Source organism: Cupressus sempervirens, chromosome 5 (genome assembly GCF_028749045.1).
Source record: "Cupressus sempervirens isolate cs-2001-9-10 chromosome 5, ASM2874904v1, whole genome shotgun sequence".
NCBI lineage: Eukaryota > Viridiplantae > Streptophyta > Pinopsida > Cupressales > Cupressaceae > Cupressus > Cupressus sempervirens.
The window spans coordinates 369130940-369203028 of NC_143122.1; the positions used below are offsets into that span (position 1 = coordinate 369130940).

A 72089-nucleotide genomic window follows, 5' to 3' on the forward strand; every position below is an offset into this window, starting at 1 on the left:
TCCCTCTTTCAGTCAATATCCTTCTTTGATTAGCTTCTTCAATCTATTCTCAACAATCTCCCTCTTTGGCATTGATGGCAAACCAAACTAATCAACCAAATCAACCAAACTGACTAGGTTAAAATAGTAAGACAATACCAAAAAGAGAATAATTCCTTGTATTGAAATCTCTACCTCTATCAGCAACATCCATCTTTTGAATAGGTTACAAAACTCTATCTTATAACTCCCTCTTACTAGGTAGATTAGGATTTCTTCCTTTTTCTTGTATTTCTCTATCTCTTGTTGTATCTCTTCTCACTCTGATGAGCAATATCATCAATTATCTCCCTTGATCAATAATCATACTATTGATCAACAAATATTATCGCCCTCTTTGACAACAATGCCAAAAAGTTGTTATCTTAACCATGCAAATATAAGCTTTATATAATTCTTTAGTTTCTCCCTCTATCACCTTGCTTGTGACTAATTTGAAGTTTTATCTCTTTGATTACTTGAGGTAGCTCCTAAAGTAAGATCCATTGCACCAATTTGTAACATATGAAATTCAGCTTGTTTGATGTAGGGCACTCCTCTTTCTACTTAGATAGCCTTTGATAGGGGTATCACCCCTAGTTTACCTCTTAGATACTCATGAGCATCCTTAGGTAATGCTTTTGTGAAGATATCAGTAATTTTCTCCTTTGTGTTAACATATTCCATCTTCACCTCTTTATCTTGAATTAACTCTCTTAAGTAATGATACTTGATTGCAACATGCTTAGTCTTTGTGTGCATCACTGGATCTTTGATTAATTGATAGCACTAGTATTATCACAATAAAATATCACTAGTTCTATGATTTCTTCCTTAATTCCTTTGAGTAGTTGTTTGATCCATACAATGTTTGTACAATTTACAGTAGCAGCAACATATTCAGCTTTAGCAGTAGATTGTGAAGTGCAATTTTGTTTCTTACTAGTCCATGTAACCAGCCTCTTGCCTAAGAAAAATGCTCCTCCACTGGTGCTCTTTCTATTTTCAATGTTTCCAACCCAATCAACATCGGTGTAGGCTCTCAATTCAAACTTTTCATTCTTCTTGTAGCATAGACCAAAACCTTTTATTCCTTTCAAATATCTCATTATTATCTTCACAGCCATTAAATGATTCTCCCTAGGATTAGCAGAGAACCTTGCAAATATCCCTATAGATAATGCAATATTAGGTCTACTATGTACTACATATTGTAGGTTTCCAATCATAGACCTATACAATGTTTGATTCACCTCAGCTAAATCATCATTCTTTGACAACTTGTGTCCTATCACCATAGGTGTACTTATTGGTTTGGAATCCTCTAATCAAAAAAATTTCAATATTTCCTTGACATACTTTGACTAAGTGATGTATATACCATATTTCATCTAATATACATGCAAACCCACAAAGAATTTAATCTCTCCAAACATAGACATCTCAAATTCTTGCTTCATCTAATTTGCAAAATCCTTACATAAAGCATCTTGACCTCAAAATATGATGTCATCAACAAAAATTTTAGATAACAAAATACCTTTACCTATCTCTGTCTTCATGTATAGATTGTTCTTATCATCAGTCATTTCAAATCCAATCTTCACAAGATAGTTATGAAGTCTCTCATACCATTCTCTTGGTGCTTGCTTCAAACCATATATATCCTTATGTAGTCTACATACCATGTTCTTGTAGTTAACATCAACAAAACCTTCTGGTTTTCCTATGTAAACTTCTTCCTCTAATATGCCATTTAAAAATGCAAATTTAACATCCATGTGATAGACTTTGAAACCTTTGTATGCAGCATAAGCAAGTAGAGTTCTTACTCCTTCCAATCTAGCAATAGGAGTGAATGTCTCTCCATAGTTAATTCCTTCCTCTCATGCATATCCCTTGCAAACTAATCTTTTTTTTTTTCTTGTGACTTCACCATTTTCATTTAACTTGTTTCTAAATACCCACTTGGTGCCAATCAAATTTTTGTCTTCTAATCTAGGAACTAGACTCCATGTTTTGTTTTTCTAAATTTTTTCAATCTCTTCTTCCATGGCCTTACTCCAGTCTACTTCTTCTAATGCATCTTTCACTGATTTGGGTTCCTTCATACTCAAAAAACATTTATCACTTCTCAATATATTTTTTTCATTGGTCAAGCATCTTTATCTCCAATGATTTGAGCAACAAGATGATGTCTCTTGACAGATTTATACAATCTTGGCTCAGTTCTTGTTTTCTCATTTTGTCTTTCAACTTTAGAATCATTGTGTGCATCTCTGCCAAGTAGTTTAGCTTCTCTTTCATGTACACTAATCTCAAAATTAGAATGTACTCCTACTTCATTATGTATCTTGGCATCTGAATGTAGCTTGGTTCCTAAATGCAACTCAACATTCATAGGATGTGACTTGACAGTCACTAAAACTTGTCATTGGTTTGTAGCTTGATTTGCAACATCTTCCTTAGTAGGCATACCTTCATAAAAGTATACAAATGATTTTTATTCTTCTAGTACTTTCATAGGTTCAACCTCATACACTTTTGTTTATTCATCAAAATTTACATTTACACTTTCCACAATTTTGTTAGTGTTAGTATTCAAACACTTATAGGCTTTACTTCATGTGGAATATCCTAGAAATATACCTTTCTCACTTTTTGCATCAAGTTTACCTTTCTTGACATCTTTGAGAATGTAACACTTACTTCCAAATACCTTAAAATATTTCACACTAGGTGAGTATCCATACCATAGTTTAAAAGGTGTTGACTGAGTACCTTTCTTAATTTACACATAGTTCAAGGTATAGACAACTATACTTACAACTTCTCTCTAGTATTTCAAAGAAACATTCTTCTCCATCATGTGTGTTCTAGCACAGTCCATTATGGATCTGTTCCTCCTTTTAGCAATCCCATTTTGTGGAGGCATTTTAGGGGTAGATGTTTTTCTTTTGATTCCTTTGTAATTACAGAACATCTCAAACTCATTTGATGTGAATTATCCTCCTCTTTCAGATCTCAAACACTTTAGACTTTTACTTATTTCTTTCTCAACTCTTGCTAAGTACCACTTAAACATTTGAAAAGCATCAGATTTCTATTTCAAAAACATAACTGTCATCATTCTAGAATAATCATCAACAAGTAGCATAATGTACTTATCTCTTTTGTAGCTTTGCACATCAATTGGTCCACACAAGTTAGTATGAACAATCTCTAGTATTCCTTTAGAGGTATAAGTTTTACTCTTAAAACTTGACTTTGTAATTTTGCCTAGCTGACATTGTTTGCACATTACATTATCAAGCTTCTTCAACTTAGGAAAACCTCTAACTTTCTTCATGTTACTGATACTAACCAAGTTATCAAAATTAACATGACATAACCTCTTGTTCCATAGCTATACATCATCAAATTTTACAACAAGACAAGTAGCATCCTCTATATCAAGATAGAATAGATTAATTCTAGTTTGATCACCCTTTCTAATCAATTTCCCATTAATATCATATATATAAGAAGTCTTGTTTTCAAACTCAACCTTGCATTCCAAATTATTCAGTTGTGACACACTCAACAAATTATAGTTAAGCCCTTCAACATAGTAAGCATTGTCACATAAAATCTTATTTGAGTTTGATAGAATTTTTTTCTTTTATCAAACATGGTGCATCATTACCAAATCTTACACTATTTCCATCATAATAATTCAGGGTAATGAACTTATTTTTGTCTCTAGTCATATGATGTGAACATCCACTATCAATGATCCATCTATCATTCTTGTCTACACAAGTCACAAGTGCAGTTGCCTCATCTTCATCAGATTCATCCTTCATTGCAACATACACCACTTCATCATCATGTTCATCAAAATCATCCTTTGTTTTCTCTTTAGCAATGTAGCAAGACTTCTTGCCTTTGTCTTTATAGTCCTTGTTGTCTTCATCTCTTCTACTTTTTTATTTGTCACCACCTCTATAGTTCTTCTTCTCTGGGCATCTAGCAGCAATATGAAAAACTTCATTGCAATTGAAACAAATGATAAGTAACTTACTTTTGAACTTGCATTTTCCTTTGTGGAATCTTCTTTCCAGTAGTTCTTCAAGTTATTCAACATCCTCCTCCTTTGTATCACTTTCATTCGACACATACTTCTTCTTTTTCTTCTTTTTGGGTTCCTTTAATGATATCTTAGCTTTGAAGGAAAATTCAATACTCTCAGGTCTATAATTATCAAAGTTAGATAGCTCAAAAGCAGTGAAGCTACCTATCAAACCTTCAAGTGATAGATCATTCCTAGAATACATCTTAGTTCTTGAATTGCAGAAACTCTAATAGCATAAATAGGCAACAGTGTCCTTAAAAATTTACATAGCATGGTGTCATGATCTAATTTACCAATAGCTTCTCTTATTGTTAACAACTTCTTTTATCTTGGTAACATATTGAGCAATATTCTCACCTTCTTCCATTCTCATACTTACCTCTAAGACTCTCAGTGTTGGCTCTTAGAACATTTGCATCTCCTCCATAGATAGTGGTTAAGGTATCCCACATTTTCTTTGCACTATCAAGATCCTTGATATCATCAAATTCAATATTGCTTAGGGTAGAGGCAATCTCAACCATTGCTTGGATGTATTCTTTCTTCTTTTTCATATCCTCAACAGTTCGGGCACTAGCAGGATTAACATGCTCAATGGAGATGAAAGACTGTTCATGATCTCCAAGTCTTCCAAGGTGTAGATTTTCAAAAAATTTCCATGCAGCAAAGTTATTTTTGTTAAGCTTTGGCACTTCTCTTTTAGACATCTTGATATTTGTGCTTCTAGTACCTTCCAACTAGTCCTCTTAAGCAGATGGCTCTGATACCAATTGTTGGAATACTTTAGAATAAATGAGAGGGGGGCTGACTCAGTTATCTAAGGTCTAGATGTATTAATAAAACTTTTCACAAAATAGTGAACCCATAAAACATTTATACTCATGCATGCATCCATAAGATTATGCAATTACTAAAACTTGTAACTTACTATCAAATCAACTTGTAGAAATGTAAAGCATGAAACACAATAGATTCATCAACACACTTGACATAATGATTTACGTGGAAACCCAATTTGGGAAAAACCACTAGTAACATGCCACTCTTTTCACTCTTCTAAAGTGATGTCCTGTGAAAGGCCAACCCTCTTAAAGGTTACAATACACATTGTTAAATGTGACCCTGTTCAAGAATTTCAATCACCCTGTTAGAAGTGAGCCTTGTTAGAGGACTTTAGACCATTCACTTGGAACACACCTAGTTAAAGGATTTAAAAATGACTAGTAGGTCAACCTTAATCCAAAGGATTTACCCTAGACTGATACAATCGTTAGAGAGTAACAATTTTGCTTTGATCTAATATAACTTACAACTTCATTTGTAGATTACATATCACTATTCAGTCCTCCATTCTACTTGGCCTTCATAAATTGTAGCTCTGATAGCTTGTTCACCCTTCAAACATTGATCTCCTTAAGCCTCCTTGCTTAACATGCCATTGTAGACTCTTCTCTTAGGTCACTTGATGAAACAAAACCCTTGAATCCTTGTCTTCCTTAGGTTCTTGTACATGACAACCTTTTCTTCTAACCAACCATTCTTATAAATAGGAAATTAAGATCTTTTTCCACTCATTCTCCATCATCCAATTTTGGGTTAGAATGGATTAGGTAGGATACAATGTATCTACCCCACATTTCATATCTCTTGTAGAAACTTATCCTAGAATCCACCTTGAATTTTATGCTACTAGTTCATCAATATCATTTTCAACCTAGCTCACACAATCTAAGAAAACAAACTTGTCAGCTTAGATTCATCGAATTCATGATCTTTCAAATAATGTAGCAGCTTGGAATTTTTTGGCTTTTGATGTTTGGTACATAATTCATTGCTCAACATCCACTATGATGCTACCTGGCATGAACTAAAGTTTATTGGTGCTCGACATACTCTAAACTTTACTCAGCATCCATTGTTCTGCTCGGCTTACACTAGAATAAGCATTTACTTGGCTCCAACTAATTTTCTACACGGCTTGCACTAACTTTTCTCAGCACCTACTATCCACTTGGCCAAGCTTGGAAAAAAAACTTTGTATAACTTGTTCTTCTAAATTTTCTTAGTGTAATAAGCCTTTGTAACCTTAAGTATATTATCAATACATCATGTCATCACTGTCTTAATTGATCCTTGTACTTCATTACATAATCATAACTCAACCTTTCCTCTAGGTGCTATTGTTACATCTTTTGATCAAATCCTCTTTATCAATCAAATAAGTGATAGTACTCAAATCTTATAAGAAAATTTTTTACCAACAAATAGCAGGTTTGGCATCAATGACAAATCAATGATTGAAGCATACAATCTCCCTCTTTCAATTAATATCCTTCTTTGATTAGCTTCTTCAATCTATTCTCAATAATGTTGACAATTGGCTAATTGTGATATGTAATTGTTGTCATTAATGGCAACACATGATGTACATGTTGACAGGAAAACTCAAAAATAAACATACATAGTGTTTGGTTATCAAAAAATTGCCTGAGTATAGAATTTGGTTTACAACAGTGTATTATTTTATTTATAACATGTTGTAGACATCATATTATGAAAAGTGAAGCTACATCAAGATGGTATACATGTTCGTGATGACATGTATAACCTCAGAAGTTTTTATGGACTGTATGGAACATACTTAATCTTATTTTGATGAAGTAGGATAGTGGAATTGAAGGGAAGAATTGTTTTGATTGCAAAACATCTACTTGTCCAATTAGGGCTGACATCCTAGATGTTTACTCTAACTTGGAAAAGTGAATTGTGGTCTTAGATGGCCTAGCAGTATTTTATGTAAAGGCATGGTATTTATGCAAAGGACTTCTTGTGATAAGATGTGTGTGAACTTGTGAGTTCATGTTATTGTGAAGTGAACGAACTTTTGTGAAAGTGATATATGTGAAATTTTGTATGAACTGTCTAGTGATCTGAGATCAAGTTGAAGATCAGAAATCAGTGAAGGAAGGAAAATAATAGTTGATTACTTGTTTGAGCAGTGAACTCTTGTAGGTGAAATTGCAAGTTTGGGAAGTGGGCTCATCTTTCATGTACATTATAGTACAACTCCTAACCAGGATTCAAAGTCTCCTAACAGGGACTGGTTATACTAAATTTTCTCATTGACTCCTAATAGGGTCCATCTTCTAACAAGGAATATATATATCAATATATTATCTAGTGGATATCATCCCCATCAAGGTTTTCCCTTGGCCAGGGTTTTCCTAGTTAATAAAATATAGTGTCATGAGTTATCTTTGTGTATTGTTACTATTACTATTCAACATTATTTTATTACTTTGTTATGCATGGTTTAAAGTAAGTAATAATATCTAGTTGGTGACTAAAGTTTTTAGATTATTGATTCGCCCCCCTCTTAGTAATCCCTATTTCTAGAAATTGGTATCAAAGCTTAGTTACTTTGAAGAGGCTTAATAGCTTAAGTAAGATCCCTATGGATATGGAACAACTGATGAAGAACCTCGAAGAAGCTCTTGAACAAATGGATCTCCTTACTGAAGAAAGAGATAAGTTGAAGGACAAGTATGAAGACTCCAAAGTATACATTGGTCAGTCGAAAGAAAAGATTGATCATCTAAAATCAAAGCCTAAATCTACTGAATCTAGAACTATTAATGATGACTATACAAAGCTAAAGACAGAGTACAAGATCTTGAAACATGAGTTAGAGATTAAAAATCTAAAGTTGACTTTGAGAAATGATCCTAGAAAAGTTGAATTTGATTTGACAATTGAAAATACATATCTAAGAGCAAGTCCAGAAAAGAAAATATATAATTTTGAAAATATTGAAAGAAGATCATGAAGAACTCCATAAGTACAATACTATTGTGAAAGGTTAATTGACATAGTGCAAACAATAGCTTGAGAAACTTTATTCTAGGAAAGAAAAAATTGATGACTCTATGTCTATAAAGAGACCTTCTTATGAAAAGACTGGTCTTGGTTATCTAATTAACATGTGTATAGATTAGATTAGATCCAAAAGAAAAAGACAAATCTGACGATAAGATTGAATCCAGTCAATCTTCTAAGAAACCTAAAGAAATTGAGCAAATTAATGAAGTTGAAATCTTGGATGAGCCAAAGCAAGTGGAGACTCCCAAGATAACTAGGTATGAATTTAGAAGTAAGTGTTTTTTATGTAATGAAGTAGATCATATAAAAAAAGATTGTATTAATAAGTCATTTAATCATGTTAAGGACTTTTATTGTCATAATTGTCATGGTATGGGTCATAATGCAATTGATTGTAGGAAACCTAAGTATGATAATGATAGAAGAAATAGTAAAATGTCTAGAAATACTAACCCTATAGATAGAAGAAGATCTAATGAAAGGAAATCAAGAGAAAGAAGATCTTATAATGATAGAAGACAGATTGTGCGTTATAATTGTAATAACTTAGGACACATTGCTTGGAATTGTCATGTGCCTGATGATCAACAAAATCCTAGAAGCAAAGCACCTATATGTTTGTTATGCAATAACTTTGGAGACACACTAAAGTACTACAAAATGGATAGAAACTTTGGAGACAGAAGAAATAATGAAAGAATCTTTGGAAATAGAAGAAATGATAGCAAGAACCAAGAAAGGAACTCCAAAACTAGCAGAAGCAATGAGGAACAAAGAAACATTGTTAGTGAACTTTGAGAAGAACTTAATGAAGCATTCATGAAAGGAATAGATATCTCAAAAGAAAAGTTAGATGATGATGAGACAAGAAGATCAATGCCAGTTGTTGAGTTTGATTCAATTAAGTTGAATTAAGCTTATTCACAGCATTAGTATTTAAGAACTTCATGCAGAGACCGATTAGAGGTAGCGAAGTTAGGAAAAGATGTATCCATTTATGTTTAGATGGTACCTAAGCTCACTTGTGATTTGGAGCTCATCTAAACAAGTTATGATGGAATTTAGAGTTACTAGTATTATAGTAAAAGTTGATTATGTAACAAAAGATGAAAAATACATTTTTGTAGAGAATTTCATGATGCAAAGTCTTAAGGATGATTCCCATGATGGAAGGAGGCTATAGTAAACCTTGGGTGGCATTTGAAGATTAGATAGATGATTCTAGATAGTTATCTAATTATAGAACACAGATAGAAGCTTTTTCTTATTTGCAAAGTACACAATAAATGCAAGTTTCAAGTCGATGCATAAATGGAGTACAAAATTGAAATTTATTTCATTGTGAACACATTCGAAGTAAAGAGCATTCTAAAGAAACTTTTCAAAGAGATTTCAAAGAAAACCCTATGTTTGCAAAGAGGTATTTTATCATTTTTCCACAATATTTGTTCGGTACAAGATATTGTTGATAAAAATTATGGATATGTTAGTTGTTCACAGTGTTGAGAACAAGGATATACCTAAGTTTGTGATAGTTTCCATAAAACCTAGTGATGAAAATCCTAACTCTACATTGTCTATCACTCCAAGCAACGTAGTCTATCTGGAAGATGTAGAAAATTATTTGAATTGCAAGTTTGAGTCTATTGGCAGTGAATATATGAACAAAGATATGGAAATAGTCTTTAACCATGACATGACTATGAAGCTCAGATTTGAACACTTAAAGGAATTTGATTTATTTAAGTATCATTTCTATCATGAGCTAGATACAGATGAATGGAATCAAATCATACTGAGTAGGATACATGATGGAAAATTGTGGATGTAAGATAATGTAGTAGACATCTTGGCTAACCTGATTCATGAGGTAACTGGTCTTAGCAAATAAGGTAGTGTACCCATAGGAGAGAAGATGGTTAAGAAGAAAGTAGAAAGTTACACTAAGGCAATATACAATGGGAAAGCCATGATAATCAACTCCATCAAGCTAGATGATGTGAGATTTCTTAGTATTTTTATTGCTTATTTAGTTTGTGCAAGTTCTAAGATAGATGAAATTTTAGTTGGATTTATTTATGCAACTTACAAGATGTGTGTAGAGAAAGAATAGGTAAATTTGAGTGAAATACTGAGGATGCAACTCTTGGAGAACCTTGAAAATCTTAAAAGAACAAAGAATGGTGTGTTTAGATTCCAATCATTGATAAATCATGTATCCTTTCATGTGCTAAAGAGATTTCCTTATTATCAGTAACATATAGAATGAGTAGTGACAGATGCACTATGGAAAATATTACAGAGGTATGAAGAAGGTACCCTGCAGACAAGATATTGGATATTGGTAATTTGATTATGAGAACATTCCAAAATGAGATGAAACAAAGATTTAGATTCTCACCTATAATTTTGGATAGGTTCAAGGAAGACATATGTATTCTAATTGATACAAACTACACATACATTCAAGTAGTAGAACCTTGAGAATCATTTCTAGATCCTTAGAGTTGTGAGTTGAGTGATGATATTGAAATTGGCTACATTGACTTGTTAAATTCTGACATAGATAAAGTAGAGTACAGATTTGGCATATATGATGAGATCATTTAGCATGCTCATCAAGCAACCTTGGACAAAGCATCTCACAAGAAGGTTGAGTCAATAATGAAGAAGGCATTATCTGAGGCCAGAATGATAGAGAGTGAATTTGAGGTCATGAGACAGACAATGAAGCAAGGTGTATTGAACATACAACCCTTGTCAGTTTTAGTTGCTAAGACAACCTCTGGACAAAACATACCATATGCATAAGTGTCAAATGTTCAACCCAGTGAACACAAGAGAAAATCAGAGAGACTGGTTGAAACAGTGTCAACTGAAACTAAGAGAGTCAAATAGATGGCTATAGGGCCTGGCAAGAGGCAAAAAGCATTGTTGGCAATTGAGTCTATTGATGATGAAGAGGTTGAGGAATAGGAAACCAAGAAAGCTGAAAAGGTGACTCCATCTAACAAGCAGTAGGAAAAGCTCAGCAACCATGGAAGTCAAAGATTGAGAAGATAAACACAACAATTGTAAATGAGGGAAACTTTGTTCAAATGAACAAGTTTTATGATCTTTATAATAATTTCAAGAAGAATTAGATTGATATATCTACTATAAGACATATAATTGTAAATGATCTAAGTATGAAAGATATAAAAGGAGTAGTGAACCAGAAAGTCTATGAGAGACTTATAGAGAAGAAAATTCCAACAAGAGAAGAACACCTTGAACTTTGGAAGTCTATGCTAAGGACAATTTGCAAGATTGATGATGAAGATGAGATTAAGAGATTGCTAAGTAACATTGCACCATACCTAAAGGAATAAGTTAAGGCCATTCTTATTTATGGTTAGTGAGAAGGATAAGTTGAGAAAGGGGATTGTAGTAGCTATCAGTCAAATGTTGTCAAAATCACAAGTAGAATCTCCTCTAGCTCCTAGAACCTCAGAAGTGTCAATCAATGGTGACACTATGATGATTGATCAAACCAATGATACTCTTAACATTGATGACACCAATCCATTTGGTGGTTCCAAACCAAATGTACCAAACACCAAAGATGTTGAGGAAAAGTTAAAAGAAAATGAGGAAGAGAAGAGGCTAATAGAAATTGAAAAGAAAAAGATAGAGGAAGCCAAGCAAAAATTGCTTGAGGATGAAAGGAAAAGAAAGGAAGATGGAGATAATAGGAGAATTGCAACAAAAGAAAGGAAAAGGAAAAAAGAGGAAGAAGAAAGGAAATGATTTGAAGAGAAGAAAGAAAGAGAGGAAAAGGAAAGGAAAGAAGAGGAAGAGAGGAAAGCTAAGGAAGCAACAAAGAAATAGAGGAAGGATGAGACTAAACCATCTAGTTCATCTACTCTACTCTCTCTTGCAAGTTTGGCTATTGATGATGATGATCAGACTGATCTAATTTCATCCTTATCCAAACTTTTATAGAAGAATAAGACAATGAAAAGTTTGCAGAGATCACTAATGGAAGTGACTAACAAATTGCACAGTACTTTGACAGTAAAACACACTGAGTCAGATCTTGAACTAAGAGCACAAGTAGTGCTAAAGTTTTTCAATGAAGAGTTTACTGATTTGTTGAATGTTGCAAAGGCGAAGGATCAAATTTCTCATGATGCTAACTTGTTTAGCACCATCTGCCAAAACATCATGAATGACTTAGTCAATCTTGATACATGCATTAAAGAACTTCAAAAATGTCAATAGGAAGGGAAAGCTTTGTATGTTAAGTGTATGTTATCATACAAATTGACTAAGGATTTGGATAGTTAGATAGAGGCAAAGATGAATGAGCTAGAGGCTTTATCTAGCCTAATCCAACACCCATCTAGCAAAGTTGATGATATTGAGAGTCAAGTTGCCAGTGTTCACAACAATATTAGGAAACTAGAATTTTGAAAGGACTAGATATTGAGGAGAACATCTAATTTTAGAGAATCCATTTCTCTGAAGTTATCATTTGTTGAGAAACAACTAGAAGAATGTGTCAAGGCCAAGGACACATATACAAACTTTTTGTTTTCAGATATCAATGCAGTTGAGATTACATCATATGCATTATGTGCAATTCTCACATCAGCAAAATCTACCAAAGAAACATGGAACAAAGGTATGGAAAGTTTGAAGACCATTTTTGATGATTTTATGAAGATTATTTCAACATAAAGGCAAGGACAATAGTTTTTGGATAGTATCTTAATATTTTGACCTTTGTCATTGATGTCAAAGGGGGAGAGATATATGTGAAAATTATATACATGAGATTTTTGGGAGAGATACATGTGTAGTATGAAGTATATTTTAAGGGGGAGCATATTTGTATAGTTGCAATAGATGTAATATTTATTTTGAAAATTTTTGTCACTGAGCCAATTTTCCCTATTTGGTTGCCATCAATGCCAAAGGGGGGGATTATTGACAATTATGATATGTAATTGTTGTCATTAATGGCAACACATGATGTACACGTTGATAGGAAACCTCAAAAATAAAGATACTTAGTGTTTGGTTATCAGAAAATTGTCTAAGTATATAATTTGGTTTATAGTAGTGTATTGTTTTGTTTATAACATGTTGCAGACATCATATTATGACAAGCAAAGCTACATCAAGATAGTATACATGTTCATGATGACATGTATAACCTTAAAAGTTTGTACAAACTACACAAAACAAAGTTAATCTTGTTTTGATGAAGCAAGATAGTGGAATTGAAGGAAAGAATTGTTTTGTTTACAAAACATCTACTTGTCCACTTAGGGCCGACATCCTAGATGTTTACTCTAACTTGGAAAAGTGAATTGTGGTCTTAGCTGACCCAACAATATTTTATGTAAAGGCATGGTATTTATGCAAAGGACTTCTTGCAATAAGAAGTGTGCAAACTTGTGAGTTCATGTTATTGTGAAGTGAGCAAACTTTTGTGAAAGTGATATATGCAAAGTTTTTTATGAACTATCTAGTGATCTAAGATCAAGCTAAAGACCAGAGATTAGTGAAAGAGGGAAAATAATAATAGATTACTTTTTTGAGCAGTGATCTCTTCTTGTAGTTGAAATTTCATGCTTGGGCAGTGGGCTCATCTTGCATACATTATACTTCAACTCCTAACCAAGATTCAAAGTCTCCTAACAAGGACTAGTTATACTGAATTTGCTCATTGATTCCTAATAAGATCCATCCTCTCTCTCTCTCTCTCTCTCTCTCTCTATATATATATATATATATATATATATATATATATATATATATATATATATATATATATATATATATATATATATATATATATATATATATATATATATATATATATATATATATATATATATATATATATATATATATATATATATATATATAATCTAGTGAGTATCATCCCCACCAAGGTTTTCCCTTGACCAAGGTTTACCTACTTAACAAAGTATGGTGTCATGAGTTATCTTTGTGTATTGTTACTGTTACTATTCAGCATTACTTTATTGCTTTGTTATGCAAGGTTTAAAGTAAGTAATAATATCCAGTTTGTGACTAAAAGTTTTAGATTACTAATTCACACCCCCTCCCCCGCTTCGTAATCCCTATTTGTAACACTATATTACAAGAAGAATGACAAGTTTGATGGTGCAGGGGCACCTATGTGGGCTAAGGAAGACCTAGGACTCCCTTTGGGATTTTGGCTTGTAGTGGTTCTACCCACACCACTAGGTGAATAAAGGGACTCATGTAGTCCTATGAATGTAAGTGTTAGGGTTGACAAGCCCAAATAGGTCAAAGTTGCTCTTAGTTGCCTATGAGGCCAAACTAGGTGTTTTGGGGACTAGAAGGGTAGAATGGTCAAATAGAGGTTTTGAGGTCATATTTATGTTTTTTATGTCCTATTTGGATATCAAGAAAATTTTCATGGCCTTTGGATCAAGTTTGAGGGTCTAACTCAAGAAGATGTAAAAGTTGCTCAATTGTTGTCAATGTTGTCAATAACAACATTGACAACTTTTTTTGCATTTTGTGCAACTTTTTCAAGAAGAGGAGATAATTGTCTAAAACAATTAAAATTACTCATGGTAAGCCTATATGAGGCCATTCTCAACCTATTCAAGGGGTTGAAGAACTTAGTTTTTGGATTGTATGCACTAAGCAAGAAGTTCTTAGCAACAATTTTATGTTTTTGAGTGTTTTTGGCTTGTATATGGATTAGATTTGGATATTTCTAGATTGGAAATGTTAAAGTAATTTTTGTTGAGATTCTTCATAGACTTAGTTTATCATTTTCATAGATTTTTGGTGCTTTATTAAATTATTTTGGTTTCCACTAGCTTATTATTCTAAATTAGGTTGTTTGCAAAAATGGGGTCATAGAGCCACTTCCCACTGTAGGTTCTATACAGCCTTTTGGATTTGGGAAATGAATTCATGTAAATTTTTTATAGTGAAGAAGGGGCCCTAGAATGATAATGAACTATTTTTGAAGTGATTTCCTAAGCAAGTCCTATTAATTTGGTTAGGGATCATAGTGCATAGCAAGTGGATTTGGAGTGGTTGAACATTTGTGATACTTCAACCAAAGCTTCGAGAATGTTAGTAGATGTTGTGGAGTAACCCCAATACCAATGGCAAGCATTGAAAGAATTAATAAGGTAGGAAACACCATCTTTACCTTAGATTGCTTTCCAAAACCTTAAAAACCTTATTTTAAGGATAAATTAGTGCTCATACTATATTGATAGATTGGGAACCCTAGACCCCCAAAATCCTCAAGGTCTCTAAAAAGAGTGTCTGGTTTGGTGGTTTTTTTGACCCCTCATTAAGGATTTTTTCAAAATATCATAGTTTTACTTCATTTTGAGGGTTAATTGCTTGTATCCCTATTACAAGTATTTGAGTGCATTTTTTCTTGGCAATTGGAACTCGATTAGGGTTTCAAATCTAATTTTGATTGTAGACCTTGAAGGAAGTTCAAGTACCTTCCTAGATTACCAATCATCCATTGGGGAAGTCAAATGAACACTTGGAGTTACTTGTGATGTTGGTGAGTTAGCAAGCATGTTTGTTCTACCTAATTGATGGACACCAATTGAATGGTTTGGGACCTCTTGAATAGAATCCTAAGAAGTATAGGGTTAGTAGAAGCCCTATTTGGTCAAGTGAATGACCTAAGAAAACCTTAAGAGAGCTTGGGGTAGAAGCAATATTAGTGGTTACATCATAGTGGTATCAAAGAAAGTTGAGAACTTGGGAAGTGGTGTATGTCTATAACTATTAGAAAGTCAATAGGTGAGTCCAGTATGGTGACTAATGAAGAGCTAGCTAAGGAAGTGAATGAGAAAAAGGAGAAAAATAGACTCCTTGAAGTAGCCTTGGAAGAGGTAAAGACAAAGTTGGATGAAGTTGTTGATGCAGCTAAAAGGAAGGAAGAAGAAGATAATGAGAAAGGTAAGGAGGTAGTAGAAGAGGATGTTGTCCCTAAACTTGGCCCTATCTTGAATGAAGAACCCTTCTTGAAAGATATTAAAGCCCTAGGAGGGAAATCTTTGGAAGGTGTACCACTATTCATTGGAAAGATGGATATAGATGCAGTAATGGATTGGTTGGATGGCATAGAGAACCATTTTGAGTGTGAAGGGGTATTAGAGGCACAAAAGGTCAAAGTGGCTAAGTCAAGACTTAGAGGCTTAGCTTTGATATGGTGGAAGTATGTACAACATGAGAGGATCAGTATAGGAAAGAATCTTATAGATAATTGGAATGCCATGGTTACCAAGTTAAAGGAGACCTTCCTTCTAGAAGACTTTGAAATCAAACTTCACAAAAGAACACAAGGAATGAAACAAAAAGATTTAGATGTGACCTCCTATATAGAGGAGTTTCAAAGATTGTGCCCTAGATCCAAGAAGCAAGAAGAGGAGCCAATAAAGGTGGCTAGATACTTGGGTGGTTTGAAGTAGAACATCCAAGAGGAGCTTACTTTGTGGGCACCTACTACTATTCAAAGGTGTCATCAAGTAGCCCTAAAGGTGGAGGAGAAGAATAAAAGGAAAAAGGATTCCAACTTCAAAGATAGAGGAAAAGGAAGAAATCAAAGAGGACAAAGAAGAGGTTACCAAGGTAGAGGCAATTAGCAAAGGAACCAAGGTTAGACTAAAAACATTGAGCAAGCCAATGAAGGAACTTCTAGAGGAGGATATGGTAGAGGAAGGGGTAGCCAAGGAGGCTCAAGTAGAGGTAGAGGATTAGGCAAGAATAGCTCTTATTTTTTCACCATGAAGTGCTATAAATGTGGAAAAGTAGGCCGTCCAACTTATAGATTCCCTAATAAGCCTTCTTCTTCTAACCATGATAAGAGGATAGCATATGTTCAGGAGGACAACTGCAACAAGGAATCTATTATATACCACATAGAATCAAAGAAGAGGAAAACCTCATGTTTAGAAGGGTACTAATTAACCAACCAACTCCTGATGAACCTAAGCATAGGATGGCTCTATTTAGGATCAAATGTAAGGTCCTAGGGAAGGTATGCAAAGTGGTAGTAGACTCTAGATCTACTAGAAACATAATATCAGAGGGGGTAGTCAAAAAGATCAAGTAGACTAAGATACCTCATGTGAATCCCTATAAAGTAACTTGGCTCAATAAGGATCAAAGTATACTAGTAAATTAACATACATGGGTAGATTTTTCTATAGCAAGGTATAAGGATAAATTGTTGTGTGCCATCCTACACATGGATGCTTGGCATTTGCTATTAGGAAGACCTTGGAAATTTGATAGAGAAGTAGTATATGGTGGAAGGGCCAATTTGATCTCATTTAAGAAGGATGGAAGAACCTTTAAGATCCAATACCTATTGGAAGAAGATGCATCACAATCCAAAGTGCCAAGTGTCTTATTGTGCAGTGGTAAGGAATTTTTCAAGGACCTCAAGGATGAAGAGAGCCAGGGTTATGCACTAGTATTGAAGTTCGAAGGAGAGGAGAATATAGTCAAAGAGCCATTACCAAAGGAGGTACAACCTCATTGCTTGAAAAATATAAGGACATAGTAAGTGATGGAGCTCCTATTACCCTACCTCCTAGGAGATTCATAAGCCACCAAATAGACTTTGTTCCTAGTGCATCCTTTCCTAACAAAGCAACATACAAGCTCACTCTAGACCAAAACTTGGAAGTGGCAAGATGAGTGCAAGAATTAATGGACCGAGATCTAATTCAAAAGAACATAAGCCCATGTGTAGTTCCTATCATGCTAGCATCCAAGAAAGTAGGGAAATACATATTGTATATGGACTCAAGAGCCATAAATAGGATTACAATATAGGTTTCCCATACAAGTTTAGAATTGAGGATCTCATGGATTGCCTTGGAGGAGCAATATACTTCAAAAAAATGTACTTCAAGAGTGGATACCACCAAATTAGGATTAAGGAGGGAGATGAATGAAAGACAACATTCAAGACCACATATGGGCTCTATGATTGGCTAGTGATGCCATTTGGTCTCTCTAATGCTCCTAGAACATTCATGAGGCTCATGAATGGCGTGCTTAAAGATTTCATAAGAAGATTTGTGGTGGTGTACCTAGATGATATAATCATCTTCATAAAAATTGAGGAGGAACACATCAAGAATGTGGAGGTAGTATTGAAGAAACTTCATGAGGAGAAGCTTTCTATGGACCTTGAGAAGTGTGACTTCTTCAAGCAAGAGCTTGTGTACCTAGGGCCTGTGGTGTCTAAGGGAACCCTAAAGATGGATCAAGAGAAGGTTGATGCAATCCTAAACTGGCCACCACCTACTACATCAACTAAGGTAAGGAGTTTTCATGGTCTTTCTCAATTCTATTGGAAGTTTATTAGAAATTTTAGTGGAATATGCGTACCTTTGCTAGATACCATAAAGGTTGGAGTAAAGTCCAAGTTTAGATGAACCTTAGAAGATGAAAATTATTTGAGATGCTCAAGAAGCAAGTAGCTACCCAAACTATTTTGCAACTACCTAGCTTTGAAAAATATTCACCCTAGAATGTGATACAAATGGCTTAGTAGTAGGGGGAGTGTTGAGTCAATAAGGTAGGCTAGTAGCCTTCTTTAGTGAAAAGCTCAATGAAGCCAAAAAGAAATATTCTTCCTATGACCCTGAACTCTATGCCTTAGTTCAATCCCTTAGGAAATTAAGGCACTATCTATTACCCAAGGAATTTGTTGTATTCACTAATAATCAGGCCCTAAGCTACATCAACATGCAAGAAAAGTTGAGTAATAGGAACTTGAAGTGGATGGAGTACTTGCGGGTTTTCACTTTCATCATCAAGCACAAAAAAGAGTAGATGAACAAGGTAGATTTTTCCTTGAGTGGGAGGTTATTAACTATCCAAGAAGTTTGGCTACATAACATTGGGATAGAGAGCTTTAAGAGTCTCTATAAGGATGATGAAGATTTTGTAGAGGAATACAAGGCATGTTCTGATTTTGAGAACCATTTTCATAGCAAGTATTCTGAATTTACCTTACAAAATGGGTTTCTCTTTTAGGGTAATTAGTTGTGTGTGCCAAGGGGATCAATAAGGGAGAATCTAATACAAAAGAAGCACAATGTCAGTCTAAGTGGGCACTCTGGTGTTAGCAAAACCTTAAAACTGGTCCAAAGATTCTACTATTGACCTAGATCAGTCAAAGATGTACCCAAGTATGTGGAAAAATGCATGGTTTGTATGAAAGATAAAGGTGTGATGAGTAATATAGGTCTTTATCAAACCTTACTAGTCCCAAATAGGCCAAGGGAATGTGTGAGAACATGGATTTCATAGTGAGATTACCCAAGAAATTACAAGGTAGCATCTATGTAGTTGTTGACAGGTTCAGCAAGATGGGACACTTTATTCCATGCAAAACTACTAATGATGCAAGCCACATTGCCCATCTATTCTTCAAAGAGGTTGTGGGGATTCATGGCCTTCCATTAAGCATAGTTTTAGATAGGGATGTAAAATTCATGAGTCACTTTTGAAAGACCTTGTGGAGTAGACTTGGCACAAACTTGTCCTTTGGATTAGCCTACCATCCCCAAATAGATGGTCAAACTGAAGTGGTTAACAAGGTGTTGGGTAACCTCTTAAGGTGCCTAACTAAGGAGTATGTGCAAACATGCCCGATATCATTATCTCCCAAGAAGAGTATGTATATAATGGTAGCAAGAATATGACCACAAGAAGAAGTCCATTTGAAATTGCATATGGGATACATCCAAGGGGTGTATGTGAGTTGAGAGATCTTAGAGGAATGGAATATAGGAGTGGTATGTTGATGATTTCACCCAAACCATGAAGGAAATACAAGAGCAAGTGAGGAAGACTATTCAAGATAATACACAAAAGTTGAAAGCCAAGGTAGATGAAAGGAGAAAGAGCATTTAATTCTCTATTGGAGATTATGTCATGGTGCACCTAAACAAGGAAAGATTGCAGAAAGGTGTACCTACTAAGTTCCAGATGAAAAAGTAGGACCTTGCAAGAACATAGCAAAATATGGGGCAAATGCATACAAGGTTGATTTACCATCAAATTTGGGCATATCTCTAGTTTTTAGGGTGTGCAAGACTTAGTTTAGTTCAAAGGTCCATGGCCTATTGATGCTCACAGTAGTCAAGAACTTAGGATGATTTGGAACCTATAGTAGTCTCTTCCGCCAACAAGTTGGAAGCTGAAAAGGTGTTAGACTCAAGAGTCAAGAAAGCCACTAGGAACAAGGTGTACATGGAGCACCTTATCAAGTGGAGACACCAACCATACTCAAAAACCACATGGATTACTGCAAAAGACTTCAAAAGGTTGGACATCAACACATACCTCTTGTCCATGGGAGTGACATAGCTTTTTCTATGTGGAGGAGTGTGATGCAGGGGGTGGGCTAAGGAAGACCTAGGGCTCCCTTTGGAATTTTGGCTTGTAGTTGTTAGGAATAAGGTGTCTCAACCTTGTATAATTCCTATTCTTATTATTATTTATTTTGTAAAATGTATTTTTGCAAATAATATGTAAATGTGAGTGTACATGTCTAGTTGGCATGTTGATCACTTACATGTGTCGGCATCTTGAAGTGTGTGAAGGAGATCATGGCTGAAATGGTTATGACGGATTCCTATGACGCATAAGAGCTATTTAAGGAATAAGCTATGACAGGTGTAAGAGCATCTTATGACATGAGGCCTATTTGGGCCCCCAAGAATAAGTGGTTGGTGTGTGTAAGAGAATATGCCAAAAATAGGTTGGTATGATCGATTCCCTTACACTTATCTTGTGACCCTATTTTTGGAGAATTCTATGACAAGCTTTCATTACCTATTCAAGGGATGGATGCCCTTTTCTTGGTATTGGATGTACATGTGGCATTGAGCATGTTTCTTGAGAAGGGTAAGGGTATGATTTCTGATTTTAAATCTCAGTTGTCAGCACAGTTTGAGATGAAAGATCTTGGGGCAGCTAGGTACATCTTGGGTATAGAAATCAGTAGAGACAGGTCTAATAGAAAACTTTGGTTGAGTTAGAGTAAGTATGTGAAGTCTGTGTTGGACAGGTTCAACATGGTAGATTGTAGACCACTATGTGTTCCTATTTCTGTGGGAACAAAATTATCTGTAGATGATTGTCCAAAATCTTCTAGTGAGGTGGAGGACATGAGTAGAGTACCTTATGCTAGTGCAGTTGGCAGTCTTATGTATGCTATGGTCTGTACTAGACCAAACATTGCCCAAGTAGTGGGAGTCCTAAGTCAGTTTATGGCTAATCCTGGACGAATACATTGGGATGCAGTTAAGCGAGTATTCAGATATTTGAGGGGTACATCAGATTACTCCATATGTTATCATGGTAACTCTTCTGGATCTTCACATTCAATTTGTATTCATGGGTTTGTGGATTTAGATTGGGCAGGTGATATTGATCGCAGGAGATCCACTAGTAGTTATGTGTTCACTATGTTTGGTGGTGCCATTAGTTGGATGAGTAAGCGACAACCTGTGGTTGCTTTGTCCACTACAGAAGCTGAGAACATGGCTGCTACTCATGCTTGTAAGGAAGCCATTTGGCTTAAGAGATTGTTTTCTGATGTTGGTGTTGATGCAGAACATATTACTATTTGGTGTGACAGTCAGAGTGCTATTTGCCTTGCGAAGAATCCAACTTTCCATGCCAGAACGAAGCACATTGATGTGCAGATTCACTTTGTGAGAGATATGGTGGAAGATGGAAAGGTAAATTTGGAAAAGGTAGATACTGTGAAGAATGTTGCAGATGCATTAACGAAACCAGTGGGCACTGAGAAGTTCAGATGGTGTTCAGAGTCTATGGGCCTTTCAGCCTATAGCGGTTAGTTCCTGTTATGTTCCTATTGCTCTTACAAGGTGTTTGACAAGTGGGAGAATGTTAGGAATAAGGTGTCTCAACCTTGTATAATTCCTATTCTTATTATTATTTGTTTTGTAAAATATATTTTTGCAAATAATATGTAAATGTGAGTGTACATGTCTAGTTGGCATGTTGATCACTTACATGTGTCGGCATCTTGAAGTGTGTGAAGGAGATCATGGCTGAAATGGTTATGATGGATTCCTATGACGCGTAAGAGCTATTTAAGGAATAAGCTATGACAGGTGTAAGAGCATCTTATGACATGAGGCCTATTTGGGTGCCCAAGAATAAGTGGTTGGTGTGTGTAAGAGAATATGCCAAAAATAGGTTGGTATGACGGATTCCCTTACACTTCTCTTGTGACCGCTATTTTTGGCGGATTCTATGACAAGCTATCATTACCTATTCAAGGGATGGACGCCCTTTTCTTGGTATTGGATGTACATGTGGCATTGTGCATGTTTCTTGGTGGTTGAGCCATGAAAAATGCCCAACTCCTTTGTGGGCATTTTGTTGGGTCTTAAGATGTTCATAAAATGAGTATTGCATGTTGTAATGCAATAGTGTGATAGATGAAAGTTTGCAGGTACTGAGGTGTTGCTAGAGTCTTCTATTGTTGATGTTGAACTTGCATTGCAAGTGTATTATAATCTTGTGTTGAAGATAATACATTATGCAGGTTCTGGAGGGGTGGGGTTGTTTTACTGAAAGGTTTTTTCCCACCGAAAAATCTTTGTGTTATGTGTTTCTTTCTCTGTCTATTTTCTGTATGCATGGTTGGCTGCTATATTGGTGTTTACATGATATTGAATCTGTAAGTGTAGAATATTTTAAAAGGATTTGTACCATACTTTCCTTATGAGATTAGTGTAGGAAGTTGTTTCCGCACCTAAGTTTCCTTACAGTAGTGGTGCTAGCCACACCACTAGGTGAATAAAGGGACTCATGTAGTTCTAAGAATGTAAGTGTTAGGGTTGACAAGCCCAAATAGGTCAAAGTTGCTCTTAGTTGCCTATGAGGCCAAACTAGGTGTTTTGGGGCCTAGATTACTTCATTCTAGATCATTAGAATAGATAAATATTGGTTTACATGATTGAGTAACTGGTTTTGTATGGAAATCTAAGATTATTAATCAATCTTCTATCAAACATTATTCTCTCTTTAATTCGTTCAGGAGAATAGGCTAGTAAATAGGATTTGGTTGCTCTCATTGTTTAGTATTGCAACTTCTATTATATCCTTGGTAAGCTAAAAATTGGTGTATGTTTGAGAACCATGAGACTATAGTCTTCATCATGCATATTTGTAAGAAAAGGATAAAACGAATCACCTAGAGGAATACTTAAATGGTCACATCTTATGATGCATGTGCAAGGGTGAATACTCTTCTTATTTGTAGGTAGATTACTAGGTATGCTAGTAGAACACATGTTTTGTAACATATTTCAGAATGCATAATGCTTTAGATGTAAATTGTTTAAGAGTTAGCTTGCAATTCTTTCATCCTTTTGGGAGAAGACCTTAAACAATATCCCCTCAACATATTGGATCAAAAGTTAAAATAGAATTCATCCATTATTGTGCATTGACCTATAGTTGTGACTGCCTTTCCTCTAATAACATCCCTCATGCTTGAGCTTTGACATGCATTCGAAAATTATAGGAAATTCAAACCTTACAAAACTTATTCACAATCAGATGTAAAATAATAGTTTATAGAATTAATATTATATAATTATATATTTAATTTATAAATTATAACAATAATTAAATAATATATATGGACACATCCCTCATCAGGAACACTTTAAAGCATTTACTAAAACCCACTACACAATACATCTTTGATTTTCCTATCGACAAAAATTCCTTGCATATGAAACAAGTGCTAGTTTTATCATAAAGTAGTCACAATACAATGTTAGCCAATCAAATACCAATATTGATAACAATAATTACCACTGACAGTATCTTCGAGTCATAACAATTCACAGTTTACTGCACACTAGAATACTCTAAATTTTACCATATTTAAGGTATAAAATACAGGCAGAACCGAGAAGCATGTTCTTTCCAAGTATAACCTGACACTGTAAACAATACTAAAAGATTTGTTAGACAAGATTCAGTCAAAACTTGAGATTGATATGAATTATATGGCCGCCAGTTCCAGTTGTATGATCCCTTTTCCCACGATTTCTCTGGTCAACTTTTGACCATTTCATGACACTAATACCCATGATCTTGACTCTCTCTTTTTTAGTTATATTTTTCTCTCATTTTGACTGGTTTCTTTTAAGAGTTCTTTTTAATCTTGTTTCCCCTAACTGGGATTCAAAATTCATACATGGTGGCTTAGTAGAAGTGTTTGTATAATTTATGGTAGAAGAAGGTTGCATATGAGGGTTTTGAGGTTTGATATTGGCATTACCTAGTGTGAAATGTTGACTTGAGCTTTGGAAATGATCTATTTCTTGTCTAAATGATATAAGCAAAATTGATGTTGCAGCTGCTTTTAAGGAGACCTAAAATTGCAGAGAGTTAAGAGGGAGTTGCAATGGAAAAGAAGGTGGAGAGTAGCAGTTCCAATGTTGAGAACAGATTTGGAATCAGAATTGAGAGAAGTCCCCCTCAATCTCGTTTATCAGATCTTGGCATCCATTACTGGCCTAAGTATGTGCTTCTCCGATTCTCATTTATTCATCTTTTCAAACTATTTCATGCAATTGTCTTTGTTGTTTACTAGTTCTAGCAGATAGATTTTACATTTTTTCAGGCCACTCCATCTTTTAAAAAAAAGGTTTCAACCATGAGAATACGCCTGAAAAATGGACACCCAGGTGGGTTTCTTAGCTTGAATCTGTTAGAAAAACTTTGGCCCTTGTTGAGCTTCAAATATATTTGATAGGGTGGTTTTCTTTATACTTCTCACTAGCTTAATCCTATACATTTTGATATCTTTGTTCATACATGCTGTATTGTATTACGTAGTTCTGAAAGAACATTAGTTATGGGTAAGTGCTATACGAGTTTCAAAAAAAATTGTGCATAATCTTTGTATATTTCTGAATTTAATTGTGTTGCTATTATTTTAGCAACATTTAGGATCACACTCAGCGATCTATCATCAGAATAAATATTAAAAATATATACTTTTGAATTAACATTCTGAGTTGCACTTTATAATTCCTATTTTTACTTCGTTTCTTCTTAATGATAGATAGATTACTGAATGCAATGCATAATTTTATTAGAAACCCTTGCTCAACATTAGTTATTTGTTTATGGCAAGTATTCTTGTTTCTAAATGTGTCACACATATGTTATGCAACACAGGGAAGGCCCAGGGAACTGGTTATCTACCGTAAAACTCTGAATAAACAGAATTTCATGCTACCCAACATTATCCTAAAAAATGAGCCAAAAGATCCTTAAAACGTTATTGGGTCATAGGGAAATCCAACCTATTGCTTGGTGGGCTTTGGCTTCTGCAAGTTATAAGCAAGTTGTAAACATCCTTAAAAGTCTGGCCTGGTTTTTTTTTTTTTTTGGTTCATTGAGTTCGCTTCTTCTTCATTCATGTATGATTTATAAACATTAAGTTGATAGAAAATAATTAAAATAATGTTACTGTTCATCATTCTCAATGGGTATGTCGTGAATAGAATGGAGGGAAAGAAAAGTATGGAACTCTCAAAGATTAGATGCTCTTTCCTGCTATCTGGCTGCAAATCTCATGGAAGTACATTGAAAGTGATAACAAATCTGACCAGACAAGACAGGAAAAGATGGTTCCCAAGGATCCACCGACTTTGTCAGTCATCAATCATTTTTAGGTACATTCTTTGTTTTAGGTACAGCTTAGCCTTCACCATTTTTATCATACTTTTTCAAAGCCTCTTTTACTCGTCTGGTCTATCTATGAGATTCATCAGTAATACAACTGTTTTCCAATTACATAGTATGTTTGTTTTGTATCAATATTTTTTAATTAGCACATGTTTATCTCTATTTAAACAGATTGATTTTTAAAATGGAGACTTTCTTTATTATTATGGAAGCGGGTTTTGGAATGAATGGTCTATAAGCACAACACTTGGTGAAGGTTTTGCAAATGGGGTTGCAAGCGGAGTATTTAAAGCGCACTCAAGTTGGAGTAGTACTGGGATGGGTGACCTCTGGGAAAGTCCCCCTGCTTCACCTCTATGAGCATCACCTGGATCCAATAAGTGCTAAGAGTTCTATTTATGCTCATGGAAGATGGATTCGTGTTAATCACTACTTATGAAACATGGATCAATGAATTTGACTCAAACTATACAGTTAAATCCTAATAGCAATATCACAGTTTAATGTCATATACACTGACTTTTTAAGCCATTCTATACTCTTTAAGTGATAATTAGGTTTAAGTTATGGCCTACTGCATGTTCCCCTCTTTGCCTATTATAAAATCTTCCAGAAAGTTTGCTATAGCAAGATTGAGAATCAGGATGATATATTCATCAGTTTGTGATGTGATTGAAGTAAATAGGATTATCAAAGATTGGAAATATTATTGAGGAAGATATTTTCATCATTTGATTATGTCATGGTGTGAAAAGCTGGATATAGCTGGGATTAGCCATGTTCAACCAGCTGTTTCTGTCCAAACAACTGGGTTTGTTGGGACATGCTGAAGTAGTTGGAGATATTAAAATGGAAATGGGTTTTTCAACACTTTTCTCCCATTCAGTGCCTCTGATAGCATATAATAATATATACTTATTAAATAGAGCAAAAGTAGGTTTACAAAAACATTGACAATGTGGGCAGTGTATTTAATGTGTTTTTGGGCCATGGTTTGACTAGTGTTTGTTTTCTGTCACAGGTGGGGGTGCCCGCCGGGCAGGTTTCCACTGAAATTTGATGCAGAGGAGACTTGTTATCTAGTGAAGGGGAAAGTGAAGGCTTATCCAAAAGGGTGTTCAGACTACATTGAGTTTGGTGCAGGTGATTTGGTTGTCTTTCCAAAAGGATTGAGCTGCACATGGGATGTATCTATTGCTGTTGACAAACATTATAAATTTGATTGATGCTACTTCTTTTACTCTAATGTGAAAGACATTCCATTGGGAGATCCGGTTTTTGATCTATATAAAGCTTTTCCAGACCAAAGTTGGAATTGGGTTTTTGAAGTTCCAATTCTTATGGCTTTGTATTTCATCTGGTATAATAAATCCTGAGACTCTAATTATTATTCATGAAGTTCACGCGTTTTCAAGAAAGCTATCACATAAATATTGCTTGACGATGACATGAAGTAGACATGGTATAAGAAACTTTATTTCTTCCCCATTAGCTTTTGATATGTCTTTTGGCATGAAGTACTTTCCAGAAGACATGAGAATTGTGTGATTAAGGTTAGTTGTGTTGAGTTTGAGGAGATTTATGGGAATGTGGAATCATTTATTTAATCTGGTATTTGTGCATTTATTTAAGATCTTGTTTTTATATATGCATATCTTATTATATATATATAACTCTTACATATATTATATTTATTCGTACACTCACTAATATGTACCCATTGTGCTCTTAATTTAGTTATTTGTATATCTTACATTGTATTTAACGTTTTTCCTTTCAAAAATTTAAAATCAACTTTTGGGCAGTTAATCTCATTTATTTTATTACTTTGAACTAACCAAATATTCACTTGATACAATTAGTTGCCATGTGCTAGTATTTAAAAGCTTCCAATAGTATTTGTTTCAACCTTCTGAAATCGAGTGTATTCATATATAATTTCCATTGCATCATTTTAATCAATGAATCAAAATGAATTTAGGCATATAGAATTGTTCTTGGAGCAAATGAGTACACATAAAGTGTTGGTTTTACTATTTATGTGCATTTCCATAGATTGACTAAAGAGAGTTTGTCCATAGTGACACATTGGTAACCCTAATAAAATATCCCTAAATATTGCTAACACTTAAATATTAGAAGAGATCAATGAGACATTAGTCTGTGAATGAAGTTGAATGGTTTTGAAATGATTTCACTAATATTGAGCCTTAAACTACAAGGTCTCAACATCATAAGGGGAAAGATTGGTATCAAGCCCTATGTTACTATGGTAAAATGGAAACCTCACGATCCTCGACTCTCAATTGAAGAGGTTTCAACCTATGGTTTGTGCTCTCATATTGCACGACTAAAGTTTTTTGGGGTTTTATATAAAATTCTCCAACAAATACATCTAAAAATGAGTAGACAGAAGACTTAAGCATACCCCTATGTTGCATATGGTCAAATATGAATGATGAGAATAGATCTATAGTCATAGTTAATTGATCCAAATTAGTAGACTTGACCTTACATAGAGAATGAATCCAATACATGTTTCATGGGATTTTTTAAAGAAAAATACATCATTTTTCAAGTAGATACCAACCCAATCCAAAATCTTCAACAAAGGCAATCATTCTTTTGTCATAGAGCTAAGTATTATTCTTCTAAGTTTCTAAAAATATTCTCACAATGGTCTAAATTTATGTATCCTAACTATTATTTTTAATCCAAGTCAATTTATGTTTAGTAAATTATATTTAATAAATGTTTGTATTTATTTACCATTTTAGAGCCCATATGATCTTCCACAACCTAGTTTTCTTCTACGATTTCTTAGAACATTAATGCTATTTTATTTGTATTTTTTATATTAGAGATTACATTAAGATCTAAAGTTTCTTTTTACCCTCATGTTTATTGATTTGTCTTTCTCTCAGGGCTTTGTGCACATATTCATATATTAAATCTATGACCAACATTACCTACCTTTGTATTTCTTCAAGGACTTCACTTTGCATTTGTTTCATATGTACCTTATGACTAATATTAGCATATGTGACATATTATACCTAATTTTCATATCATTTGATTATTTTTTGTTGGTTTTTTTTACACTTTCGTGATATACTCTTGTGAACCTTACGTCATTGGATGCATCCTTATTTTCACATAATGAATTCTCATATTACTTTATCATTAGGTTTCATTTGCACCTAAAACACTAATTTTAACATATCAATACCCTTTGTGGCATATGATCCTTCTATTCTTGATATAGTCATGACATTTTGACATACAAAGGGTGATCACAAATTGTCCATGGAAGGATCACATCATCAAATTTGTTTATTTAATTAATTTGGATATTTGATCAACAAGTTCCCTTTTCTATTAGATGTTATTTCTTCAATGCTCTACCGATATCACTTTTCACATATGCCTTATATATGGACACCAATAATAGTGGTTTTTATTCTAGTTGTATTTTTCCTTTGGACACCTTTATTTTACCTCTTCTAATGCATGTTTCCCATGCCACAAAGAATACACATGATATAATCACACTTCCATTACTATGGATGATATATTATGACAATGGTGCACTCATGATGTAGTTACCACCGTGATCATGATCTTGGAGATCCTCCCAAGGTCTTCAGTCCTTGATCATGATTTTTATGTCACCTAAGCTTGTGATTCTAGATATCCATTTGCACCATGCAAGAAGATAGTTGCATCTGCCAATACACGCTCATGGAATACATGCAAGGGTAGGCTTAAATTCAAAATAAATGAGATTGAACAATAGCATAAGTTTGAACTAAATAGGATTGAACAATAGCATGCACACATGCCTTGGTAACTTAATGATATCAAAAGGATGAAATACTCCATCTCATCACATGAAAGTCAATGAGAAAAGAGGGTCATACCTTAGAGATGGGGTAGGAGTGTCATCATAATGGTCTCAGGCACTAGACAATAAAAATTAAATATAACTCTCACAAAAGATGAATTTTCATTATTTTAAATTTATTTTTTTTCCTTAGTTTTTCATATATCTAGGTAAATTCATAGAACAAGATACACAAAAATATGAAGCACATTCATAAATACTCAGAAGAAGCTACCATGTTATACCATTTTTTTCTTAAATGACTAAGAAACTATGACCATAAAGGACCAAATCATCTCTAATGAGTCACATGTTACTTAGATTTCTAGTATACACAATCAAATGAAGGATCTAGATATTGTGAAGTAAGACCACAAATTGAAAATACGGATTCATAATTTTCCCTACTCCAAGGTCATAGATAGAAGATCAAGAAGAAGTTTGGTTATCTCAGAGAAGGGGTTAACCTACGACCTACTTCCCTAATTTGGCTTCTACATGATGTGGAGAATATTGTTAAAACATGGAAGTCTACAAAATTGTAGAAGAAGTAGAGGACTTGTAAATGCAATTTGAATATAAAAATTGTATCTAGTCTTCAACAAAAGTTAATTGGAATACAAATCTAGCTCAACTTAAGGTAATTTAATGAATGAGTATTTCACTTGGTAAGTGATTTGTAGACAAATGTGTTGATAGGGTAATTTTGTAATTATGTAAAGGATATGAATGGAGTTTGTAGTACTTTAGGTTTTGGTCAAGACATAATTTGAATACATCTATAAAATAAAGATATGAGTTTGTGTATGTAAATTATTTGAGAAAGCTAATGTTACATCTCAAGGGGAGTTTTTAGTGGGTTTATACACATCCTTCAAAATATATGTCAATGATTATAGATCAAATTAGAAATAAAAGAAACAAGTATGTTGGTCCAACAATAAAAACTTACTAAAGTTTTCAACTCCAATCCTCGCAGGGGAGAGACAAAGATGGCTTTGGCTATATAGGGGCCTGAATGCACTTAATTAGATAATTTATTTGTATTTTTAAAATAAATTAAATTTCACAAAATAATTGTACTAAGATTTTAAATTTAATCAATAAATGGAAATAATTTGTTTAATTAGGTGCATTTTGGCTCTTGCATAGACATCATAAAAAATGATCCCCATGTAGATTAAGAAATGAGTATTGTTGTTCATGAAATGTGTGCTTTCAATCTACATATGTGATGTAGTACAAGGCTGGTGTATCCCCAAAGGAGATGACAAAAGCCCTCAACAAGATAACATAGCATAAATACAACAAGATACAATTGAAAACAACCTCTTTTATTAACAAAAAATCTTGATCTACATCAAATGAACACCATACATGTGGTAGCTTAGGCTCAAAACATTACAGTTGATCTATAATATGGAACATATTGTCCATAACCGAGAAGGCTTTACAACTTGGCAGGTGTGGTGTTCATTTGATATTGTATTTCAAGATATAATTAATAAAATAGGTTATTTTCAACTGTATCTTGTTGTACTTCTATTGTGTTATCTTATTGGGGGGTTTTGGTCATCTCCTTTAGGGATACACCAACCTTGTACTGCACCATTATGTAGTATCTGATAATTGATTATTAGCACAAGTAGAGGAGCCAACTTGAAATAAATATAGTATCCTAGATCAATCATAGCACACTTGATCCTCTAAATATTGTCGTGTGGTATATCAACACATTGAAAAATTGGATTGCATAAACTGCATACCTTACTGAACATGCCCTGAAATTGACATAGTCATATTTATCAACTCAGACAAATGTGGTGCATTCCAGCTAGCTTTTGGGATACTCTTATTACAAATTTGTTCACTGCTCCCCTCAAGATTCGTGACAAAGGGCTTAACCACCTCTTCTATACTATAATTTGAGTGGTTGTAGAGAGCATTGATAGATCAATCTTTTAGTGTAATGAAAACCCCATTCTAACAAGTGGCATCCAAGCTTGGTCATAAGTTTGAATCCTTAGACCCTTGGGTAACACTGAGGGGGAGATTGTTATAAAAAAAATTAGCGCTCCCATAGGGATTTGCAACAAGGGCTTAACTACCTCCTGTGTACTATAATTTGAGTGGTTTTATCGAGCATTGACAGATTAGTCTTTTGGTGCAATGACAACCCCATTCTAACAACTCTATCTTAGTATAATCCAGAGAATAATCAACACTAACATTTTTTTTTGTTGAAGATGCTATGACATCAAAAACTTGAATGTGACCTTATTAATGATTAATAATCTTAAATTTAGAACTATAAGAAAAAATCTTGCAGTGTAGACTAAAATACAAGGATGCAATCCTAGAAATCTATGCCTAGATAAATCTCTAAAAAAAGGTAAGTGGGTTTGGAACTCAAATAATTCACTAATGGGATGAATTCATCAATTTTTTGTCTAAAAACATGGCCACCCTATGAAAAAACATAAAATTACTAATAACTTGATTGGGGTATTCATAATTTGAAATAACCATATTGAGTTTTGGGTTTTGAAGAAGTAAAAGTTACTTTTTAGCTTTACAAAACCTAGTAGAGTTTTGAAGAAGTAAAAGTAATTTTTAGTTTTATAAAATGCAATTGGGTTTTGTAAAATTAAAATTAGTTTTTTCCTATGGCCAAGCTAATTTTCCTACGACCAAAACAGTGCCTCTATAATGATTAGAAGGAAAATGTCTTAAAACCCAATCATGTTCTCTAAAGATTTGCATTTTTCTAACATTTTAATGAATTATTAAAAATGGTGCATCGTTGAAGAGGTAAGATTTTTTTCTTATTTTTTTTGTTTGAAATTGAATTGAAATAAGGTTTTTTAAATTGATTATATCTTTTTATTAATTTTATGCCACATTCTCAAAAAATGGCTAGGCAACATTAACTTCTTCTTAAACAAAAAAACACAACCAAACACTCAAAATATTACACCTCAAGAACAAAAAAAAATTCAAAAATATTGTCTCAAAGTAAGAAACCCCTCAAAATGTTGCTTCTTAGCAATAATAACCACCATCCCAAAACTCGCTGCCTCCTCTTATAGAACTTGTACACGAGACACAAGACAATCTTATAGATTTTCTATCACATAATACTAATCAAATTTCTTAGATACTAAATAGATTGAGGTCCTCTAATCATGATCATCATTCCCTTTCCACAATCATATAATAAAAGGCCAATAGTTGCAAAGAGGTATCTAGACATGTTACTCAATTATGATGGGTTTTCATATGATGAGGTGAAAAGAAAATCTATAAGTAGGGTAAGTGCACCAAGATGGTGTGCAAAAAGTGGGGTATAAGTCGACACATTTTTTTTCTTAAATCAGGTAAGCCTGATCTTGGAAGAGGGTAAAAGCACAAACTTGTATCACCTTTTACAAAGAAAAAAGATCTCAGAATGCAATTGTTCAACTTTAATGGGAAAAAAAATGGTATTTGTGTTTAGAATTTAAAGATGATGTAAACTAATGAAATGTGTAGAATTAGATGAATTTTATGCCTATAATTTTTATAATATTTTTGAGTAAGAATTTATTCATTTTTTAAAATTTTGAAGTCCCTTTTTAACTGTAAAAAATATAGGTTGTAGTTCCTGTCAAACAAGTATATGCAAATCATTTTTTTTTGTTCTGATTTGAAATTATCTTATAGATGACATGTATAGCTAGGGAACAAAAAAAGAAATAATTATTTTTTAATATATTTTTTCTTTGTTATAAGTACTCAAGGTCGACCTTATAAGAATCCAATAGTTTTTTCCTCCTGTCAAAACTTCCCTATCGAATCTACACCTTTTTGAAAACAAATACATATTCCTAAAGAAGACTCTCTCCTCTAGAGATAAATATAATTTTATTTTTTTATATGATTTATATTTTTTCCTTTTTTGAGGGAGCATCTCTTGAAATTTTAAAATATTGAATTATAATATTTTGAAATTATAACATATTATAACTAATCAAAACACTCATAAATTTATATAATTATGATATTGAATCTTGGATCTATAAAAGCATACTTTTAGTTTTTTTTTTAAATGAGTTTTCATAGAGAAATGAGATTGACAAAAATAGGTTTTGGTATCCTAAAAGGTGACACAGATCCGTGCTTTCACCCAAGAGTCATTTGAGGATCATGTACTCAAAATGAGAAAATTTGTAAAACCAAAACTTGTAGTACTTTGAATCTAGTTTCTGAACTAATAAGGTTTTTTAAAAATGAATAAGGTTGAGAGGGTCACACCTATACACACAAATAATTATTTTGATGCAGTGTAAGGCAGGAGAATCCCCAAAGGAGATATCCAAACCCCCAACAAACAACCACATAATAGAAATACAACAACAAAATAAAAATAATGCAAGATCTAATACCAAATCAAAACTCTTTATTCATAGATATAACTGATTACATTCAATATGCCCAGCTATAAGGCCTTTCAGGTTAGGGTCAAATACAAACAACAATTACAATATCAGTTCTGCAAGATCCAACAAGATCCACTTACAAACTCGACTCCAACTAGTCTAAATCCACAATTGGATAAGAAAACCAAGAAAATCTACACTTGTACCCTTAGGTTTTCCAAGAAAATCCTCTAGTTCTCACGCTACAACCCTAGCTCTTCAAATTTGCATCTACACAATCCCCTTCACTCCTCTAAATGAATGAATTCTCCAGCTATGCTAAAGACTCCACAAAACCCTTTACTTATACCCAACTAAGCCACAAGTTGGCCTAGTTCATTACAAACTAAATTAAATCCCTCGCATTAAATATATGTTGAGCCACAAGTCGGCCACAACACAAATTAAAAATCCATGCATAAATTAAATACCAAAAGTTGGCTCACAGACAACTCAACACGAATAGAACCAAAACCAATACTGGCACTCTACACATATAAGAATATTTAGCATCCACTAAGAACACTCAGTACTAACAGGTTAAATTAACACCCACTAAAAGCTATGTTAACTTGGCACCCACTAGGAGCTATAGTAACTCGACATCCACTAGGAGCTACAATAACTTGGCATCCACTAAGAGCTACAATAACTTGGCATCTCCTAAGAGCTACAATAACTCGACATCTACTAAATATCTTGGTAGCAATAGAAAATTGGCAACCACTAGCACTCAGCTCCAATATGTAGGATTGCAAGAAATCATAAGACGCTCCTGCATTAGACACCCCAAGTTTGAAAATATATTCTAATAATTGGAAGAACATCTTATGGAATTCAACACATAAATCCCAAACTGGTTCTTCACATACATATCCTCCAAATCTTCAACTTGTACTCTCTTTCCCTTGTTCTTCTTTTGCTTCTTCACATCCATCTTCGGTGTGCTACTAGTCTACTTTACACAATGATCTCCAACCTTCTTTGGATCTAGCAACTCAACTTAGCTTCCAATACTCAAGTTCCTCCTACCGAGCTCTTCATTCTACAAAGGAATAAGGTAAAACTTCCTACCACCTTTCTCAACAATAAACACATTCTTGACACAATCATGCACAACCCTACAATCACACTGGTAAGTTCTACCAAGCAACACATGACAAGTGTTCATGTCCACAATATCACCCAACACTTGACCTTATACTACCCAATCTAGAAATCAACAAGGCATTGCTCCCTCACTTCCAAAGCATGTTCACTATGTAATCAAGCAATCCTATAAGGATAGGGATGCCTTACTCTCTTCAAAACAAGTTTCAGAACCATCTTCTCAACAACAAGGTTATCAGTACTACCACCATCTACAATCACCTTGCAGACTTTACCACTAAACTTACAACAAGTTCTGAAAAAACTAGTCCTCTAACAAGAATCCAATGTCCTCTCACCAACCAGTACTCACCGAGCTAGCAAAATTTCTCCTTGCTCAAGCTGACAGTATTGAACTACAACATCATTCACAATAGCAATTGTACTACCAATTAGACATTCAAAATATTTATGCCCTTCTTTACCACATTTGAAACAATTACCTGTAAATTCACCTCTACCTATCCTCCTTTTCTAATCAATAAGTTTTGGTTCACCTTCAACACTTAGTTTGGCTTGTGCCAAGCTATCCTGGTTCTCCTTCCCTCTAGCATTACCTTGACTTTTCCTTTTCAACTTATCTTCTACCTTTAAAGAATAATTATAAGCATCCTCAATTGAAGAAATATTAAGCATACCAAACTCATCCTGAATATTGAATCTCAAACCATTAACGTATCGAGCTACCTTTTCCTTTGACAATTTAGTCAACTTGTAGAACTCCTTGGTATAATCTTTCATAGATATATCCTTCTGTTTTAGATTTTGCACTCTCTTAAACAACTCAAGTTCATAATTAGTAGGAATGTAGTCACCATCAATCTCCATCTAGTGGTCTTCACTTCACCTTCCTCTTCTCTATCTCTTTGTAATTCTTTCCACCAAAGAGCAGCATGTCCTTTCAAGTTAGTTTGTGCCAACCTCACTTTGAGTGGATCCTCAATATCCTCAAGCTCAAAGTAGTCTTATGATTCACCAATCCAATCAATTGGGTCTTCAAGAGTCAAAGTACCTAAGAAATTAAAGAAACCTCCATCTTATGCTTAAGCTTCAACTAAGATCCAGGTCTAGCAAACTGACCAGCCCTAGTTCCAATACGTCTCTCCACATGATTAGTTATGTCCTCACTACTAGATCTAGCAACTTCGAAGTCTTTAAAAACTTTCTCATAACTACCTTCAATACCCACATGCCTAGGTACACCACCTAAAGCACTTAAAATTTTAGCAATCATGTAACTCTTCATCAATGGAATCTCAAATCTGAACTTTGCTCTTATCTTCTCTAAGATCCTTTCTTCCATGTCATCACTAAGATCATCAATTTCCTAAGGTCGAATCTTCTTGGAGGCATCTTCCAAAATTTTAGAAAACTCTAAGCAATAGACCCACCAATCCAAAAGATTAATTAGCCACAAGATCAACCTTCTCCAACCCAAGATCCTGATGCAAATTGCCTCAACTTCAATGATTTTTCCACACACATAGGAATAACCTTCACTCTGATATCATTTGATGTAGTGCAAGGAAGGAGAATCCCTAAAGGAGATGTTCAAATCCCTAGCAAGCAACCACACAACGAAAATACAACAATAATGCAAGATCTAATACCAAATCAAAACTCTTTATTCATAGATATATCTAATTACATGCAATATGCCTGGCTATAACACCTTTTGAGTTAGGGCCAAATACAAAAAACAATTACAATATCAGTTTTGTAAGATCTAACAAGATCCACTTACAAACTCGATTCTAGCTAGTCCAGATCCACAATTGGATAAGAATATCAAGAAAATCTACAGTTATACCCTTAGGTCCACCAAGAAAATCCTTTGGTTCTCAAGCCGTAGCCCTAGCTCTTCAAATTTGTATCTACACAATCCTCTGAATGAATGAATTCTCTAGCTATGCTAAAGACTCCAAAAAACCCTTTTCTTATACCTAACTAAGCCACAAGTCGTCCACAACACAAATTAATTAACCATACATAAATTAAATACCAAAAGTAGGCTCACAAACAACTCAACATGAATAGAACCAAAACCAATACTGGCACTCGACACATACAGGAACACTCGACATCCACTAAGAACACTTGGCACTAGTAGGTTAACTCAACACCCACTAAGAGCTACATTAACTCGACACTCACTAGGAGCTACAGTAACTTGGCACCCACTAGGAGCTATAGTAACTCAACATCCACTAGGAGCTATAGTAACTCAGTATCCACTAAGAGCTATAGTAACTCGGCATCTACTGAATAGCTCAGCAACAAAAAAAAAAATTGGAAACCACTAGCACTTGGCTCCAAAATGTAGGATTGCAAGAAATCCTAGGATGCTCCTGCATCATATTCCTATTTTTTGTTCAAACACATAAAATATTTGTTTATGTGTGTTGCACAAAACATATAGTTATATTGGGCATTTTGTAAAACCCTTTGGTACGATCATAGGTAAAAGTGAGATCTAGAAGTTGTGTAATTTTTCATAATTTTTTGACAAGTAGTATTTTTTGTTCAAATTTTTGAAGTGAACTCATTCTAAAATTCTAGTACCTCTTCATGTGTTGGGCATAACTTGCATCAAAATAATATAAAATCCACAAACTTTTTTAAAAATTATATAGAATTAAGCATAGAACAATAGTATGTATTTTATTTTCCATTTGGTTAAGTAGATCAAAAGTTATTAAAAAAAGGTAAATGTATGTCTGGGAGGACTATCAAGACAATCATATAGAAAAATTAACTTCACAATGCTAGTGTTGTCCAATTTTTTTTTTTTAAATTATATGGATAGAAAGGTAAGAAAATGTGTGAGATTATGGTGGTGATTTTAGAGATACCCACTTCACCATTTGTAAACCTGATGAAATAAAAGATGAGAATTGATATTAGAAGATGAAAAAATATCTAAAGAAATGAAAATGGAGGGAAAACATCAACCCAAGCCTAAATGTGATCGTGCTTTTATGTATAACAAAAGGCTATCAAGTTTTGAATAGTAAAACTCAATTTTCATACTAGGCATAACATGATCATGTTGTATGTGTATAAAAGTAAAACCAATTGTAATTTGGCATTAACATTATATATACAATAACATACACACACACACACACACACACACACACACACACACACACACACACACACACACACACACACACACACACACACACACACACACACACACACACACACACATATCATCTTTAAATGTATATAGATTAAATACAAGTAATATGTCTCTAGATATAATCTCTCAAAATCTCTCCTTGCTTCTGATTCTACATAACCTAATGAGGTTATGGAGAACTAAATGCAATGCATTTAGTTCTTCATATTGCAATCACATTTTGTTAAGCATAAAAAGTGATCACATTAAGAGAAAATTAGAATGTTATGTTTAGGTCCCCATAATGCGATCATGTTTTGTCTATTATGCATAAATTAACTTCCTAATGGCCTTAAAAAACTATTATATCTTGATGTAAGGTCTCACTTTTGTATCACATAGATTTTACAATAATTACGCATTTTTTTATGTCTACTTGCTTTGAAATGATTAGAATTTCATATTTTTGGGTGCCTTGTTCATGTTTTTCAAATAATTGGAACTTCGCCTTTTTTTTAAATGATTGAATTGAATTATTTTTTGAGTTTACATTCATGTTATTATACTAGTTTCAACTAAGATTATAACAAAATGTTGCAATTTTGATGTTATTTTGTGAGTTATCATTGGATACAATTGATTAATTGTGTGTTGTCCTTGATGTTATAGAAATGTCATATCAGTTGACAGTTAGTGCATGTTGAGCTTACATGGTTAGTGAAGATATTTTTCCTAGTCTACCAAGCATTCCTGAGTTTACTATGTGCAAAAGGCAGTTTCTACCGAGCTCACTCGAGCATCGAAGGAAATTAAGTAAAAAAGAGTGTTAACTGAGCTCACTTCGTTAGCAAAAGGAAAATTGATCAGAGTTAGGTTAATTGAGTTCACTTGGTTATCCAAAGGAATTTTGCAAGTTCATAGTGTTAACCGAGCTTCTATTGGTTAACATAGGGAATCGCTTCAGAATCAATTTTTACCAAGCTGAGTCGGCTACCAAAGGATTTTCTTGTAAGCTTAACTATTTTGCATATTGATTCTAGCTGACTAAGGTGATGAATATTGGTTATTCCAATTTTTATTTGAGTCAACTTGATAATCTGGAAGATATAAGTAGAAGGTCAAGTTGTGATTTCAAAGTGTACATGATGCAAGTTGAATAAGTTGAAAAAGATAAGAAGAGGAAGCAAACTTGAAGGATAAAGAGATATCCTTATGATGTAGAAAAGTATTATTCAATTAGGAAGGATCAAGTATGAACAAGAATAGAGATCTATAATCAGCAATTCAGTTGCATCACAATTAGGTCATTTCATTGTTACTACTATTGTAGCAGTGATCTAAAATCTCTTAACAGAGTGGTTTAACAACCATTTGTAAATCCTCTAACAAGCTGACAATTCCATTGAATTGTTTCAAGAACTTTTGCAAGGCCATTCCTAATAGGGTGATTAAATCCTTTAATAGGGTCACACCTAATAGTGTGTTTTGTAACATTTAACAGGGTTGGCTCCTAACAGAGCTCACTTCAAAAGAGTGAAAAATAGTAACTAGTTACATTGGTGGTTTTTCCCAAATTGGGTTTCCACATTAAATCCTAGTGTCTCATGTGTTCATGTCATTTCTCTCATGCTTGAAAAATAATTACTGATAACATCTTAAAATTCACTAAAGTAATTCACACTCTGCACTTACCGAGTTACAATAATTTTCAATGTGTTTACCGAGTATCAGCAGTAACCAGCTTGAATTTTATAGTTTACATCTAAGGGATCTAGATTTATTTTAGTGGTAACTGATTCACCCACCACCTCTTAGTTACTCCTCTTATATTTCTAACATTATCAAAAATGGGAAATAACAAGAGAAGATCAACTAAGGGACAAGAGGTAATAAAGGAAAGACAATGGGAGCATATGAGGAGATCACGTCAAGCTAGAGCATCAAATGTGAAAAATGTGGGTGGTAAGAATGCACCAATTGAAATTAAAGAGTCCAAACCTATTTCACCTAATGTAGACAATGAAATTCAAGAGCACACACCTATTTCACCTAATGTATGCAATGCACCATTGCCTACATCTCCTAGAATAATTTGTAGAAAGCCAAAGTTTCTAATTGGCATTAATGAAAGTATTTTGATGTTGATGCATGATAAAATGTTAGAAATAAATTGAAGAAGAATTGTTAAAAAGATATGGAATAATAATTTTTAAAATTAAATGTAAGTGAGAGATGTCAAGTAGTTATTGAAATGATTAAAAATCTAAAATTTAGAGAGACAGTGAGAATTTTAGGGGTAAGAACATCTAAAAATAGTGGTGAAATAACTAGATTGTAAGAAACCTTTTCAATGCATATCAAACCATTGGTTCAAAATTATGCACTAAAGATATTAATTTTACTTGAAGTGTCCTCAGTCAACCTTAATGGAAAAGTAAATAAAAAAATGTTTCATAGAAAGAAAAATAAGAAACTCATTAAGGATAAGTAGAAAAAAATTACACAAAGCCTTAAAAGGCGAGAGAAAATTGAGGATCCTAATAGTAACAATCTTTTTTGGTCATTCTCAGGTAAACTCCCATGCAAGGACAAGGTTGTTGTTGATGCACTAAGAACATCAATTGAAAGTTTTGGTAATTTGACAACACAATGGCTTCACCAAACCAAAAAGTGTTTCCAAAAGGTAAATTGAGAGTACAAACTGTGACCCACATCTGAAACACTTTTTAGATATGGGTCAAACACAATTTTATGAAATTTTTCTTCAAAGGTTTCCTCAAATCAAAATTAGCCAATGGTTTTATGAGATGACAAAACTATTTTATGTTAAGATTAATCAGACACAAACTATGTGTTGTTTTAGGGTCCATGTTAAATTTTTCATGCATTATGGTATTTATTGTTCTATATGTTGTACCTTGCACACTAACAATGTTTTGCAAGAATGTGGTCTAAATTGAAGAACCTCCACAATCACTAAAAGAGTTTACTAAAAATATACTATGTAAATGAGATGATGGCAACATTTAGTATAAGGTTATGTATTTAAAAGGTTCTTGTGATAAATTTGGTGGCTTAAAAAAGTTGCAAACATGAACACATATAGATAGCACACATTAAATTTGTCATAAAATAGTTTCTCTTAGAAAGTACAAGTCAATTACGTATGGTGCTAAAGATGGAAAACAATTGAAGGGGTGTGAGTTAGTGAAAAAAGATATATGCATAGCTGATTTTTATGAAAGTTTTTCAAGAGAAAGTAGTATATGAGTACATATGTCATACAAATAGAGCTAGATGGTTAGATGAACAATTTAATATGTATAAGGACTCTTTTCCCTTGGACACAATTGTCTTTGTTGTTGGTTTTGCTAAAAATTATACATTGAAGCCTCAAAATGAAATATAATATATGTACTACCTCTCTAAACAAGTCTCAATTTGTGTACACATAGTATACATTCATATAGATGATAACATAGAGAAGGATAGGAAGGTTATAAGTGAGTATCACTTCTAGATTAGTGATGATTGAACTCATTCATCAAAGTTTGTGCAAAGTTGTTTTATAAAATTCTATGACAATTTAAGAGAAAGAAATTTTAGCTACAATCAACACATAATATGGCTAGACAAGTGCACAACACAATTTAAGACTGAAAGGAGATTCTACTGGTTGCCTAGAATGCACATGACCAGTGGTGTCCAACATTTTTTGAATTTCATCAAGGTAGGGCATGAAAAGGGAGAGAAAAATGGTCTAGGAGAATGTGTTAAAAGATCACTTACCAAAGGGGAATTGAAGAATGAAGGTGGTGCAGTGATTAAAGATGCAAAATCAATAGTGAAATGGTGTAATTCTAATATGGGACCAGGTAACATGGCTAAGTCTTTGGTTTCTAGATATTTTTGGTCGATACATGAAGATGATATTGAAAACTTGCAAGATTATTTTACCCTTAAAGGATAATATGAAATGCATTCTTTTAGCAATTCAAATGCAACATCATTAGCATTAATTTATACTAGGAAACTTACATGCTTTTGTTCCCTATGTATGCATTTTATATGGGACAAATGTGAATCAAGATTGTGGGTTAATAATGTTATTAGTCAAGAGGAGGCCTACTAGAAAAAGAGATCGAGAGTTGTATGGTTGAAAGAGGGGGACCAAAATGCTAGGTTCTTCCACACCTCTACCCTAAAACATAGAGTACATGACATAATTTCCAAAATAAAGCAGTGGGATATTGATCTGGAAGAGGAAAGTGAAATAGTAGTTGAGGCTATTTCTTTGTTCTCTAATCTTCTTTTGATTGATCTAGATTTGGTGGAGCAAGATCAGATGGAAATCCTTTTGAATATTCCAACTTTGGTCCAACCTGAGGAGAACACTTTGATTGAGGCTATCCCTTCCCCTCTAGAAGTTAGAATGCTAATTTTTTCTCTTGTTGTCGACAAGTACTCAAGACTGGATGGTTTTCCTTCTTTTTTCTTTCAAATGTTCTAGAATGTGGACCGCCAGGATATCACCAAAGTGATGCAAGAGTTCTTTGGTGCAAGGAGTGTGCTCAAGGAGGTTAATGGCACTTTCATGGTGCTTATTCTAAAAGTGGCTGGGGAGGATTCTATGGACCAATTCAAACCTATCAACCTGTGCAACTTTTTTTACAAGATTATTTCCAAAGTGTTGGCTTCTTTGATTATCAACGTCCTCCCTTCCATAATAGCGCCTCAAAAATTTGGCTTTGTCCCAAGGAGAAAAATCCTAGACTCAATTATGACTATCCATAAAGTTATCCACTCTTTGGAAGAAGGTAAGAGAGAAGGTTTTCCTCCTCAATCTTGACTTGCCAAAGGCTTATGATTGTGTGGACTAGTCCTTTACTTTCAAAGTTCTTAGAGCTTCTAGGTTTAATTCTATGGTCATCAAACTTATTAACTAATTGGTGACCACTACTTCTCTAGTTGTTTTGGTCAATGGCTTCACCTCTGCTTTCTTCAAACCCTCTAAAGGGCTCAAGTAAGGAGATCTGATCTTGCCTATTCTTTTCATTATTTTGGCTAAGCCTCTTGGAAGGATGATTTTAGCCAACAAAAATTCTAGAGCTTTTTTAGGTATCAAACCTTCTTTTGGTCCCTTGGTTTTCTCTCACCAATAGTTTTTTGATGACACTATTATGGGAGGGAAAGCCACAGTTGTTGAAGCCAAGGTGGTGAAAAATATCTTGAGCTCTTACTCTAAGGGCTCGGGGTAGCTTATCAATTGGAACAAGAGCTCTATTTTCTTCATTAACACTCTAATTGAGAGACAAAGGAAGATTTCTACTATCTTGGGTTGTGATTTGGGAAGCCTCCCTTCAATTTATTTGGGTCTCCCCATGGGCCTTTAACCCCCAGATTCTTTTTGGAATAGCCTGGTTGACAAGTTTAATAAAAAATTGGTTCGCTAGCAAGGTGTGACTCTTAGCCAAGCTGGTAGGATTTTATTGGTTAAATCTACTCTTCAAATCTCCCAGCTTATGCTATGAGCCTCTATGGGATTCCCAACAAGTATGTTGATCTTTTGGAGAAGATCTAGATGAATTTTCTTTAGTCAAGGTTGGAAGACAACAAGAGATTTCCCCTAGCGGCATGGGATTATATATGCCTACTAAAGAAAAATGGGGACTAAGACCTTTCAATAAATCTCTCCAATCTAAATAGATTTGGAAAATATTTTCTAGAAAGGGGGACTGGAGAGACATCATGGAAGACAAATACCTATGAAGAACTTATATTAGACACTTTCTCTTTGGAGGGTCAATTCCTAATGGTTCAAATATATGGAATGACATTCTAAAAGCCAGAGAAATGACCAATAGTAGGGTAAAATGGAGTGTTTGTAATGGGAAGGAGACCCTTTTTTGGCAGGACAACTGGTTGATCCTAGGGCCTCTTCTCAAATTTCCTGATTATGAAAGATGGGCTTGTATTTGCATCTAGAGGTTTGGCAAATTTGTTAGTGATTACAGACAAGGTCAGGGTTAGAGGGATATTTCTTCTATATCTGAGGACCTAAAACTTGTGATGACCATTCTCCACTCTATGGCTTTGAATGATGATCAAAACTAGCTTCTTTGGGAGAACACTTTGGATGGTATGTATTCAGTGGCTTCAGGGTACCAAGCTATGATGAGGTAGGATTTGAGACTAGACTGGGCTAATGCCTGGCTCCCTATTCTTATCCCAAAAAATCAATGTTTTCTTTTGGCTTTTACTCCAAAACAAGATACTGACTATAGACAATCTTAGGAAAAGGGGTCTTCCTATTCCTAATAGATGCATCCTTTGCATAAACTAGGCTGAGTTTGTGGATCACATGTTTATACATTGTTCCTTCACTAGAGAGGTATGGTCTATTTTTAGTCAAGCTTTTGGGTTGAGTTAGTGTGTTCCCTTTGCAAATATTGAATTTTTTACGTAGTGGGATGACTCTTGGAAGGGATCAGGGCTTCAAGCTATTAGTAAATAGGCTTTGCCTTATTTTGGATGAGGTATTGGAAGGAACATAATAACTGTAGCTTTAGGGATGCTAGCCTCCCTGCTAATATTGTGTCTGGTAAGATTCAAAATGCACTTTTGGAAAATTATATGTTTATTAAAGGATCTAACCCATTTGCAGGGGAAAATAGTAGTACTAATGATACTCAAAAAAGAAGAAAGGAATGGCATTACTCTTTACCCTTGAAGGGATGGCATAAAGCTAACTTTGATGGTGCGACCAAGGGTAATCTAGGATTAGTAAGAAGTGGAGGGGTGATCAAAAATAGTCATGGGTATGGAATAACAACTATTACTTTCCCCCTGGGACACCAAACTAATCATTATGCAGAGGCTTGTGCTACCCTCCAAACTACTAAACTGGCTAAAGAAGTTGGGTGAAAAGTCTATGGCTTGAGGGGGATTCAAATTATATTATTAAAGAATACCCTCTGTCCTAGAGTATAAAGAATATGATGGAGGAAATGAAATAAATTTTACTTACCTTCAAAAGGGTCTATGTGTTACATGTTTACCATTAGGGAATTGCAATTTTTGATTGGATGGATAATGAGGTGGTAAGTAGGTACACATCACATAGATGGCTAGGTGGTGAGGGATTCTACTGGTTGCTAAAAGGTTAATAGAGATTGAGAGAATCTAGGGGAGGACAAGAAACATAAAGTGTAAATATGGAAGTTAATGTTGTCAATCAAACTTTTAAAGTTATGAAAGCTTGGCATGGGCCGAATCAGAGGTATCATTATTGGAGGGCTTTGTGGCACATTTTTTGGAAAAAAAATAATAGTAATTACAATTTATTTACTAAGGATAGGGGCAAGTATAGTTTTGTGAGATAATCTAGTGTTCAACTCATTGCATTAGGAGAACACATAGTATCTATTCTTTTTTTTGCAACATAATGGTGGGGAAAAGGCACCGTTGAGAGCTAGAGGGAGAAGTAGAGAAGTGGAAGAGGAGATCAAAGATGTGGGAGAAACTAAGAGAAGGCAATATTTTGACCTTCATTGAAAAACTTCATGGTTGGGATCTTAAGATTACTGACATTATGGTTAAGTCATGGAAAGATGGGAAGGCAAAGATAGATGGTATAGATTTCCAAGTAAATGAAGGGGTCATAGCAGAGGTCATCAATTCTCCTAACTAAGGCATAAAATTCTATAGGGATAAGAAAATATCCCTAAATGCCAAGGAGATGTAGGATCTAGTGAAGAATAGTTCCTATTATGAACTTGCATGTATAAAAAAACTTTGGATGCTTGTCCTAAGTGATATTATCTCCTACATAATGTTGGACACTAGGTTTGATAGGATCCATACCCACCATTTTATTATCTGAAACCACTTTATATATGGAACAAAAATTTCCATCTCCTTCTACCTTTTATTCTTTGCAAATAAGAGTATCATGGGCTTTAAGAGGAAAGAGTATGCTAACCATGCCTTCCATGAGGGTTTTTTATTACTTATATATGAATATTTTAAAGCTTAAACCCATGGAAGGGTTGTTGCCCATAAAGAAGAATCCTTAGATGAAATGGAGAGCTCTTACCTCCCTTTGAATATGGAAGATAGTGTGGGTCTACATTCGAGAGACAAAGAGGAGGTGGATAACATTATGAAGGACATGGGTAGGAAGAAGAAAAAGAAATCTAGGAAAGAAATGGAGAGAAGGATAAAGCAAGAGGTCAACTCAGAGGAGGATTATAATGATGAGGAAGATGGGATGGAAATGGAAGAGGAGGGAAATGTGAAAGAGGTGGGCACTAGGGAGGCTCAAGAATGTAGGAAGGATAACAACCAAGAAAAAAGGAGGGGTGGAGAGAAGGAAGCAAAGAAGGTACATGGTAAGGGAAAGGAGATCAATCTCAAAGCTCAAGAAGAGAGTAAAGAGGATGATGGATCGACTAAAACCACTATTACTCTAGGCACCAAGGGAAGGAAAACTACGTGGAGGAATTTTCATTCTAGCACTATGAAAATGGGTCTAGTAAGAGAGCATATCCACCCAAAGGTAATGGAGGGAAGGGATGGAAAAATTTAGTTGGAGGAACTCATCGACCTAGATTTGGCGATTCTAAGTGATAATGCAAGGGAAATGAGGATGAACCTCCTAAACAATGCCCACAATAGTATGGTGGATAATTTTTGATCCATTAAATGGATTTTCAATGACATTGAACAGATTAAGTTCAAGATGCAGGGCAAAAAATGACAGAAGGGCAGGCCAGGATGTTAGAATTAGCAAGCTGGATGCGAGGGTCACTAAGATTGAAAAAGAGTGGAAAGGATGGAGATCTATCTCCATAGCTCGACTAACCAGAGCCTCAACATAATCAAAGGACTAAATGAAAATATCATTTAGCTACACTCGATGATGGAGGAAAGAAAAAAGGGGAAGGAGGAAAGGGATAAAGAGGAAACTAAGGTTGTTGATGAAGATGACTTCTTACAAGTTGAGATCCTAAGCAAAAGGAGATCAAAAAAGAAGAGGGAAGAGGAGGCTTCTCGAGATGATATTCATATGAAGAATGATGAGGTAGAGACCATGGGAGAGGTGGAGCTCAAGAATGTGGAGTTGGTCAAAGAAATGGTACCCTGATTGGTGCTCCTGGTTTTTTGTTTGCACCCTAGCTTTTGGCTATTTTCTTTTTGTTTAGTTCTAGTGGTCGGGTATGGCCTATTGTTTTTATGTTTCTTTGTTGCTATTTTTTGACTTTTAGTAGTATTTTTTTGTTAACTAGTGGGTTTCAGGAACCCTTGTGAAAAACTTGTTTTACTTAATAAGAAAGAATTGGTCTTGTAGACCTTTGCAACCTCTTGATTCATATGAACTCCCTAGAGCACTACAATTGAACTTGATTGAAGTATCAACATATTTTTACCATGTATCTAACTTACTTGACCTAATTCACTTTTCAATTCAATACTTCTTCAAAATTGTGCTTTCTAATATTTTTGTATTAGCATATCCTTGTACATTAAATGTAGGTCATGTTTAAGAAGTTTTTGCAGGTGAGCATAATGAAGAAGGGACATATTACTTTTTGTGTCATTGTATTGCGGTCAAAAATAAATTGGCAAATATAGTCACTGATGGTGAAGGTATTGAGTACCTAATAGGATATGTTGTTGTTACATGCATTTGTCTTAAAATGTACCATTATTGTGTCTCATTTCATTAATTCAAAGCTAAAAGTAATTTTATGAAACTACATATATTAATATTGAGATTAACTTATCTTTTTAATCAAATGTAGGTATCCTATCAAGTATTCTAATGTCTAGTTGTTTGATTATTTTGAGGCACATAAACATATTGTTCATTACTCTAACCTTGTTGTTACAAAAAATATTCATTTAATAAAATAATATGGTAGACCTTCTAACAAGAGTTTGTCGAAAGTTCATGAATTTGATCAATACTTGACACAATTAGGGTTAGAGTTGATTTAGAAGGTTGTTTCGCTTGATTTTGGGTCATCTAAAAGAATGATTCTACACTATTTAGTAGAATAATTTTGAAAATTTTGTATATATCTTAAGCAAAATATTGTAACTTTTATATCATGTACATACTTAGATACTAGATTTTGTATATAGAAAATGAGAAGAAATGTAACATGTGCATACTCAGATACCAAATTTTGTATAGAAAATTTGTAAAAATGTAACATGTGCATATTCAAATGCAAAGTTGTGTATAGAAAAGTTGTAAAAATGTAACATGTGGATAATCAGATTCCAATTTTTTTTAATAGAAATTTTGTTAGTTATATATGAGCTTATTTCCGTTGTAACAAATGTCTATATAAGGATTTGGGTTTAAGTATGCAATTATGACTTTGCATGTTAATGGGGTATGTAGTTTTGTCATTAGGGTCATTTTTCTTTAAATACAATTTTGGTCTACCATTCTTTTATTGATGTCTTATGGCAAGATCAAAGATCAATGAACACTACAATTTTTGGAATCAATTAGGAATTTTATCGAAAATAAAATCCATTTGAAATATCCCACAACTAAGATATGTTAGTATAGGGTTTGGCAACACAATCTTGTAGCATGTGATAGTTTTTTGATACCCCTCACAAGCTCTGAGTTATGACCCTTATAATGTTGCAGCTAAAATGTGCTTAGTAAACCTTGGGGACACTACAATGCATGTTGGTCATAAACATTCTAGAGACTCTATGGTCAAAACAAGGGTTTTACTATGGTTCACCCACCCATCCAGAGCTAATGGAATAGTTGAATCAATGCCACAATGAACAGTTGGAAAGATTTATACTATTTCTCCAATTCACTAAGGAACACTACAAGTTTTGGCATCAAGAAAGAATGTTTTGCAAAATCAAATCCATTTGGAATATTCCATAACTAAAATAGGTTATTGTAGATTTCAACAACATGGTCTTGTACCATGTGACATTTTGTTGATACCCCTCACGAGCTCTACATTATGACCCTTAAAAGATGACAGTTGAATTGTGCTTTTTGCACCTTGGGGACACTTCAGTGCATGATGGACAAGAGAATTCTAGAGACCCCATGGTAAAAAAAAATGGAGTCTCTATCTTTCACCCATAAATCTAGAGCTATTAGAACAATCAAATTGATGCCACGATGAATGGTTGGAAAGATATGCATTGTTGCATCAATTCACTAAGGAACACTCCAAGTTTTGGATTCAAGTGAGAATGTTGTGAAAAATCAAATCCATATGAAATATTCCATAACTAAGATAGGTTACTATAGAGTTTGACAGTATGGTCATGTACCACCTGACAATTTGTCGATACCCCTCACGAGCTTTGAGTTCTAACCTGTAGAAGATAGCAGCTAAATCATGCTTAGCACACCTTTTGGATACTTTGGTGCATGGTGGTTGCAAATGTTTTAGAGACTTTGTGCTCAAAAAAATGGTGTCACTAAGGTTTGCCCACCCATCTAGATCTAATGAAATAGTCAAATTGATGCCACAATTAATAGTTGGAAAGATATTCACTAGTGCACCAATTCACTAAGGAACACTATAAGTTTTAGCATCAAGTGAGAATCTTGTGTCAAATCAAATCAATTTTGAATCTTCCAAAAATGAGATAGGTTATTATATGTTTTAACAATAAATCCATGTACCATCTAAAAATTTGTTGATACCCCTCAGGAGCTCTGAGTTATGACCTATAGAAGATTGCAATTGAATCATGCTTAGTGCACCTTGGGTACACTTTAGTACATGGCACTCGCAAATGTTTGAGAGAGTCCATGGTACAAAAAATGGTGTCATTGGGGTTCACTAGCCAATTTGTATCTAACAGGATAATCAAATCGATGCCACAATAAACAATTGGAAAAAATTGCACTATTGCACCAACTCGCTGAGAAACACTACAAGTTTCAACACCAAGTGAGAATGTTGTGCCAAATCAAATCTATTTGTGTTATAACCCCACTTAAATAATATTTAATAATTATTAAGATACAAAAAAATAGGTAATATATATAATAATTATAAATAACTAATAAAACTTTTATAAGTAAAGATGGATAAATAAATACTACTGTACAATAAATAATGATTAAAGTTATAAATAAATGAAATAATATGACTAAATAATGTTTGGATTTAATAAATGTTATTGAAATATTTAATCTACCTCATAAACTTAATATTGTTAAATAAACTAAATACTATAATCTAATAATATTAAATCTTAAAATTTAATAATATCATTTCTTAATATTACTAATATATTATTTCTTATCATATGAAATAAGGATATTTCAAATGGATCCATGGGAGCGCACGGGGAAGGGTTTTTAGTGCATAGGGAAGGGTTTTGAGGGCATGTGCAGGAGCAAGGATTTCGAGTGTAACAGGCCTCGACACACTGGTTCTGATCTTGTTTTCTAGGAACCCTCTTCCATATTTTCATCCACACCTTTTGTTCAACTGGCTTGAGATCATGATTTCAGTCATATCTTCTCTGCTACACTAGTCCTGTAGCCAGTCGATCCCAAATTTAATCCTTTTCCACTTCAGAGATGTTCTTTCAGAGATATTAATTCAAATAGGGTTTTAAACACTTCCCATAAGTCAATCTTCAAAGGGAAAGTAGTTTTTCAACCTACAAAGTCATTTTTCCTTAACCCTAGATTTCATGATCGTCGATCGTCGACAACATCTCAGTATCCAGTGGTTGCTAAACTTGGGCTCTCTCCCTATTTTGAAAAGGGTGAATCTTCTCATTATCGATAGCAGCCTCAATTTTCAAATTCTCTTCGACAAGATAATCCTTTGCCCAACAATCCTTCAACGGCTCATTCATTTTAGTAGCCTATCAATTCAGAAAAGGTGCATCATAAATCTACATTTGCTCAAAGGAATCATATTAGGAAGAAGTTCAAAAAATAGCTAGTATTTGATATTTGTCAAGGTGCCCCTCTTGGCCATTCTGTTCAAATACAAACTGTTCAAATCCAAAATGGTATGGCTTGATAGAAGCTAAATTCCATATTGGATAGAGCCCCCCTTAAACCAAATATGATCTGGAGGAAGAAAGATCAGGTTAAGATAGAGCAAGGTTATCTACACGTTGCACATAAATCTACTTTTTAGGATAACAATCAAAAGCAATCCCAGAATAATGTGGATCAAAATTTGGATCATGATCGGCACTCTTCCCACCAACAGGGGCATGTCACTTTTCCAAACCAAATGTTAGAAAATTCGGTGTCCACTCTTCAACAGAAAGCTCTCATTAGTAAGTTTTCCTCTGATTCGTTACCTTTTTTAGATAGTAAAAATTGGGCTTTCAACCTCTGGTCTGGGATTATAGATATTTATTATCATGATTCTGAATCCAATTTCTTTATTGCTATCTTTAATTCCAAAGGAGATAGAGATGTTGTAAATAGGCAAAAGGGTTGGTTTTGTCAAGGTGTTGGATTATACACTATGTTGTGGATACCAAATTTTAATCCCCAAGATATCCATATCCAATTTTATCCATATTGGATTTCTTTTCCTTCTTTTCCATTGGAGTACCGTGATCTTGAGATATTGGAAATCATAGCTAACAAGTTGGGAATTTTTCTGAAACATGATTTGATTCTGTATGAATGCCCTCATTTGGAAGCTAGGGTGTGCTTATTGAGTAGAAAATCTTTTCCTCAATCTATAGTTCTCATATCCAAATGTGGAAAATGGACACAATCAATTAAGATGTAGGATTCTTCTGTGGTTCTAAAATCGTGAGATAATCTTGGTCATTTCAGCTGTATGTGTCAACCTAGTCAAGATAATGTGTTACAAGTCTGTCCATACCATTTTTTAGATCATAAGGCTTGTTCTACGATAATTTCAATGAATAATAGCAACATCTCTGACGTAGTAATCATGCAAAAGGCTCCAATTTATCGAACAGATAACTCTATTCATGAAGAGAATACAGTTGCAGCTCAAGTCTTGTCAGACTCATTCCTAGTTTTTCTCTGTCAATTTTTTTGGCTCTTTGCTTTTCTCAAGAGTGTGTGCTGCAATAGTAAATTCCTTATGTTGTAATATGCCCCTTGTGTGCGATCAAATTTTTACCCATTGATAAATCCTCAACAAAGTGTATCTGCAATGCCTTTTAGTTTGATCACCTTTCAGAATAGAATTTTTCCACTATCAATATAAAGGCAGCCCATATGGTGTCTTTCCATTTATCCTTCTCTTGTCATATTGACTTTTATTTGTGATCAAATCTTATATGAGATTACTACCTCTATCATTTTTTATATTGCAAAAGAAGAAGGCTTGCAAGATGAGGACTATAAATCACCTGTGATTGATAATCTGCTTCGAGAATTTCAGTTTTGGAACAATTTGATTCCTAATCAGATGTTTGACAAATCGACAATTATTAAACATTCTGACAGTCAGATAGTTCTTAACAAATTCTCTCAAGACTCTGATGAAGGAATTATCAATTCATTTCTTAGAGACTCCATGGGTTTAGAGACCAATATTTATCAACAAGTGAAGAAATCTATGATTTTGTCTCCTCTACATTCTCAGTCTCAAGACTCTCCCATGCAAGATAATTTTAAAGTTCAGCCTTTATCTATCTTGCAAACACCATCTACAATAACTCATCCTTCTAAATTGCCAAAGGCTAGAGGTAGACAGAAGGGCTCCAAAATTAAGAAAGAAATCATTGCAGGTATTCAAACTACATTGGATGATAGTTTTACTGTTGTTAGAAGATCGACAAGGAGAACTAGGTGTTCTCCTTGTCATCAATGAAGATCATCTCATGGAATGTCAGAGGCTTAAATGCCTCTGACAAGAGACAAAGAATCAGACAAGTTATTGATTCTTTGCAGGAAGATATTATTTTATTACAAGAAACCAAGTTGACTCAAAGTAATTTTGATAAAATCATTGCATCTTGGAAAAAATAGAAAGCATTTCATATGCAAGGTTTGGGTGCTTCTGGAGGTTTAGCAGTCTTTTGGAATCATCTCACAGTTAACTCTCATCTTCTTTGACAAGAAAGTAATTGGCAGTTGATTCAAATAACAACATTTGATATTTCTTTTATCCTGATTAATGTATATGGGCCTACATCAACCTTGGAGAAAGCTTGTTTGTGGGAGTCTATCACACATTCCCTTCAACTACTAGATCAACAGCAAGTAGTTATTGGTGGTGATTTCAATGCTCTATTAGATCAATCAGAAAAAATTGGTGGAATTATCCTCGCATTAAAAACTCTTCAAGATTTTAATGTTTTTGTGGACAATAACAATCTGATGGTTATTAATCCAAATAATGGAGTTTTTACCTGGACTAACAAGAGATCTGGTTTTGTCAATATTAATACTTGTCCAGATAGATTTCTCCTATCTAAAGATTGGCAGCTAAGTTGTTTAGATATTTCATCAGACATCCTTGCTTTTCCAAGATCTGATCATTTTCCTATTTTGTTAAATCTCAATTGTTATAACAATTGTTCTAATCAACGCTTTCATTCTTCTTTCAAATTTGAAAGCATGTGGCTCAGACATCCAAGTTTTTTATGCAATATTCAACAATGGTGGAATGAAGTTCCTTTAGAAGGACGGAAAATGGATCACTTTGCAATGAAATTGAAACATATCAAGTCTCAAATTTGTATTTGGAACCAAAAAATTTTCAAAAATATGTTTCATCAAAAGGTCATAGTCAAAGATCAACTTGAAGAAGTTAATAATCAGATTATCCAAGAGGGCATAAATGAAGAAACACATTCTCTCCAAAAGAATTTGCAAGAACAATGGGACAAATTGTGCTCTAGAGAAGAGATGTACTAGAGAAAAAAATCTCGAGAATTATGGCTTCAGGATGGGGATAGAAATACTCAATTTTTTCACAACTCAACCAAGCAAAAAAGAACTAACAATAAATTTTTTCATATCAAAGATGCCTTTGGTACCCTCTTGACTAATGAACATCTAATCAAGAATGAAGGCATTAAATTTTTCAAGCACCTTCTTGCTCCTGATGTTCCCCCTTCCCCTTCTACATCACAGGTTGATGAACTCATTGATTCCATTCCTACAGTGGTTTCTGATCAGGATAATGATATTCTAATGGCTCCTTTTACTATTCAAGAAATAGGTAAAGTTGTCTTTTCTTTTCTGCCTGACAAAGCTCCTAGGCCAGATGGTTTCTTTGCATTGTTTTATCAAAGTTGTTGGAAAATAATTGGTTGGGATTTATGGGTGGCTGTGGAAAAATCTAGAAAGTCTAAATCTATGCTGAAATACTTTAATACTACAAATATTTCTATCATTCCAAAATTGAGGGTCCAAAAAATTTTGTGAATTTTAGACCAATCTCCTTATGCAACTTATCCTATAATATTATTACCAAATCCATATATCTTAGGATTCAACATCTTATTCCTCGTATTATTTCCCTAGAGCAAGGTGGATTTGTGTCGAGCAGGGAAACCATGGAAGGGGCTCTTGTGGCTCATGAAGTTCTTCATTCTATTAATTCAAACAAGACTTCAAGTTTTTTCATCAAACTGGATATGATGAAAGCATATGATAGAGTTTGTTGGAAGTTCTTACTACAAGTACTTGCCAAAATGGGCTTTTCAAAAAATTGGTGCAAATGGATTAAGGCTTGTATTTTGAGAGCTTGGTTTTCATTGATCATTAATGGGAAGCCTAAGGGTTTTTTTCCTTCTACTCAAGGGATTCGACAAGGGGACCCTTTATCTCCAGTTATGTTTATTATTATGGTTGAAGCTTTCAGTAGGACCATCTCACATCAACATTTTCTTAATAAATGGAAAGGAGTGCTCATTTTAGGTACAAACATATCCACTACACATTCTCTTTTTGCAGATGATACTCTTTTGTTTGGCTTATCAAATGTACAGGAGGCTCGCTAGATTTTGTATACACTTGACCTTTACTCAGCAGTGTCTGGTCAGATGGTTAACACTCAGAAATCCAAGATTTACTTTTTCAATACTGTCAAATTGGTTTTTGACAAAGTTAAACAGATCTTGGGTTTTTCAGAAGATTTCTTACCTTTAGTCTATTTGGGTATTCCTTTTTTCATGGTTCAAATAAGTCTTCGTATTGATCTTTAGTTATTAAGCATATCCAGATTTGAATTGCATCTTGGAAAGTTAGATGGTTGTCACTGGCAGGAAGAATTTTGTTGATTAAATCAGTTTTAATTCTTAGCTATGTTTTCTAGGTAGATTGTGTTACAATTTTGTTGATTAAATTAGTTTTAGCTGCTATCCCTAACTATTTTATTGTCGTCCTTAAGATTCCATCCAAAGTACTAGTTACAATTCAAAAATTGATCAAAGGTTTCCTTTGGTCGAGTAACCTGGATGATTCTCAAAAGATTCCACTTGTCTCTTTGCAAGATATGTCACACACTCCTAATGTTGGAGGAGATGGAGTCCACGATCTTTCATTCAAAAATGAGGCATTTGGTGGCAAATTGATTTGGCATATGTATTCTAAGTCTCAGTCCATGTGGTGTAAAATTATGCAGCAAAAATATCTAGATAACAATGATCCCTCTAGAGTCTTAATGATTTCTAATTCACCAAAAGGTTCAATTGTTTGGGACTTTATGATAGCTTCACGTAAAATCATAATTGACTATATTTCCTGGGAAGTTAACAATGGACTTAGTATTAACTTTTGGAATGATTCCTGGAATGGTCAAATTCCCTTATCTAAAAGTGGGATTTCTTTGAATATTATTCATGTTGCAAAAATCCATTGGGGGACCTAGTTGAATCAATATGTGGAATATGTTTCTGAATTTTCAAATAAAATAGTTTGGAAAGACCCAACGAAGTTGCCTCTTTCATTTAAGGAAATTAACCAATTTCAAAATATTCTGAACTCAAGATCAGTCTACTTTTCTGATGCCCAAGATCGGATTTTTTGGGCTCCAGCTAAGGATGGTAAATATTCAGTGAAAGAGGGATACAAAATTCTACAACATAATGATTTGATTAAATCCTTGTCAAGAGCTTTTTCATTTTTTGGGAATTCGGTAGTTCTACCTAAAGCAAGTTGTTTTGCATGGCTAGCAGTAAAACACAGGATTTTAACTAATGATAGACTGAATAGACTACAAATTGCTAAGCCGTTTAAATGTGTTCTTTGTAAGGAACAAGATGAAACTATGGATCATTTGTTTGTTGTTCATTTTCTTATCAATGTTGGTGCTTTATTTTGAACAAGCTTAAGTATTCTACTCCCTTGCCTAATAATCTCTGCGATCTTTTTCAAGCCTGGCCAATTCTTTATCAAAAATCATTGTTTGTAAATCTTTGGAAATGTGTTTCAGCCTTGGTAGTTTGGGCTATTTGGTGGGAAAGAAATAAATGTATCTTTAGAAAGGAATCCCTTCCATTAGATATTGTCTTATATGGTATTGAAAGGTCTATCTCAAAAGTGACTAATTCCAGTTTGAAAAGGACTAAATTTAATCCGATTGTGACTCATTGGGATTCACAGCTTGTTCAGGAATGGAAACTTTTATTTATCCCTAATGGGTGGAAGATTAGTCCATCACCAACTCAGATCTTATTCAGGAAGAACAGTTGGAGACCTCCATCTTCTAGTTTTTGGAAGCTGAATTTTGATGGTGCTTCTAGAGGTAATCCTGGTCCTTTAGGATTTGGGGTTTGTATTTGAAATTCCTTTGGTAAGGTTGTAGCAATCAGTGTATCTCCTCTACCTATTGATACAAAAAATATTGCTGAGGCCCATGCTTTTTTGGCTGGGCTCTTATTAGCTAAACAAGGCTCTTTTAATAAGCTTCATATTGAAGGGGATTCTTCAGTTATAATTGATGCTTGTATTCATAGATGCATTATTTCCTAGAAACTAAAGTATGTTCTCAATCAAATCTGGAGAATCCTTGATGAATGTTTGGAAGTTTTCCTCTCACATACTTATCGTGAAGGGAACAAAGTTGCAAATTTTTTATCAAATTTGGGTTAATGTTTCCACTTTTCATTCTCTACCTTTTATTGAGCAACATAAGGTCTTAAAAAATCTTATTCATGATGACATGGTAGCAGCTAATAGTAGTATTGTTTGAGATGAGCAAGTTTTCTTAAGATGCCGAGTAATTTTGTTTCATGTACCAAGCTATGCATTTTCCTTCAGAAGCTGAGCTCCTTAGTAATTTTCATTGTGAGCTAAGCTTAGTCAATTTTTCAACTGCCGAGCTTTTCATACTATAGGTGCCGAGTTATTTTGTAGTACCGAGTGTACTAGATCTTTTTAGGTTTCGAGTTGGCATTTTGATAACTAGTGCCAAGTTCTATTTGAGATGAGCAAGTTATCTTCAGAAGCTGAGTAATTTTGTTTCATGTGCCAAGTTATGCATCATTCTTCAGGTGCCGAGATCCTTAGTATTTTTCATTGTGAGCCAAGCTCAATCAATTTTTTAGACGCTGAGCTCTTCACGCTATAGGTGTCGAGTTATTTTGTAGTGCCAAGAATATAGGATCTTTTAGGGGCCGAGTTGGCATACTGATAACTAGTGCCAAGTTCTTCAGGCTTCAGGTGTCGAATTCTTCAATAGCGTCGAGTATTTAGGTGCCTTTCAGGGACCGAGTTGGCATAAAAGTAATTAGTGCTGAGTTACTAAGTCTTTATTTAGATGTCGAGTCATCGAGTGTTTCTAATGCCGAGTTATGCTTATTAGATGTCAAGTTACCCTATTTATAAGTGTGTGTCGTATGCAAATGAATTTAATGTTGCATGCTTTTATTCAGAGCATTTACACCAATATGACTTTCAAGTACTTTTTGCAGGATCCAAACCTTTTATTATCTAATGATATTCAATTTTGAAGTCATGTTGGTCGATTGCTTCATGTGAACAAATCTGAATATTTAAGGAGTAATATTTGTAGTACTATTTATAGGCAAGATTAGGATGTCACTGGAGAGATTAAATGACAAGTTGCAATTTGATTTAGTAAGACTCTTTGAATCATCTTCAAAAATATTTGCAAAGGCTTAATTAGGCAAATATAGTCTATAAGTTGAGATTGTGTTGAAAAATGAATTCTGGGTGGGATACTGATTTGGTTTGTGCAACATGTCATATGCAACATTGTTTAGTTATGCCAAAAAAAATTCAGATTTGGCTACAACTAGCATTAGATGAAGTTTTGCTTCCTAAGCATATAACGGATGAGGTGTTGTGTCAAATGTTCACTTTGAACTCACACTCGGTCAGTTCAGCCATTTGGTGCATTATTGGTGAGGAGCTTCTCTGTCCCTCAGCACTTGTGTTTTTATATCCTTCCCAGGTCATATCTATTTTCCTTTCCAATGCTTTGGACCTTCTACAATCTCTGGAGTTACTTCAAGGATTGGCTCGTAAGGTAATTCTGCCACATTTCTTATTGGATTATAAGTTGGAGATGACCATGCAAAAATATGATTTATGAAATGGTATGGTTTTGGTTGGTGGTCTGTTTTCACATTTTCAAATTCTGCAAAAGCATGAATTTTGTATTGTTTTTGAAGCAATGAAGAAAACCATAGATAACGGCAATATCAATTATTTGAAACAATCTTTGCCCTCTGACCGATGATTATTGGGTGAGCGGGTGGTGGAAAGAATCCTATCAGTAGGAATGGCCATGTTTTACTTGCTATCGAATCATAATGCTTCATCCCCCACTCAGCTAAATGCACTAGCAGTAACTTCACAATCACTAGAATAGAATCTTTGGGATTCTATCGAAGTGCCAAATTCTGATTTAGATTGGCTAGTTCATAGTTCAGTTTCATGATTTGGCTACGAAATTCCCTGTGTTGGTCTCTGGCGCCTCTGTTTATGTTCTTACAGATTGGGCTGATTTGCAAAGCATTTTTTTAAGGGTTCATCTCAGAATTAGCCTTCTTTCAATTGGGGGTATCTCTTATGTTGCTGCTCTAAATCTATTTGCTGCCAAACTTATTGTATCTATATTATGCAGAAGTTTAGAGTGAGTTATCTTCAGATGGGTGATAACCCTTTGTAATCTTTTTGCTATTAATATATACATACATGTAAACTTTAGGGATGATGCTGGGTTTTCTTCACTGATTCTTTCCCAGTTGACCTCATTGAATTAGATTAATAAATATTATAGTGGCTTGCCAATTTTGCTTTTAAAATATATATATATAAATATATATATATATATATATATATATTTTAAGTTAGGAGTTATTATATTCTATTTAATATGAAATAGTCGAAATGATATTAATAATATTTAAATTAATTAATATTATTATATTAATAAAATTTAAATTAATTAATATTATTATATTAATAAATAATAACCTATATTAATATTAATAATTAATTGAAAATATGTGTCTCTTCTTATTATATCTTATATAAGAGAACTATTAAACTTGGGAAGAAGGGCAGAAATGAAATTTTAGGGAGCTAGAATATAAATTAAAGGAAAAATGGGAAATGACCAAAAAGGGGTCATTATAGTTGGTATCAGAGTAGGTTTTTCCTGCCATCCTATGAAGAATATATTATGTAAAAAGAATAACAATTGTGCCTACATAAAAGAGGATTAATTAGAAGACTGGTTCATTTGATGAATGGAAGATAACTCATATTCAGTGATTCATATCCTTAGCATTGAAAGATTATGACTCAAAGAATGATTCATTCAAGAGGAATTGTTGATCAAGGGATATATTAGTCAATGGTGATATATTGAAGTCTCCATGGCACATCGGCATAAAATACAACTATCTGATTATGGTAAGAATAGTAAGATAATTGGGAGCTATTGTAAGAGAAGTCTAGTAATCATTAATGGAGACAACATATAAAAACCTTACGGCAAGAAGGTTTGTACACAATGATTGGAATATAAACACTAGAAGAGTATATCACATATTAAGAATCATACACATGAATAGCAGTGTAATGAAGAGCGGATACCTCAGAAGCATGGGCCTTTATTTCTCTATTATCTATGATAGTATTTGGTCAACATATACATGTAGAGTGATGGTAACATATAGAGAAAAGGATTTTTTTGATGTTAGAACTAGATTAAATATATATATTGATGGCATTGGGTGATTTTTGAGAGGTGGCAAGCTCGAATGATTACATCATTCTCATAAGCCTATGCAAACTAATAAAAAGGAAAGGTATTGATAAAGTGAAAGTTGTGAAACTTTATAAAATGGATGACTTTTCATTGCTCATCCACACTAAAGTGAATTGAAATGGACAATTTGTAAATCATTCTCTACAAATCTTGCTTGTGATACAAACTTATCCAAAAAAAATGGTGATTGAAAGGGAAGACTCTCAACAAACTATTATTCAATTTAGAGTAGATGAAGAGCATATTAAGAGCCACAAATAGATATGAAGGATTGACATGTATCATTATGCAATAATAATGTGCAGACCAAGATCAAAAAATATGAAGAATGCAGATTTTATGGAGACAAGAATATGAATAATTAGTCTTAGAAGAATAGATATCTGAAATATAACATTAGATATATATGAATATGGTATATGTAGTGCTCAAAGCGGGAATCTGCAAACAAGAAAAGCAGATCTTACATAGCAATCTCACACATCAGTCAAGAAGGAGCACTGAATCAAGCAGAGTTGCTTTACAGCCATCCTCACTCAAATATACCTAAATATTATAATAAGTCATCAGTAGTTGCATGGTATCAAAGGAAATCAATCTAAGGGAATAATCTAATTAGACTTCTGATATACATAACTATGACATAGAATCCATGAATCATTGATCCCTAAATAAATCAAGCATAACATTGACCCCGCCATATATATAATTGAATAAAGAGAATTTCAAAGGAAATTGTTTCAAATTTATTAATTATTAAAAGTGGTGGGTAGAAGAGAAGAGTCAATGGCACAAATAAGATTATTATCTTATAAAATTTTTGAAGCAACACAGAACAAATACATGACCAGTTGTACAAGTGATTGCGTGAATTGTCCACTTGGTGTTTTCTTTAAATTGAATGGTTGAAAGTATTCAATTCTATTTGAAGCAGATGTAATTCAATGTAATAAAAAATGAACAAGATCAATCCAACAAGTGTTACCTACATCCTGAGTATGATTCTACCTCAAATTTTGATGATGACCATGAGTGTTCATTATATTTCTTTAATTGCAAAATAGGTAAAATTAATTTCGTATCTCATTTTTGAAATATTATTATTTATAAGTACATTAGATTATTAATAATTAATTTTAATTTATATCTTTGAGGAAAAATTGTTTACATGATGAGTTAAATAAATGGTAATTATTACTATTCATTTACGCTAAATTTAAAATATTTATAATGACTTCTTTAAACAAGGATGGCAATATGTATTTATGAATATTAATTATTTTGAAGATATAAATCTTGCAATATATTTGGTTCAATTAAATATTTTATCTTCAAAATCATTTACATTAAATTATGTATCTTCAATTTTAAATGTTTATACTAATTGGAGGAGATTGGAGGAGGCATTGAAATAGTTCCACTATACATGATATCCATTGTGGAATATAGGAAGAAAGGAAATTAAAATGGTAAAGTCTTGCAAAGAAAGAGTCATCTTGATACATGTAGAGTACCATTTTGGAAGGTAACTTATAAAGGATAACTTTATTTTCTCACCAAATGTATAGTGGATAGGGAGTGTGCACAGGGGGAGGACTAAATCGGTCACATTGGGACATGAGAATCTCAATAATGATTAAAAATTTGAGGGAGCCCCAAGCTGAGCATATCCAAACTCAGAGTCAGAGTAAATCTTCCATCCATGTCAAAATTAAGCATGTTCCTAGTGGGTAGGGAGTGTGCACAAGGGTAGGGATAAATCAGTCATGTTGGGGCACGAGAATCCCAATATGGATTAAAAATCTGAGGGAGCCCCAAGCTAAGCATGTCCAAACTCAGAGCCACAGTAAATCTTCCATCCATGTCAAAATTAAGCATGTTCCTAGTGGGTAGGGAGTGTACATAAAGGGAGGAGTAAATCGATCACATTGGGGCACAAGAATCCCAATATGGATTAAAAATTTGAGGAAGCCCCAAGCTAAGCGTGTCCAAACTCAAAGCCACAATAAATCTTCCATCCACTAGGGAATGATACACCCTATTATAGTACTAGATATAGAAAATATGCATTTCCAATCTAACTTTTGATTTCGAGACAAGGAAAGGAGCACGACATTCACAATCAAGGTGGTAAAACATTTCCTTACCTTTTCTTATTTTGATTTGTAAGCAAGGTTCTAACATGTATACTATGTGTCTACATCGTGTCTTCATGCATCAATGTGTTTGCTTCGTGTCTTCTTCATTTCTTCTTGCATTCATGTGTCTACATCATGTTTTCTTTGTGTTTTCATGCATTAATGTGTCTACTTTGTATCTTCATTCATGTGTTCTTGTACATGCTATTATATACTAACATATTTACTTTGCAAGTGTCTAACACATATGCAAGAAAAAGAATGAATCCAAACTATAAATTAATGATGATCAAACCAATTGCTTGACGACAAGCAAATTTGAGAGGAAAGGACTATGATAATCCCACTAAAATAATATTTAATAATTATTAAGATACAAAAAAAAAGGTAATATATATAATAATTATAAATAACTAATAATACTTTTATAAGTAAAGATAGATAAATAAATAAATAAATACTATTGTATAATAAATAATGATTAAAGTTATAAATAAATGGAATAATATAACTAAATAATGTTTGTATTTAATAGATGTTATTGAAATATTTAATCTACCTCATAAACTTAATATTGTTAAATAAACTAAATACTATAATCTAATAATATTAAATCTTAAAATTTAATAATATCATTTTTTAATATTAATAATATATTATTTAAGTTAGGAGTTATTATATTCTATTTAATATGAAATAGTCGAAATGATATTAATAATATACAAATTAATTAATATTATTATATTAATAAATAATAACCTATATTAATATTAATAATTAATTGAAAATACATGTCTCTTCTTATTATATCTTATATAAGAGAAGTATTAAACTCGAGAAGGGCAGAAATGAAATTTTAGGGAGCTAGAATATAAATTAAAGGAAAAAGGAGAAATGACCAAAAAGGGGTCATTACAATTTGGGATCTCCTAGAACTAAGATAGGTTATTGTAGGGTTTGACAACATGGTCTTGTACCATCTAATAATGTTTTGATACCCCTCATGACCTATGAGATTTGGCCCTTAGGCGATGGCAGTTGAATCATGTTTAGTGTACCTTGGGAACACTTTGGTGCATGGTGGTCACTATAGACACCTAAATCTGATTACACCGCTTCGGTAATCCTATTTAGCTATCTCTAAAGGCATCATTAATTAAATTCATATTTAATTAATCCTTTTCCATCCCCTAGCTGATTAATTTAATTAATCATCTATAGTCCTAATTGATAAATCAAATAACCCATTATTTATCAATTTATCCTATTCTCCTATCTAATTCTAAAACCCTCATTTATTAAATAAATCTATTTGATAAATAAATCCCTCAAATCTAATAACCCCTAAACTATCCTAAATCCTCCATTTAGCCTAATCCACCCCATCCACCCATACTAACCTAGCTTAGCCACTAACTCACCCACCCTCATGAATGCCATCCACATGCACATCTCTAACATCCTTAATCTAATCCTAAACCAAGCGTAATCCCCCCCCAACCTTGTCACATTCCCTAAGTGAGCTTAAGACTTTCCTAAGCCAAACCAAAGTCTCCTCCCTCAAAATATCCCAACCATAAAACTTTATCCCAACCACAAAGTCTTCAATGCTCTTACATGCTCTTAAAAGCTCTTACAAGCCATTATGAGGGCCATTTAAGGCCTTGAGCCTCCTTTGTTGACTCATCCTTGCCCTTTCCTCCATCCACTCACCTTGTGACATGTGTCACTCCTTGATTGGTTGTAAGGAAGCACAATCCATGTGCTCTCCTCTCATGCAATCTAAGCCCTCCATGAGCTTTTCCCCATCCCTGCATCTTAACCCTCCATCCCTCAAGCCCTTGGCCTATAAATTAGATCCCCTCCCAAGCCATTTCATCACAATCCATCAAGTAAAGTTATAATGCCATTTTTAGAAGCAAATCCATCCATCATACCCTTATAATTCCAAATTGAGAGCTCACAAAGCTACCAATTTGCCATTATCCATCTCCAACATTGAAGTAATTGAGTAAGCAATTGAGCACACATCCACATCAAAGGACACATCTACAAAATCAAGGAAGCATGGAGTGTTTCCTCCTTTTGGTTTGCATTCCTTAATTTTTTTCTTTGTCTTATCATAAGTGTAGCTTAATTTTATGTGTTTGAATTCTTTCTTTCTAACATTGTGTTCCTTAAGCATATAGAAATATAGCTATACAATCATGAACATTCTAGAGAATTCATGGTCAAAAAAGGGTGTCAATAGGGTTCACCCACCCATTTGGATCTAACAGAATAGTTGAATTGATTTCATGATGAATGATAGGAAAGATATGCACTGTTGCACTAATTCGATGAGGAATACAACAAGTTTGGGTATCAAGCAAGAACATTTTGCCTTATAAAAACCATTGGAATCTACCATAACTAAGATATCTTATTCTATGGTTTGATAACACATCCCTATACTATATGATATTTTATTGATACCCCTCATGAGGTTTGATTTATGACCCATAGAAGATTATAGCTTAATTGTGCTTGATGCACCTTGGGGACACATTGGTGCATGGTGGTCATGAATATTCTAGAGACATTGTGGTTGAAACAAGGGTCTCACTAGGATTTACCCATCCATCCAGAGATATAATAATATGCAAATTTATTCCATAATGAATGGTTGGAAAGGTTTGCACTGTTGCACCAATTCACTCATGAACACTACAAGTTTTGGTATCAAGAATAATGACATGCCAAATCAATTTCATTAGGAATATCCCATTACTAAGATAGGTTATTGCAGGGTTTGACAACATGGTCATGTTAGAAATTAAAGTCTAACAAGATAGTTGAGAGGGGGGGGAGTGAATAATTTATGCAATTAAAATAACTCTCAATATCCTTACTAATTCTAAGGCATGTAAACAATAGAAGTAACAACCATAGAAAGATCACCATACACAATAACACCAAATTTGTTAACTAGGGAAACCCTTGATCAAAGGGAAAAATCTAATGGGGATGGTACCCACAAAATGAAGTTCCTTGTAAGAGGATGAACCCTATTAGGACTCAATGAAATACATCCAGTACATATGAATCCCTACTAGGAGACTTTGAATCCCTATTAAGAGTTTTGCCAGCCCTATTAGGAGTTGATGAGAAAATAGATGAACCCACTGCCCAAATGGTCTTTGTACTATCCCCAATGAATCATATAGATGTACCTCAACATTGTCTAAGAATACTTCTTTTCCAAATATAGTTGTGTCATCTCATTATGCATCAACTGCACCAAATACTTCTCTTATCAAAAGATGCTCTTTAACAGGTCCATTGGATCACACATCTAGATTTTCATACTTGCATTACACAAATATCTACACTAGATCTCACTTCATCTTCTTCTCCATAAGTAAATCATCTTTCCTTTATACCAAGTCTTAGAATAAGTTATTGAGTCAGCCTTGGGGCTTTCTCAATTTACAACAATAATATAGAACCATTTGAAGATATTATTTTACACATTACATTATATCATTAAAACTTTCATAATTACAAACAAACTATCATCTCACAATCTCCATAACTCTTCACTCAATGCTCATTTGGATGTGTGCATTTAATCAAGATCTATTCATCATATTTTCTAACCATTTCCAAGTCCACATGACCATATTCCATCTTTGTTAGGAGATACAGTCAAAACATTAGCAATTGCTCAAGAAATACCTCTATCTAAACACCATCTTAAATAACTCTGCATTATCTTCATATTTATGCACATGCTCTTAACCACATCATTGGGATACTCCATAGAATATGTCCTCTACTACACATAAGCTAATATGAAATCCTTGAATTGTGTAGTACTAACCTCTATCTACTGGTATGTCAGTCTTCAACGAATAACCAATATGTTGACATTAATGACAAACACTATCATGAATGTAATACACAACCTCTAAATCATGTTTCCAACAATTCTAGAATACTCCCCCATAGAAATAGAATTGGCATTCATGCTAACAAACTTCCCCTTTGGCATTGATGAAAACATAGACAAAAAACATCTAAGTTTCATGTATACCAAATGCCTCTATTGTAATTGTTCCCCCATTTATGTTATCCATGAATGTCATTTGTAATGTAACCATATTCTTTATGCATGTTGGTTAAGTCCTATTCATCAATTCTTTTTAAATCCTCTTCATCAATAAAATCCCTCTCTTATAGGAACATCAATCTCCCTCATTGACATCAATCAATATACAAACATATTACATGTTCTACTCTCCCCATAAGATATCTAAAAAAAATCATATTAAAGGTGTTATTCTCTACTAAAAGATGTTTTTCATGACATTCTCTCTCGCCCATTGACATCAATGACAAAGACATCATTATGTCAATATGATACATAAGATATTAAATCATCTCAAGTGTCCAAAGACACTATTAAATACTAGTTACCAAGGGTACTTGACTCTACTCAAACACAAATACTCCCACATAGAGGTAGCATCAAGCATCTAGTCCAAATAAAGAATACTTCTCTTCTACCAATGGATTGATTCAATTTATACATCAACTACTCAAAATTAGGCTAGGGAATAACTCCAACCATACCTCTCAAGTACTCAAATGTATCCTTCAACAAATTTTTTGTGAATATGTCTTCTATCTGCTCCTTTGTACTCATATACTCCAATCTGGCCTCCTCCTCTATAAATTTCTCTCTTAAAAAGTGATACTTATTAGATATATGATTTTTCTTTGAATGTAAAATAGGATTCTTTGACATACTTACTATACTCATTTTATCACAATGTATGATAACAAGTTCTGTAAACTCAATTCTAATGTCCTTCAACATTTTTTTTGTCCAAATGATCTAATTACAACTATATGTTATTGCTACATCATATTTCACTTCTACTGCGCTTTATGAAATATGATCTTGTTTCTTTCTTAGCCAAGAAACCAATCATCCTCCCAAGAAGAATGCTCCACCACTAGTACTTTGTATGTAATCTATACTTCATGTCCAATTGGCATCAATGTATGCAGATAAGTAAAGTCATTTGATATTTCATTCCATAACCCAAACTCAGGTGTACCCTTCAAATATCTAAAAGTTCTTTTCACTACTGCATAATGTGACTCTTTAGGATTAGCTTAAAATCTTGCCACAATACTAATTTCATTATCTATATTAGGTCTAGTGTGTGTTATATATTCTAATCAACCAATCATATAACTATACTTTTTCTATTCAATAATAGGTGTTTCATCTTTGCTAGATAACTTGTGACTAATTAGCATAGGTGTTCCAAAAAGTTTACAACTTCCCAAACCAAATATTTTCAACAAATCTTTCAAGTACTTAGCTTGTGATATAAAAATACCATCATCATTCTACACAATCTACAATCTCAAGAAATATTTTATCTCACCGATCATACTCATACCAAATTCTTTCCTCATTTCTATTGCAAATGCTTCACTTGCTTCATCATCACCTCCAAAGATTATGTTCTCCACAAATACTATAATAATTAGTAATTCATTTTCAATCTCGTTTAAATATAAATTACTATCTATGTTACCTTTAGGAAATCCCAATTTTGACAAATACTTATCCAATCTCACATACCAGACTCTGGGAGCTTGTTTCAATCCATATATTTCTTTCTTCAACTTACAAACCATATCTCCTTGATGTGTCAAAGGAAAACCATAAGGATGATTAATGTATACCTTTTCTTCTAGTTCATCATTTAGAAATGTTGATTTGACATCCATTTGATACACTTTGAATTTCTTCTTAGCTACATATGCCAAAAATATTCTTACTACTTCTATTCTAGTAATAGGTGCAGATGTTTCCTCATAATCAATACCTTCTTTGTATGAATAACCTTTACATACCAGTCTTTCTTTGTTTCTCACAACCTCACCTTTTTCACTCATCTTATTTCAGAAAACTCACTTAGTTTCAATAATAAAAAATTCTTAGGTATAAGAACCAATTCCCATGTGTTTTTCTTTTCAACTTGATCTAGTTCTTCTCTCATATATTTATTCCAAAAGTCAACTTTAATAGCTTCATTAGCACTTTTGGGTTCAAATTTAAAAAACCAAACATGGTTCTTCATGTACCTTATTCCTTTTCATAACTCATTTATCTTTGTTTCCAATAATATGATCAGCAAGGTGATTCTTTACCATATTTCTATCACTGTCTCAACTCTAACTTCAATTCTAGGTTCAATCCTAGGTTCTTCCCTTTGTTCCACTACTTATATCACATTCTACAAATCAATGTCAATCTCATAAAATGACTCAACATTCTCTGGGTGAGTTCTTGGATTAGTCTCGTCATTAGAAATATAATCAAATATTCTTTCTTGAATTCTAAATTTTTCATCCACTTTAACATTTGTGATGTCAATAATAGTTTTAGTTCTCTGATTACATCATTTGTAATCTTTTCTTTTCAACGAATAACCAAGAAAAATGTCTTCATTAGTCCTTCAATCAAACTTTCCAACATCATCATTCCTCTTAATGTAACACTTACTTCCAAATATTTTGAAATATTTAATTAATGGTGTATGTCCAAACCAAATTTCATAGGGGGTCTTACCAGTACCTTATTTGATTCATACTTTGTTCATAGTGTATACTTTTATATTTACTAATTCTCTCTAGAATATTTTTGCCACATTATTCTCAAACATCATAGCTTGTTTTTCCTCTATTAAATATCTATTTCTCCTCTTGTCTATACCATTCTACTCAGGTGTCTTAGGGGCTAAAAGTTGTCTTTTATACCCTTACCTTCACAAAAATTGTTAAACTCATTTAAAATAAACCCTCCTCCTCTGTCAAATCTCAAAAATTTAATGTTTAATCCAAATTCATTTTCAACTCCATTCTTGAATATCCTAAACTTTTCAAATGCTTCAAATTTTTCTCTAAGAAATGTTACCCACATCATTCTTGAAAAATCATCAACAAGAATGATAAAATATCTTTCACCATGGATAGCTCTTGTCTTTGTAGGACCACTGAAATCTATGTGTACAATCTAAAACTTCATAGATGTATTAAACTTCTTTCTTGGAAATGAAATTTTCTTCTACTTTTTCATAACATATTCCTTGCATACTATGTTTGTAGGCTTCATAATGTTAGGAAACTCTCTAACAATAAATATAGTTCTAATCCTCACAATGTTATCAAAGTTTATATGAAAAAACCTCTTATGCCATAACCATTTCTCATCCACCTTAGAAACTTAGCATATCATCACATTACATCGTGTCCTTGTACTAGTACCAATCAGCTTACCATCTTTACCCCTCATAATGCATATCTTTTTTTTGAATTGCAACCGGTATCCCTTGTCAACTAATTGTCCAATACTAAAAATATTATGTTTAAAACCACCAACAAAGTCAAGATCATCAGTATTAGTCTTTCCATCAAGTTTAATAGACACTTTTCCTTTTATATGACAGGTTGCATTATTTCCAACTCTAATGATTCCACCATCATAGTTATTGAATTCAATGAACTTGTTCATATCTCTAGTCATATAATGAGAACAACCACTATTTATAATCCAATCAGATTTCTTCTTTTCAACTTGTGATACTAATGCTCTTTCTTCTCTAACTTTTATTTTGGACTTTCTTCCTTAACAGCAAAAAATCCTATTTCATCACTTTCATCATCAATTTCACTCAAAAATATTTCCACAGAAGAAACTAATTCCACATCATTATAAAATAGACAATCCTTAGGCATCCTTGATTTATAAGGCTTCTTCTTATGATTATTTTCTCTTTAGGGGAACTAAGAATAATAATGACTTATATTCATCACATGTCCAACATTTAAAGATTTTTGTACCTTTAGGTTCTCTCTTGATAAGTAGGGAAAGTCCTTCCTCAATCTTCTTGTCTTCTTCTATTTTTCCTTAACTACTACTAGCATTATCTCCACTTGTACTTTCACTTCTTATCAACATAGGTTGAACACTTAATGTAGTAAAAGAAGTCTCAATTCTATGTAATTCTCCACTTTGTCCCATCCACATCTTAGCTGATTCCAATCTCCCAAGAAGAGTCTCTCTTGTGAAACTAGGTGTGCAAGGAATAATCTATTCAATCATTTGTGCTATCTGTTTGCATGTAGGTGTCGAAGTCTTCAATATTTTCCATAAAATTCATCTTCATCTTTTGTTCCATTACGAGCCTTAATTCTTGTAGCATTTTTTTATATTCTTCCAAAGTAACTTCTTGCAAATCCATCTTCCATCATCTTAGCATCTTGAAATAAAAATGTCCAATTTTGCAGTCTAACCTTTCTAGCATGCTTATCATCTTCAAATGTAAATTCTAAAGATTCCTAAATTTTAGGAGCCATTTTAAAATATTTTTCCTAACTATTTTTATTTTCAAGAGTGCTTCTTTAGAAAGAATATTGCACATAAACTTGTCTCTCTAAGGTTCAATATAAGTCTCGAGCTTATCTTCATCAGCCACATCCTTATTTCTCGTTATGACCAACCAATATCCTAGACCCGTGCATAAGAAATGTCTCTTCATCTTCTCCTACCAATTGTCATAGTTAATTCCATCAAACTTTAGACTTCCTTTTTTGAAATGATTACTCACCATAGATCTCCTTAAGTTGTTAAGATTTTCCATTCATGTACCTAATGCTTTGATACCAATTGTTGGAAAGTAAAGTCCACCAAGATAATTGAGAGGGGGGTTGTTGGAAATATTCAAGACTAAGCTAGATTATTGAGAGGGGAGGGGTGAATCAATAACCTTTAAAACTTTATCAAATTTGGCACTTTATAGCAATATATGAATTATCATTTATTGATCTAATTGCATGCATGAGAAACTAAAAACATAAAAGTATCCACAACACTTGAACACAATAATTTGATGACCTAGAAACCTTCCAAATAGAAACTAAAATTGGGGTAGGGATGATACCCAAAAAACTTCAATATTGTAGCATAAAGTTGGTCTATTAAGGCTTACAATGATCACTTTTGATGATTTGCCCTATTATGAGCAATTAGGACTACTAGGTCCACCTTGTTAGATGTTTTACAAACACACAATAAAGTATGCACTTGGTAAAGAGATTTTGAGGAAAACTGTTAATCTACCTTATTTAAAGGATTTTGACTGATTCACCTATTAGAATGAAATAGTTGATCTCTGACTTACAACTAAACTACTGATTTGTGATGGATATGTCTCTGCTGCTCCTTTTCTTGATAT

At 33.7% G+C, this 72089-nt stretch overlaps 1 protein-coding gene across 2 annotated transcripts; it reads left to right on the top strand.

The window, feature by feature from the left end:
* Window positions 1-24053: 24053 nt before the first annotated feature.
* Window positions 24054-27217, top strand: LOC149556278 (uncharacterized). Of its 2 annotated transcripts, none has more exons than XM_089785840.1 (3): window positions 24054-24145; window positions 24480-24643; window positions 26841-27217. In XM_089785840.1, exons 2-3 carry the CDS (start codon window positions 24528-24530, stop codon window positions 27043-27045), a joined length of 321 nt encoding a protein of 106 aa, XP_089641966.1. In that variant the 5' UTR covers window positions 24054-24145; window positions 24480-24527; the 3' UTR covers window positions 27046-27217. The 2 variants fall into 2 exon arrangements, with proteins under 2 accessions (XP_089641966.1, XP_089641964.1); XM_089785838.1 differs by lacking the exon at window positions 24054-24145 and adding an exon at window positions 24273-24383.
* The last annotated feature ends 44872 nt before the right edge of the window (window positions 27218-72089 follow it).

Coding starts and splice junctions, on each gene's coding strand:
- LOC149556278 (XM_089785840.1), top strand. CDS start 24,528: ATGGAAAAGAAGGTGGAGAGTAGCAGTTCCAATGTTGAGAACAGATTT. Junction 24,644..26,840: donor GGCATCCATTACTGGCCTAA/GTATGTGCTTCT, acceptor TTTCTGTCACAG/GTGGGGGTGCCCGCCGGGCA.